General features: G+C 43.9%; 1 pseudogene; it reads right to left on the reverse strand.

Annotated features, from left to right (window-relative positions):
• Nucleotides 1-13,076: 13,076 nt before the first annotated feature.
• On the reverse strand, nt 13,077-13,177 carry LOC112129741 (U6 spliceosomal RNA; annotated as a pseudogene).
• Nucleotides 13,178-72,089: the final 58,912 nt, after the last annotated feature.

The raw sequence follows: 72,089 nt of genomic DNA on the forward strand, positions 1-72,089 counted from the left end.
GAGGGAAAAAAAGAAAGAAAATGTGATCAGGTGCATTGAAGACAAATAATATTGTCTGAATCATGTCCAGGTGGTTCTGGGTTCTTGTTCTATGGGTTCAAACCTACCTCCTACTCTCTGAGCCTCTTGACTCCCCCTCTTTCTGGAAGTGGGAAGCAGCCCTGTAGCTCCATGAAGGCAGTGGAGGGACAACCTCATGCTGGGAAGTTTGTGCTTTAGAAGGAGCTGAGTTCAGGCCAGGCACGGTGGCTCATCTGTAATCCCAGAACTTTGGGAGGCCAAAGCACGTGGATCACCTGAAGTCAGGAGTTTGAGACTAGCCTGACCAACATGGTGAAACCCTGCCTCTACTAAAAATACAACAATTAGCAGGGCCTTGTGGCAGGCACCTGTAATCCCAGTTACTCAGGAGGCTGAGGCTGAAGAATCACTTCAACCCGGGAGGTGGAGGTTGCAGTGAGCCGAGATCATGCCACACTCCAACCTGGGTGACAGAGCAAGGCTCCATCTCAAAAAAAAAAAAAGAGAATCTGAGTTCAAATTCCTGAACAGACTCCCATTCTTGCTGTGTGACCCTAAGCAATTTCTTTAACCTCTCTGAATCTTCAGTTTTTTTCATCTGCAAATTGGAAAAAAAAAAAAAAACAGTGCCTGCTTTACAGGTTTCTGGGAGGATTAATTGAGTTGATATATATTAAGCATTTGGCATAGAGTAATGAAAGCGACAGTAAATATTTCTTAGTCCTTGTAACACCCTATCTTGGTCGTTATGACAACCCTATGGGGGAGTGCAATGATTCCCTACAGTTTACAGGTGAGGAACCTGGGCTCAGAGAGGTTAATGGTTTGACTGAGGTCACACAGTAAGTGGATGGCAGAGCCTGGGAGACTAGAGCTCAGGTCTAGCTGACTTCAAAGCCCCATTCACGAAACTGGACCTTACCCCCCTACTGTTCTTATTTCCATGGGAAATGGGCTTGTCCTTCCTGTCCCTCAAAATGACCTCCCTGAATTAAAGCCCGCCCCCCCGACCCACGCCCAACTTCTCTATTTCTGCCAATGATGCTGCCAGCCACTCAGGCACCCCCCATAAGAAACTTGGGGTCATCTTCAGCCCCTCCCTCCCCTCCCCTCCCCTCAGCAGGCCCCACCCTTCCGTGTCAATACTGTTGATGCGACTGAAGATCTCTATCCGCGAGTTCAGTGCAGATCTGTTTCTGCCTCTCCTTCCTCTGGGCTGCCCACTGAGTTCTTGCCATATCCCCCCACCATGTGGCCAGTTTGAGCCACCCCCACATTGGGCTCATCACCGCCTCCCTGAAACCTTCAGTGCCTCCCATGCCTGCCGCACTTAGCACTGACTCCTTAGTGCTGCATTGACTCCTTGTGTCATATTAGGAGAGTCCTTCTCCTCTCTGGTCCTGGTGTATCTGGAGTTGGTTCCTGCCAGTGGGTTCGTGGTCTTGCTGACTTCGAGAATGTAGCCACGGACCTTTGCAGCGAGTGTTACAGCTCTTAAAGATGGCATGGACCCAAAGAGTGAGGGGTAGCAAGGTTTATTGTGAAGAGCGAAAGGACAAAGCTTCCACAGAGCGGAAGACTACCTGAGCAGGTTACCCCTGCTAGTTTGCAGGGGAGGAAGGAGTGGTCAGCTTTTATTCCCTTATTGTACCCATCCCATGTTCCATTTCTGTCCTATCAGAGTGCTCTTTTTTCAATCCACCCCGTGACTGGCTACTTTTAGAATCCTGGTGATTGGTGCATTTTACAGAGCGCTGTTTGGTGTGTTTTACAGAGCACTGATTGGTGCATTTTACAATCCGGTTGTAAGACAGGAAAGTTCCTGATTTGGTGCATTTTACAAACCTCTTGTAAATAGGAAAAGCTCCCTAAGTCCCCACTACACCAAGGAAGACCAGCTGGCCTCACTTCTCGCTGGTTTCCCCAACTGTGGAATGAGACCTGGGTGGTGCTGCCTACTGCCTGCTCTCTGGGGTACCTGAGGGGCTGGTGGCTCAGGAGCTCCTTCCCTTCACCCCCACTCACTTTGGGGCAGTGTTAGAAGGACATTGGCTGGAAAAGCCCTGCAAGTCAGTGGGTCAGCAAACAGCCTGCACAAGCTCCAGCCTCTTAGTCATCCTGTCCAGGCCAGGGCTGCCCACTCTTAGGAATTGCCTCTTGCTTCTTCCTCGCTCCACCAAAACAGACTAGCTTGGGTTTGAGCTTTGTCTGGGCGGTCGGGAGGGCTGTGCTTCCCTGCTGGCTCATTCTTGATAACCTCAGGCTGGTGGCCTTTAAAGGGAGCTCCCTCCCTGGCCAAGCACTGCGCACCCTGGACCCCCACACCACAAAAGGAAAGAGGGGCAACCCTGAGTTGGAGTTGGAAGCTCCCAGACAGACTGTGGAGTCTCCCCAAAAGCAAGTTGCACTCAGAGACTACAGCCCCAAGATGGGGGAGGACCCTGTGGTTGGTGCCTGGTGTGAGATGTGGTTGCTTCTGGTTCTGAGGGGCTGGCTTGTCCGGCAGAAAAGAAATACAAGGTCAAAGCCAAGGTGCCCCCTATACTGAGAACAGAGGCCCCTGGGCATTGACACTAAGCGTGACCATGACTGACGCTGCTGCAGGTGCCAGGGACAGAGGGGATGACATCTCTACCCCTCAAAGAGTTCACAGGCCTCATTGTGGGAGCAGATACAATAATCTCATGATTTGTGGTTTATCGCGGAATGTCCATTCATGAGAGTCTAAACAGGAAATGGTTTTATTTTTTCACATTGCTTTCTATGATGCGATGAGAGTCCTCCCTTTCCTGTCCTTTGACACATTTAGGGCAGATTCCATAGCTTTGTGGTCCCTTTCGGGGGTGTGGCTGGGCAGGCCCAGCCTCATCTTTGGGGCACAGAGGTGCCGGGTTCTTAGTGCCTTTTGTTCTTGGCTTTGGGCCTTCTCTTAGTTCTGGGCAGTTAAGTCCTTTATATGACCTATAAGATCGGCTGGGCACAGTGACTCATGCCTGTAATCCCAGCACTTTGGGAGGCTGAGGCGGGCAGATCACGAGATCAGGAGTTCAAGACCAGCCTGACCAATATGGTGAAACTCCGTCTCTACTAAAAATACAAAAATTAGATGGGTGTGGTGGCATGCACTTGTAGTCTCAACTACTCAGGAGGCTGAGGCAGGAGAATTGCTTGAACCCGGGAGGCGGAGGTTGTAGTGAGCCGAGATCGTGCCACTACACTCCAGCCTGGGCAACACAGCAAGACTCCATCTCAAAAAAAAAAAAAAAAGATGAAGTACAGGGGCTCGTGGGAGCTGAGACGGGGGCACTCAGCCTGACTGGTGCAGGAAAGGCTCTGGGCGACCTCTTTCATGCCAGGTGTGGCTGGACTCAGATTTCCTCAGGGGACAGTGCTTGATGTCTATGACGTTCTCCTCTTCCAGAAGTTTCCTAAGAGCTCAGGGCCCCTGTTTTGAAGTCATTATGAACGTGAAGGCAAGGCCCTTCTGTGTCCCCAGTGTTCATCAGGACCTGCACATCCATGGTGGTGAATGAATGAATGAGCTGATGCCGGTTGGGAATTGTATTTTCTTGTGCTTTGGTTAATGGAGTGTCTTGGGATTCTAGAAGAGTTGGGATTCTTTGGAAGAATTTCTAGAAAGCAAGTGTTATAGATTGAATTGTGTCCCCCACCCAAGTTCATCAGCTGAAGCCTTAACTCCCCACGGGACAACATTTGGAGACGGCAGCTTTTAGGAGGTAATAAAGGTTAAATGAATTCATTGGCTGGGGCCCTAGTCCCATAGGACTGGTGTCCTTCTAAGAAGAGGAAGAGACACCAGAGAGCTCTCTCTCCACACGCAGAGATGAGGCCATGTGGGGACACAGTGAGAAGGTGGCCACCTGCTAGCCAAAGAAGAGCCCTTGCCAGAAACTAGTGCTGCCGGCACCTTCATCTTGGACTGCCTGTCTCCAGAACTGTGAGAAATCGATTCCTGCTGTCTAAGCCCCCTAGGTCTGTGGTATTCTGTTACAGCAGCTCAAGTAGATGGAGAAAGTGAGACGACCCAGCCTGAGCTAGCAGCTAGGCAGCTGAGAGCTGGGCTCCACTGAGCCATGCAGGAAGCTTGCTCCTGGCCAGTCCTCTGCATTGGCCTGCTGCTTGAGCTGGAACCCCCTTCTTCAGCGTCTGCTTCCTCTCCTGGACAGCCCCCCGTGCCCCAAGCTCTCCCTCTGCCCTCTTCTTGGAACAAGATCTCAATCCATGCAGTGCCATTTGCGCCCTCCAAGGTTATACTCATGGGACTGTGTCCTTTCCGATGACATTCAGTTGGCTGGTCTATTTATAACAATGACTCACACACCACCTCAACTTCTGCAGGAAGAGTTCGGCTTGGGAGCCAACTCCGCTGGAATGTAAAACAATTTGCCCTTGTAAATTATCACCATTTCATTTCCACAACATTGTTTATTCTTGGCCTCCACTGGACCCTCGTGCCAAATCACTTCACGAAACCCCCTACATCCACCTCCGGTGCCACCATCCTCTCCTGTTTATCAAGAATCTTGCTGGCTCCATGACCTGCACCACCAAGCAAGTTCCTCTTCAGCATTGACCTTGGGACCGAGACTTCCTTGCTCTGCAGATGGGAAGGCCTCTGCTAGACACTCTCCCTTTGTTTTCATGTTGATTGCTTGTAGTGAGCTCAGGTTGGGACTGGGGCAGGGAGTAGAAGACTCTGGAAGAGAGCTCTGAGCCCCCATCCTTGGCCTGAGGCTGCCTTCTCCAACCCTGTCTCCCAGCCTTTGACATGAAACACCCACAGCACTGCAGGCTGACTTCTGCATCCACCCCACCTCATTCCACAGCAACTGTTCTCATCTCCTAGTTGACACATCAAGGCAATCCTTTAAGTCCCAAGTTTCAGCAATCTCTCTGCAGCTTTTGATATGGTTGAGCTCGGTCCTCCCTGGCTTCTGACATGCCACCCTCTCCTGGTTCAGGAACAGCCCTAGGCTCCATAACCTTCTCATTTATGCCTCCACTTCAGCCTCCATCTTTTCTCCCTTACATCACTACACAGCCACCAGCTGGATGCCCTGCCTTCGGGCTCTCCCTCTCAATCCACTCTCTGTCATCAGATGATGTCACACCCCTGCCTAAGTCCCCACCTTGCATGGAATACAGGCCCTCATGACCAGTCCTGGCTGGCTCTTGGCCTCATATCCTGCCCCTTATTCACACTCCACCCCAACCCCATTTTCCAGCCTCTTGGACTACTCAGATGCCTCCAGATTGACTTTCTTCTCTCACATCTCTTTGCCTTAGCACATGATGCCCTCACTGCACAGAACACTCTTATTGCCTTCTTCTTTGTCTAAGCCCTATCATTCGGAATTCTGCTAGGTCATCCCCTTTGGCAGAAGGCTTCAGGGAGCAGCCCTTCCTCTCCTCCCCTGGCGTCTTCCTCACTGCCCACTGCTGAACCATCTGTGTGCTTCCCTCACTGGCCCCGATTCCCACTCTAACTACCGACCTGACACTCCAGCCCGGATCAAATTCCTTTATTTTCTGCTCCCATGGAGTGATTCCATTGTCTTTAGAACACTGCTTAGTTAGTAGTTTTATTTCATAAAAACCATTATTTGATTATTGTCTTAATCTCCCCCACCAGACTAGAAACTAACGAGAACAGATAAATCTTTATCTTCAAATAGGGATATTGTTTTTCTTTTTAAAGAACATTTGCTATTAAAAATTTTATTTTTATTTATTTATTTATTTATTTTGAGATGGAGTTTCACTCTTGTCGCCCAGGCTGGAGTGCAATGGCGCAATCTTGGCTCATGCAACCTCCACTTCCCAGGTTCAAGTAATTCTTCTGTCTCAGCCTCCCAAGTAGCTGGGATTACAGGCATGTACCACCATGCCCAGCTAATTTTGTATTTTTAGTAGAGATGGGGTTTCACCATGTTAGCCAGGCTGCTCTCTAACTCCTGACCTCAGGTGATCCACCTGCCTTAGTCTCCCAAAGTGCTGGGATTACAGGTGTGAGCCACCGTGCTCAGCCCCTATTATATATTTTAAAAGACTAATGAACACCTGTTATCCATGACCCAACTTTGTCCAATCTTACCACTTGCCATATTTGCTTCAGATTTTTTTTGAAGATATAAACATGATTGAAGCCTTCTAAGTTTCAATGCACATCTATAAAACTTGCTGTCCTTACATGTATAAATATTTAGATATATTTATAAAATAGTGCAGTGTCTAAGGATTAGCGACAACAGCAAATACCTGCGTACCCACCACTCAATTTAGGAAAAAGAATATAATCATTCATTTGAAAGTCCCCTCTGAGGCCCTCCTCAGCCCCTCCCCTTTCCTCAGTAACCATTATCCCGAATTGTGTGTGTGATTTTCATGCTTTCTTTATACTTATACCAAATATATTTGTATCCCTAAACAATAGATGGTTTAGTTTTGCTGTGTTTTCAAACTTTATATAAATGGAAACATACAATTTGTAGTCTACTGTAACCTGTTTTTAAAACATTTTGTTGTGACATTGTGTGTACCCTGTAATTCATTTTCACTAATGATTTTTATTCTGTTACATGGACACACCATACTGTATCCATTCCCCTGTTGACAGACATGATAGACATTTAGTTTGCCTTTCCCCTAGACCCATATGTGTGTTTTTTTTTTTTTTTTTAGACGGAGTCTCTGTCACCCAGGCTGGAGTGCAGTGGTATTATCTTCGCTTACTGCAACCTCCGCCTCTGGGATTCAAGCGATTTTCCTGCCTCAGCCTCCAAGTAGCTGGGATTACAGGGATCTGCCACCATGCCTGGCTAATTTTTTTTTTTTCACTGAGATGGAGTCTTCCCCTGTCACCCAGAGCTAGAGAGCAATGGCGCGATCTTGGCTCACTGCAACCTCCGCCTCCCAGATTCAAGCAATTCTCCTGCCTCAGCCTCCCGAGTAGCAGGAATTACAGGCGCGCACCACTATGCCTGGCTAATTTTTGTATTTTTAGTAGAAACGGGGTTTCATCATGTTGGCCAGGCTGGTCTTGAACTCCTGACCTTGTGATCTGCCTGCCTTGGCCTCCCAAAGTGCTGGGATTACAGGGGTGAGCCACCACACATGGCCTCTGTGTTTTCTTTTTTGTATTTCTGCCCATCCTCCATTCTCTTTTTTTTTTTGTTACAAACAGTGGTGCAGTGAGGGTTCCCCTTGTGCACATATGAGAGATACAAATGCCCCCCAGCTAAAGACATACCTGCCAGGAATGACTGGATCACAAGCGAGGGACCTCTTCACTTTTCCTAGGCACTGCCTGTCCACATTCCCGCAAGCAGAGTACGCTATCTGAATTCCAGTTGCTCCACAGTCTCACCAGTGTTTAGTATCCTTAGATTTCAACAACTTTGTGAATCCAATGGGTATGAAGTGCTATTGTGTTATTTTCCTGATGAGTGGTGAGGTTCAGCATCTTTCCAAATGTTCTCTTCTGTAAATTGCCTGTTTGTATTCTTCTGACTATTCTATTTGATATTTTTTTCTTCAGAATTGATTTGTGGCAATTCTTTGTGGATTTTGCACATGAATCTCTTATCAGGCGAATGCTTTTTCCCAGACTATAGTTTGTCTTTTTGTGGTGGGTTGGGGGAGTGGATTTGAGAGATTTTTTTTTTTTTTTTGAGACGGAGTCTTGCTCTGTTGCCCAGGCTGGAGTGCAGTGGCGCGATCTCGGCTCACTGCAAGCTCTGCCTCCTGAGTTCACGCCATTCTCCTGCCTCAGCCTCCCGAGTAACTGGGACTACAAGTGCCCGCCATCACACCTGGCTAATTTTTTCTATTTTTAGTAGAGACGGGGTTTCATCGTGTTAGCCAGGATGGTCTCAATCTCCTGACCTCGTGATCTGCCCGCCTCGGCCTCCCAAAGTGCTGGGATTACAGGCATGAGCCACCATGCCCGGCTGATTTTTTAAATACAGTTAAATACACAAATCTTAATTGCTGCAGTTTGATGGCTTTTTGTTTTTGTTTTTGTGTTTTTGTTTTGTTTTGTTTCGTTCTTATTTGCCCAGGCTGGAGTGCAATGGCACGATCTTCACTCATTGTAATCTCTGCCTCCCAGGTTCAAGCGATTCTCCACCTCAGCCTCCCAAGTAGCTGAGATTACAGGCATGTGCCACCACGCCCAGCTAATTTTGTATTTTTAGTAGAGATGGTGTTTCACTATGTTGGTCAGGCTGGTCTCGAACTCCTGACCTCAGGTGATCCACCCACCTCGGCCTCCCAAAGTGCTGGGATTACAGACATGAGCCACCGCACCCTGCCTAGTTTGATGGCTTTTGACAAATACATGCGGCTATGAACCCACTCCTCTGTCATGTTATAGAACATTTCCACCATCCTAGCAAGGCCTTTCGTGCCCTTTCCCTGACAACTACTGGTTTGACTTCTTTTACTATTAATATATAGTAATTTTGCCTGATTTAGAACTTAATGTAATAGAAAGAATACAGTAAGTGTGTCTGGCTTCTTGTGCTCAGCATAATGTTTTTAAGATTCATCTATGTTGTTATGTAGATTTCATTTTTATTGTTAAGAAGATTTCCATTGTATAAATATACCACAATATGTTTATCCATTCTCCTGTTGCTGGACATGTAGATTGTTTCAGGTTTTGGCCACTGTGAGGAAAATGGCTATAAACATCCTTGTACCTGTCTTTTTGTGGACATGTGTTTTCATTTCTCTTGGGTAAATACCTCAAAGTGGAACTGCTGGATCATAGGGATGGTGCATATTTAACTTTATAAGAAACACCATGCTTCATCTTTTCACTCTGTTAAGGACATTGTCTGTCATCAGATTTAACAATCTTTTCCTTTCTGCTTTATGATACTTAAAAAATCTTTTTCTGGGTGGGGCCTGTAATCCCAGCACTTTGGGAGGCTGAGGCTGGCGGATCACAAGGTCAGGAGATCGAGACCATCCTGGCTAACATGGTGAAACCCCGTCTCTACTAAAAATACAAAAAATTAGCTAGGCATGGTGGCAGGCTCTTGTAGTCCCAGTTACTCGGGAGGCTGAAGAGAGAGAATGGTGTGAACCCAGGAGGCAGAGATTGCAGTGAGCCAAGATAGCACCACTGAACTCCAGCCTGGGTGACAGAGCCAGACTCTGTCTCAAAAAAAAACAAAAACAAAAACAAAAAAATCTTTTTTCTGGCCAGGTGCGGTGGCTCACACCTGTGATTCCAGCATTTTGGGAGGCCAAGGCAGGTGAATCATTTGAGGTCAAAAGTTCGAGACCAACCTGGCCAACATGGTGAAATCCCATCTCTAAAAAAATACAAAAATTAGCCAGGCGTAGTGGCATGCGCCTGCAATCCCACCTACTTAGGAGGCTGAGGCAAGAGAATTGCTTGAGCCCAGGAGGCGGAAGTTGCAGTGAGCCAATATTGCGCCACTGCGCTCCAGCCTGGGTGACAGAGTTAGACTCTGTCTCAAAAAAAAAAAAAAACTTTCTCTAGAGTAATACAGATTATTTTTTCTGTGATTTCTTCTAGAAGTTTTAAACTTTGCTTTTTACATTTGGGTCTTTAATTCACCTGAAATTGCTTTTTGTCTATTGTGTGATGTAAGAATCTATTTTTTCCCTCTATTCCTCATTTGAGGAACCAATATTTCCAACATTATTATTGACTAGACTATCACCCCTTCCCAGCCTCAATTGTAATACCGCCTCTGCCATAGACGAGGTTTCCTCAAAGACTTAGACTTGTTTCTGGGCTCAGTTCTGTGCCATCGGTTTATTTTTCTATCCGTATGCCAATACCACACTGTGCTAACTACTATAATTTATAAAATGTCCTGCTATCTCATAGGGTAAGTCATCCCACTTTGTTCTCCAAAATCGACTTGTCTATTTAGGGCCCGAACTCCTCCATATAAATTGTAAGAGCAGTCTGTCAGATTGTGTGCATGCACACACAGAGTTGAAATTTTGTTTGCATTTGCATTATATTGATCCACTATTTGGAGAGAAGTTTGCCATCTTTATGAACCTGGGACTTCCCATTCATGAACATAATTTCTCTATTTTTTTTTTTTAGTTTTTTAAAAGTCTTAATAAAGTTATACATTTTTTTCTCTGGAAATATTTTGCATAACTTTTGTTGAATTCATTTTTAGGTACCATACAGGTTTTTGGCTATAGTAAATGAAATTATAAAAAAATTACATTTTAAAATCACTCTTACTTATTATAGGAGCACAGTTGATTTTTGCACACACACGAATAGTTTATCCAGCACTTTTCTCACTTTTTTTTTTTTTGGAGACAGAGTCTCATTCTGTCTGCAATGGCACGATCTCGGCTCACTGCAACCTCCGCCTCCCAGGTTCAAGAGATTCTCTTGCCTCAGCCTCCTGAGTAGCTGGGACTACAGGTGCACATCACTACACCTGGCTAATTTTTGTATTTTTGGTAAAGACGGGGTTTTGCCATGTTGCCCAGGTTGGTTTCAAACTTTTGACCTCAAGGGAACTGCCCATCTCAGCCTCCCAAAGTGCTGGGATTACAGGCATAAGCAACTGCACCCAGACTTTTCTCACTTTTCTAAAGCACTGTTCTTGGATTTTTTTTTTTTTTTTTAAGAAACAGGGTCTCACTCTATCTCCCAGGCTGTAGTACAGTGGCATGGTTATAGCTCACTGCAAGTTTGGACTCCTGAGCCTAAGCAAGCCTCCCACCTTAGCCTCCTGAGTAGCTGGACTATGGGCATGCTGGCCTCCTCTTGGATTTTCTATATGGACAATGCTATAAACTGTAGACAATGACAGTTTCATTTTTTCCTTTCAAGACTTTTCAGCTTTGATTTTCTTTCTAGTCTTTACACACTGGCTGTGACCTCCAGAATAATGGTCAATAGAGGAGGTAAGAATAGGCAGCTCTTTATCCTAACTTTGAAGAGAATGCTTTGAGGAGAATTTTGCCCATGAAGTATGATGTTTGCTTTAAGTTTTTATAGATACACCCTTTTAAAGTTATAAAGTTTTTTTTTCAAGTCTTAGTTTGCTAAGAATTAAAAAAATATATTTATATATATAGTCTTAGTCCATTTCGTGTTGTTATAATAGAATCCCTGAGAATGGGTAATTTGTAAAGAAAAGAAGTTTACTTTACTCATGGTTCTGGAAGCTGGGAAGTCTAAGAGGCATGGCACCAGTATCTGGGTGGCTTCTGGTGAGGGCCTTGTGCTGTGTCATAACATGGTGGGAAAGCGGAAGGGGAAGTGGGTATGTGTTCAGAGACCAAACATGAGAGGCAACCTTGCTTTATTACTACCTGCTAGGCCAGGCGTGGTGGCTTATGCCTGTAATCCCTTTGGGAGCACTTTGGGAAGCTGAGGCAGGTGGATTGCTTGAGTTCAGGAGTTTGAGATCAGCCTAGGTAACATGGCAAAACCTCATCTCTACACAAAATTAAAAAAAAAAACTAGCCAGGTGTGGTGGTGTGCACCTGTAGTCCCAGTTACTCTACAGGCTAAGACAGAAGGATCACTTGAGCCCGGAAATTTGAGGCTGCAGTGAGCTATGATTGTACTCCAGCCTGGGTGACACAACGAGACCCTGTCTCAGAAACAAAAACAAAAACAAAGCCTGCTTGGGGAAATGAATCCATTCCCAAGAACTAATTGAGTCTCTAGAGAAAGATATTAATCTATAGTAATAACCTAATCACCTCTTAAAGGTACCACCTCCCAATATTGATACACTGAGAATGAAGGTTCCAACATGAGTTTCGGCAGAGACAGTCAAACCACAGCATAGACCACAAATGGATATACACCCAGCTCTTAGATTTTTCAAACAATTTTTCTATATATAATTTCCCTTTTTGATCTATTCCTGTTAATTATATTAACAGATTTTCTAATGCTAAACCATCCTTTTATTCCTGAAATAAACTTCACTGGTTTATGTTGGTGGTTGTTATTGTAGTACATAATGCTGTATTGGTTTATGAACTTAAAAGAAATTTTTTTAATTTTTAATTTTTGTGGGTACAGAGTAGGTATATATTTATGGGGTGCATGAGATGTTTTGATACAGGCATGCAACGTAAAATAAGCACGTCATGGAGAATGGGGCATCCATCCCCTCAAGAATTCATCCTTTGAGTTACAAACAATTCAATTACACTCTTTAATTTAAAATGTACAATTAAGTTATTATTGACTATAGTCACCCTGTTGTGCTATCAAAATCTTAGCTCTGTCGCCCAGGCTGGAGTGCAGTGCATGATCTTGGCTCACTGCCACCTCCACCTCCCTCCTGCCTCGGCCTGCAAGTAGCTGGGACTACAGGCACATGGCACCATGCCCAGCTAATTTTTGTATTTTTAGTAGAGATGAGGATTACAAGTGTGAGCCACCATGCCCAGCCCTTATTCATTCTTTCTATTTTTTTGTATACATTAACCATCACCACTTCCCCATCAGCCCCCACTATCATTTAGCCTCTGGAAACCATACTTTACGTTCATGAGTTCAGTTGTTTTGATTTTTAGATCCCACAAATAAATGAGAACATGCGATGTTTGTCTTTCCATGCGTGGCTTATTTCACTTAACAAAATGACCTCCAGTTCCATCCATGTTGTTGCAAATGACTGGATCTCAGTCTTTTTTATGACTGAATAGTACTCCATTGTGTATATGTGCCACATTTTCTTTACACATTCATCCATTAATTGACACTCTGAATCCTAGCTATTGTGAATAGTGCTGCAACAAACATAGGAGTGCAGATATCTCTTCAATGTACTATTTTCCTTTCTTTTGGGAATATACCCAGCAGTGGGATTGCTGGATCATATGGTAGCTCTGTTTTTAGTTTTTTGAGGAATCTCCAAACTGTTTTCCATAGTGGTTGTACTAATTTACATTCCCACCAACAGTTTTCGAGGGTTCCCTTTTCTCCACATTCTCACCAGCATTTGTTATTGCTTGACTTTTGCGTAGAAGCCATTTTAACTGGGGTGAGATGAAAAAATATGGAATCCTTCATGAATGTGTGTATCATCCCTGCACAGGGACCATGCTAATCTACTCTGTGTCATTCTAATTTTAGTACATGTGTAGTGAGCGCTTGGTTTGAAAATATTTTATTTAAGATTATTGCATCTCAAATTGTTCAAAAGTGAGATTGTGCTGTAATTTTCCTTTCTTATATTTTTCTTGTTTCTTTTTGATATCAAGGTTATATTTACCTCATAAAATAGTTTGAAGGTTTTCCTTCTTTTCCCATTCTTTGGAATCATTTGCATGAAGTTGGTTATCTCTTTTTTGAATGTTTAGTAGAGCTAACTTGTAAAATCACCTGGACCACATATTGTGTGTTTGCGTATGTGGGGATAGATTTCTAAAACAGGAATTTAATTCCTTTAATGATTATTTGTTTATTCAGATCCTCTATTTCTTAGTCAGTTTTTTTTTTTGTTTTTCCTTGAGACAGTGTCTTGCTCTGTTGCCCAGGCTGCAGTGCAGTGGTCCTTCTGCCTCAGCCTCCCAAGTAGCTGGGACTACAGGCATGCACTACCATGCCCTGCTTATTTCAAAAAATTTATATATTTGTAAAGATGAGGTCTCACTCTGTTGCCCAGGTTGGTTTCAAACTCCTGGATTCAAGCAATCCTCCTGCCTCAGCCTCCCAAAGTGCTGGGATTACAGGTATGAGCCACCACACCTGGCCCTTAGTCAGTTTTGGTAGGTGTTTTTGTTCTGTGAAAATTTTCATTTCACCCAGTTTATTGGCATAATCTTGTTCATAGTATTTACTTATTATTTTTAAAGTATCTATTATATCTGTAGTTATTTAATTGCTAATATTATTTATTTGTACCTTTTCTTATTTTGATCAATCAGATCAAATTTCTGTATATTGGTATTTTCAAAGAACCAGACTGATTACCTCTTCTATTGTTTCTTTGCTTTCTATTTTATTAATAGCTGTTCCTTTCTTTATTATTTCCTTCTATTTTCTTTGGATTTACTCTGACATAATTTATAGAAAATCTTGAATCTGATATTTATTCAATTAATTTTCCAGTTTCTTTTAATATACGCTTGTATGGCTTTTCCTCTAATTACTGCTTTTAGCTACATTCCACAAATTTTGACACGAAGAATTTTATCATTCAGTTGTAAATATTTTCTAATCTTCGTTATGATTTTTTCTTTGATCCATTTGTTGTTCAGAAGTGTGTTTTTACATTTCCCAAACATATTAAATTTTTAAAATTGTGCTGTTATTGATTTTGAATTTAATTGAATTGTGATGACAGAATGTAGTCTACATAATATTGGTTCTTGATTTGCTTTGTATTGTAGTACAAAATCAATTTTCAAAATGTTCATGAAGCTTAAAAAATGTATATTCTGTAGCTGTTGGTTGTGGAATTCTCCATATGTTCATTAGATTAAACTTACTGTGTTTAATCTACAGCCTAACTTGGTTTTTTGTCTCTTGGATATTTCTATTTCTAATTCAATTTCAAATTCCAATTTCTAAGAGATGTTAACCTCTCCCACTATGCTTGTAGATTTTAAATTTCATCTTGTAATTCTATCAGTTTTTGCTTTTTATATTTAATTTTTGCTTAATATATTTTGAGGTTGTGTTAACTGGAAGCATGTAAGTTCCATGATGTTCAACCTTTCTGATTAACTCCTTTAATTATTATATAGTGACTCTTTATTCCTTTTTTTTAATTTAATTTTTTTTTTTTTGAGATAGCCCAGGCTGGAGTGCAATGGCGTGATCTCGATTCACTGCAACCTCTGCCTCCTGGGTTCAAGCGATTCTTCTGCCTCAGCCTCCTGAGTAGCTGGGACTACAGGCATGAACCACTAGACCCAGCTAATGTTTTTGTATTTTTAGTAGAGACGGGGTTTCACCAAGTTGGCCAGGATGGTCTTGAACTCCTGACCTCAAGTGATCCGCCTGCCTTGGCCTCCCAAAGTGCTAGGATTAGAGGCGTGAGTCGCCACACCCAGCCGTGACTCTTTATTTCTAATAATGCTTTGGACTTAAAATATATTTTGCCAGAGATTGGTTACAACAGCTTTCTTTTGATTAATATTTGCCTAGTTTATCTTTTATCATTAAATAAAAGTTTCAGCTTTTTTGAGTCCTTGTGTTTTAGTTGTGTGTCTTTTATAAACAGCATATATGCAGCTTTTATTTTTTAAATCTAATCAGAGATCTCTATCTCCTGAGTAAATCCTTTAACATTTTAAAATGTACTCTGATTACTGATATGTTGTATTGATTATCTCATTTTGGTTAATATACATGACATATAGAACTAATTTATATTACTTTTGTTCTTTCTAGTGTTCTGCTTTTCCTTTTTTTTTGAAATGGAGTTTTGCTCTTGTCACCCAGGCTGGAGTGCAGTGGTACCATCTTGGCTCATTGCCACTTCTGCCTCCTGGGTTCAAGCGATTCTCCTGCCTCAGCCTCCCAAGCAGCTGGGACCACAGGCACATGCCACCATGCCTGGCTAATTTTGTATTTTTAGTAGAGATGGAGTTTCACCATGTTGGCCAGGCTGGTCTTGAACTCCTGACCTCAGGTGATCCGCCTGCCTTGGCCTCCCAAAGTCTTAGGATTACAGGCATGAGCCACTGTGTCCAGCCAGCTTTTCCTCTTTTTTCCCCCCGTTTCTTGTCTCCTATTGGGTTGATCTAGTTGTTTTTGTTTCTTTTTTTCACCTCTACTAATTTGAAACCTGTGAATACTATTTCTATCCTTTTAGTGTTATTCTTAAATGTTTAACATATATACATGTATTCTTTACTTAACAAGGTAGCAATTATTCAACATCTTCTTATTTTTCCCAGATAATGTAGGAACTACATTATATACATCATACTTGAAGTATGATCATTTTCTTCCTAGCTTACATATTGTTTTTCAGTTTTTTAATGTATCTTATTTCAATATCCTTAAATTATCTTATTTTTTAATGTATCTTATTTCAATATCCTTAAATTATTTATTATAAAAATCATATTGTTTTATGATGGCATGGCTTATTCAGATTTATCTTTAACTCTATCAGTTTGTTCACTCATCGTTGTTTACTGCTTCTTGTTCCTTTTTCTATATTCAATTTTCTTCTCCCTGAAGTATATCCTTTAGTTCTTTGCACATTGGTACGTAATGGTAAAAAACACTCTTTCTTCGTTTGAGCAAAAGTCATTTTCTTTCTTATAACATCTAGCTGGGGATAGAATTCTAGGTGACCATTATTTTCTTTGAGTAATTTGAAGATATTTTCCCATCTTTTTTATTTTTTATTTATTTATTTTTTTGAGATGGAGTCTCGCTCTGTCGCCCAGGCTGGAGTGCAGTGGCGCGATCTCAGCTCACTGCAAGCTCCGCCTCCCGGGTTCACGCCATTCTCCTGCCTCAGCCTCCCAAGTAGTTGGGACTACAGGCGCAGAGGACGCACACTCAGGGAACCACAGCGCCTGGCCGATATTTTCCCATCTTATCCTGACATCTATTGTTGCTGTTGAGAAGTCTACTGTCAGCCAGTACTGGCAATCAGTATTTTCTCTGTGACTGCTGTTTCTTTCTTTTCTTCTTCTTTTTCTTTCTTTCTTTCTTTTTTGTTTTGTTTTAAAATATTTTGTTAATGGCGAAAGGTTAGGGTAAGTAGAAACTTTTTGGAGGCCTTTTTGGCACGATCTGTCAAAATTTTAAAGCTAGCATTCTTGTTTCCAGGAATAGATCCTGAAGATCTGATTGCACAAGGGCATGGAGCTATGTGCAGAAGGAAGTTCACGTGTAGTTCTTTGTAATCATCAAACCTGGACAGGACATGGGGCGGCACGCGCAGGAGCACACTCACTGGGAATGATGAGGCGGCTCCCTGACGCTACGGGGTTCCGTGCACCTGCCCTGGCCTGCTGGGCCCTGAGGGGTCCTGGTGAGCAGCCAAGGCCCCTGTCCTCATGCAGGGTTCTGGGAGACACTGGGATCCGTATGTATAAATAGGGGTGCTTTTCAGACAGGAACTGCCTGCGGTGTGTGAAGAAGCTGCTGCTGACATGGCCCTAGCTGTCACACCCCGCCGTGGAGCAGGACATGCCTTCCGTCCTGACCGACTTCCAGGAGAACTGGGAGCCATTCAGGTCCGCTTGGCTGCCAAGGGGCACCCGGAGGCGCTGCAGTGGGACGCGTACTACCCGGTGATGTGGCCCTGGCCATCGCACCTGGGGACCGGACACCTGATGGGCTCTTGAGCTTCTTTATCTTCTTTGCTCTGTACTATCCTGATACCGCTTTTCTTTGCTCTCGGGCAACTTGAAAGGCCTAGCGCCATCCCGGCTTGGAGGCCTCAAGGCCACTGCCCTGAGCGTGCGTCCTCTGGGAAGTCCATCTCCATTTCCCTTGAATGCGCAGGAACACGTTCTGTGACTGCTGTTTCTCCAGAGGATGATATGTTACTGATTTTCCCTGGACAGTCCTGGTTTACACCTGGCACCCTTTCAGAATTATTAATAGTGCTCTATTTACTCTCAAAAATATCCTAGTTAGAATGATAAATTTTGTGGCCATCCTAGGTGGAATTTCTTTTTTTTTTTTTTTTTTTTGAGACGGAGTCTCGCTCTGTCGCCCACGCTGGAGTGCAGTGGCGTGATCTCGGCTCACTGCAAGCTCCACTCCCCGGGTTCACGCCTTTCTCCTGCCTCAGCCTCCCGAGTAGCTGGGACTACAGGCGCCCACCACCACGCCCGGCTAATTTTTTGTATTTTTTTTAGTAGAGACGGGGTTTCACCGTATTAGCCAGGATGGTCTCAATCTCCTGATCTCGTGATCCGCCCGCCTAAGCCTCCCAAAGTGCTAGGATTATAGGCGTGAGCCACTGCGACCGGCCTGGAATTTCATTTTTACTTCCCTTTCTAAGGATTAATTGTGCTTTATGTATCTGATGATTCATCAATTCTGGATATTTTAAGCCATATTCTCTTTTTAATAAGTCTACAAATAAAAACCTCTGCTTTAAAATTGTATATTAAGAAAATAAGTTAATAAACATATGATTAGATTAATATATCCTTTTTCCCCTCAAATTGTCTGGCCTGCCAATACCCTTTAGAGCTGGCATAGTTACTGTTAAAACACACCAGTTTTATTACGTAAATGGAAATTTTTTGGGCCCTCAGTCTCCAACGCTTGCTTCAACCCTTTGTGTGTTTGCTTTTATTGTGTGTCACACATAAATAATACATAAAACATATGTTAGCTACCACTCATGTCTGTAATCCTAGCACTTTGGGAGGCCAAGGCAGGAGGACTGCTTGAGCTCAGGAATTTGAGACTAGCCTGGGCAACTAAAATCTAAAAATTTTTTTAAAAATTTAATTTAATTTACTAAAATAAAAAAAAAAATTTGCCAGGTGTGGTGGTGTGCACCTATAGTCACAGCTACTTGGGGGGTGCTGAGGTGGGAGAATCACTTGAGCCGGGGAGGTCCAGGCTGCAGTGAGTCCTGATCATGCCACTGTACTCCAGCCTGGCAACAATGCAAACCTTGTCTCAAAACAAAACAAAACAAAACATATGTTAAAGAATATGGTGCCCAGCACTTCGGTGAACAGTTTGAACATTATCTAACGCCTGGGATGCTCCCTTTGGCTGCTATTTAAGTGCATTCTGTTGCAGTCCCCATGTAACCGCTATTCTGAATTTTATGTTGATTATTCGATTACTCTTCCGTATAGTTTTTACCACATGTATTTCAAAACAATTTATTATTATTTCTTCTGCTTTTAGAATGTATACAAATGGAATCATATTGTATTATATATATTCTTCAGTGACCTGATTTTTTCCCTTTCAAATTTATATTTTTGAAGTTAATTAATGTTGATGAATATCACTGTTGTTCATTTATTTCAGCTGTGGTATAGTAGCCCAGTGTTTGAATATATCACAATACATAAATCCACTCTACTTATTATGGACACAGAGAATGTTTCCACTTTTTTGGTAATTATATACCTATCACTGGGACTGGGGGTCATAGAGTGTACACATGTTCAACATTATTAATTAGTACCTAACAACCAGTGGTGATATCAGTTTCCATTCCCATTTGCAATATTTGAATTTCTTTTGCTTCACATGCTCACTAGCACGTGGGACTGTCAGTGCTTTAATTGTTGCCCAGTTGGTAAGCGTGGACTGGTAGGGCATTGAGTCTGTTTGTTTAAACTTTTAATTTTGGCTTTGTGATTTTAATTTGCATTTCCTTAATTTTCAATTGTGTTAAGCATATTCTCATATTTATTACACATTTGCCTTTGATCTTCAGTGGAATTCCGGGTTTTCATCTATTTCCTTTGGGGCTATTTTTCTCTTTCTTATTGACTTATAAGCATTCTTTCTATGTTCTGGAAATTAATCCTTTGTAATATGTGTTGCAATTGTCATCTTCAAGTTTGTGTCTTGTTTCTCTTGTTTCTTCTCATTCTTTATGAAGTCTCTTGAAAACCAGAAGTTCTTAATTACTTCATGCACTTTCTTTCTTTCTTTTTTTTTTTTTTTTTTTTAGAGTTGAGGTCTCACTCTGTCACCCAGGCTGGAGTATAGTGGTGTGATCATAGCTCACTGCAGCCTGGAGCTTTTAGGCTTACGCGATCCTTTTACCTCAGCCTCATGGGTAGCTGAGGTTATGTGTGAGCCACTGTGCTCACCTGACCATTTTTTTTTTAAGGTAGGTGCCGTTTTGTCCTTTATTTAAGAAGTCTCTCTCTACCCTGAGGACCTAAATTATGAAATTATTGTTCTATATTATCCTATAGCATGTCCTAATTTTTGTTATAGTTTCACCTTTCACATTTGTGTTTAAGCTACTTTAAATGGATTTTTATGTAGGGCATGCAGGAGGAATTAATTTTAACTTTTTTACATATGGACAACCAATTGTGCCAGTATCATTTGTTGTGGTCCATCCTTTTCCTATTAAACTATAACATTTGTTCTGTCATAAATCCAGCTTCCATATGTTTTAGTTCACTTGGGCTACTATCACAAAATACCATAAACTGGTAGCTTAAAAACAACAGAAATTTATTTCCCATAGTTCTGGAGGCTGGGAAGTCCAAAATCAAGGCGAATTTGGTGTCTGGTGAGGGCCTGCTTTCTGGCTCTTAGATGGCAACTTCTTGCTGTGTCCTCACATGGTGGAAGGGGTGAGGGTTGTCTTGCAAGCCTCTTCTTATGAGAGCACTAATCCTTTTCATGAGGGTGCCACCTCCTTGACTGCATCACTTCCCAAAGGCCCCACTTCCCATCACCGTGGGGAGGAAGATGTCAACGTATGCATTTTGGGGGGATATAAACATTTAGACCATAGCACCATATCTGCCTACATTTGTTTCTGGGCTTTTTCTTCCATTTCATCAGTCTACTCTTGCACCAATACCATACTATTTTTTTTATTACTGTAGCTTTGTCTTGATAGCTGGTAGGGCAGCTTTTATTTTCATATCTACTAGGGCAAATCTTCCCCTCTTGTTCTTCTTCCAGAATGACTTAGGTTTTTATGGCCCTGTCATCTTTCCTACATATTTTATTAATTTATTTATTGAGATGGATTCTCTGTTGCCCAGGCTGGAGTGCAGTGGTGAGATCTCAGCTCACTACAACCCCACCTCCCAGGTTCAAGCAGTTCTTATGCCTCAGCCCCCTAAGTAGCTGGAATTACAGACGTGCACCACCACGCCTGGCTCATTTTTGTATTTTTAATAGAGATGGGGTTTTGCCATCTTGGCCAGGCTGGTCTCAAACTCCTGGCCTCATGTGATGTGCCCCCCTTGGCCTCCCAAAGTGCTGGCATTGCAGGCATAGGCCACCATGTCTGGTGGCAATCTTATTCTTTCAAAGTCCCTGTCCTTCCAGCTAAACCATTAGCCTCTGTCCAGGAATCCAGGTAATATCCATACATCCATACCTCTAGCCTGGGGGTGGGCCTGGGAGAAGCCACTGATTATGAGACAGTCTAAGAAACTACCTTATCTTGCCATTATGACTGTGAAGTAAGAGTTTGTGGAAAGGCTATGAAATGCAGTTTCTGTACAACCTCTGAGTGGGAGCTTGCGGAAAAATTGCAAATCCATGTCTGACTGTCACAACCTGAAAAAAATGGCTATTATTTTACCTTACTTCTACCCACCTTCCAATCTTGTTCAAGTTTTCTTATTGGCTAACTCTACCTTGGAGTCATAGTAGCAAAAGTAATTATCTGGCTTAAAAAAAGTGATGGTGGCACCAAGTTGACAATGGACTATCTAGCCCAGTGCTATATATTTATATTGATCTCAGTTATTTCCACGTATAGGTAAGGCATTGCTAGCCACCTGGTTTGGGAATGGCTTCCAGGAATACTACTACTCCCCACTCACCCTGTCAGTTCACCTGAGATTGTGGCATAAGGTACAGGGATCGGATGTTGTACTAGGATAACAGGCCTATGATGTTCAGCATTATATGCATATGGTTGTTAAAGAAGACATAAGGTTTGAGATGTATGATGGCAAAAGCTAGTCTGTTCAAATGTGAGATACAGATATGTTTTGAAGTTAATGTTTAAAAGCTTCTTATATCTATGTTTAAAATAATCAATCTCTCTTTCTTTATCCTTTGAATGATTGGTCTCAAAATAACACTGCAACTTATAACAACATAATACTATTCTTAAAATGTTCTATTGTAGGCAATCAGGCAAGAGAAAGAAATGAAAGTCATCCTAATATGAAAGGAACAAGTGAAATTGTCTCTGTTTTATGGTGACACAATCTTATATACAGAAAATCTTAAAAACTCTGCCAAAAAGCCTGTTAGAGCTGATAAAGAAATTCAGTAAAGTTGCAGCAGACAAAATCAACATATAAAAATCAGCAGCATTTTTATACACTAATAGCAAACTATCTGGAAAGAAAATTAAGAAAACAATCCCGTTTACAGTAGAAAAACACACAAAATAAAATAATTATGTGTAACTTTATCAAAGGAGATGAAAGACCTAAAGACTGAAAACTTATATAAAACATCGATGGGCTGGGTGCGGTGGCTCATGCCTGTAATCCAAGCACTTTGGGAGGCCAAGGCAGGCGGATCGCCTGAGGTCAGGAGTTGGCCAACATGGTGAAACTCCGTCTCTACTAAAAACAGGAAAAATTAGCCGGGCATGGTGGCAGGCACCTGTAGACCCAGCTACTCAGGAGGCTGAGGCAGGAGAGTCGCCTGAATCCGGGAGGCAGAGGTTGCAGTGAGCCACAATCATGCCACTGCACTCTAGCCTGGACAACAAGAGCGAAACTCCGTCTCAAAATAAAATAAAATAAAATAAAATAAAATAAAATAAAACACTGATGAAATAAATTGAAGAAAACACAAATAAATGGAAAAATATCCTGCATTGGTGGGTTGGAAGAATTAATATTGTTAGAATGTCTATACTACCCAAAGTGATTTACAGATTCAGTGCACTCTCTACCAAAATCTGAATGTCAGTTTTTCACAAAAATAGAAAAAAAAGATTCATAAATTCATATGGAACCACAAGAGACCCTGAATAGCCAAAACAATCTTGGGCAAAAAGAACAAAACTGGAAGCATCACACTACTAATTTCAAAGTATATTATAAATCAACTGTAATCAAAAGAGCATGGTACTGGCATAAAAACAGACACAGCAGTGAAACAGGATAGAAAGCCTAGGAATAAACCCAGGCATTTATGGTCAATTGATTTATGACAAAGGCACAAAAGAATACACAATGGGGAAATAACAGTCTCTTCAATAAATGGCGTTTGGAAAACTGGAAATAATCAATTATGCACATGCAGAAGAATGAAATTGGATCCTTATCTCACATCATATACAAAAATCAACACTAAATGGATTAAAGATTATTAAAAGACCTAAAACTATAAAACTACTAGAAGAAAACGTAAGGAAAAACCTCCATGGCATTGGTCTGGGTGATGATATTTTGGATATGATCCCAAAAGCACAGGCACCAAAAGCAAAAGTAGATGAATGGGATTGCATCAAACCAAAAAGCTTCTGCACAGCAAAGAAAACAATTAACAAAATGAAGAGACAACCCACAAAGTGGAAGAAAATGTTTGCAAACTGTACATCTAATAAGTGGTTAATATCGAAAATATATAAGGAACTCAACTCAATAGCAATAAGATAAATAACCTGATTTTAAAATGGACAAAAGACCTGAACAGCCATTTCTCAAAAGAAGACATACCAATGGCCAACAGGTTCATGAAAAAATGCTCACCGTCACTGATCATTAGAGAAATACAAATTAAAGCCACAATGAGCTATCACTTCCCACCTGTTAGGGTGACTATTATCAAAAAGATAAACGATTACAAGTGTTGGTGAGAATGTAGAGAAAAGGGAACTCTTGTACACTGTGGTTGGGCATGTAAATTAGTACATCTACTACAGAAAACAGGATGTTCCTCAAAAAACTAAAAATAGAACTACCATATTATCCAGCAGTCCTACTACTGAGTATACATTCAAAGGAAATGAAATCAGTATATTGGAGAGACATCTACATTCTCATGTTTATTGTAGCATTATTCACAATAGCCAAGATATGGAATCAACCTAAGTGTCCATCAACAAAAGAATGGATAAAGAAAATGTGGTACATATACATGATGGAATACTATTCAGCCTTGAAAAAGGAAAGCCCGTCATTTGTGACAATGTGGATGAACCTGGAGGACCTTATGCTAAGTGAAATAAGGCTGACACAGACAAATACCAAATAATTTCACTTATACAAGCATACCTTGCTTCAGTGTGCTTCGCAGATAGTGCTTTTTTTTTTTTTAAATAAATTGAAGGTTAGTGGCAGCCTTTGTTGAACAAGTCTATCACCACCATTTTCGCAACAGCATAATCTCACTTTGTATTTCTGTGTTACCATGTTAGCAGTAAAGTATTTGGAAATCAAGGTATGTGGCCAGGCGCGGTGGCTTATGCCTGTAATCCCAGCACTTTGGGAGGCTGAGGCAGGTGGATCACCTGAAGTCAGGAGTCCGAGATCAGCCTGGCCAACATGGTGAAACCCCATCTCTATTAAAAATACAAAAATTAGCTGGACATGGTGGCAAGCACTTGTAATACCAGCTACTCAGGAGGCTGAGGCAGGAGAATCACTTGAACCCCGGGAGGTGGAGGTTGCAGTGAGCCGAGATGGTGCCATTGCACTGCAGCCTGGGCAACCAGAGCGAGACTTTGTCTCAAACAAAACAAAACAAAACAAAACAAAATTAAGGTATGCACATTTTTAGACATAATGTTCTTACACACTTAATAGACTATAGTATAGTGTAAACATAACTTATATGTACTGGGAAACCTCCAAATTTGTGATTTGCTTTATTGTGATACTTGCTTTTTTGTGACAGTTTAGAATCAAGCCTACAATATCTCTGAGATATGCCTGTTTGTGAAATTTTAAAAAGCTGAACTCATAGAAGTAGAGAGTAGAATGATGGTTATCAGAGGCTGGGAGTGGGGGCAGGGAAGGGGAAGTTGTTGGTCAAATTGTACAGTCCGAGTTAAATAGCAGATTAAATGCAACTGAAGCAATAACTGGTGAGCTGGAATTCCTCAGTTAGGAGGAATACGTTTTGAGGTCTATTGCATAGCAGGACGACTAAAGTCAATTATAATGTATTGTGTATTTCAAAATAACTAAGAGTAGGCTGGCTGTGGTGGCTCACACCTGTAATTCTAGCACTTTGGGAGACTGAGGTGGGTGGATTGCTTGAGCTCGGGAGTTCAAAACCAGCCTGGGCAACATGGTGAAACCCCATCTGTACAAAAAAATACAAAAAATTAGCCAGGTGTGGTGGTGGATGCCTGTAGTCCCAGCTACTTAGTGGGGGGCTGAGGCAGGAGGATTGCTTGAACCCAGGAGGTTGAGGCTGCAGTGAGCCAAGATTGCACCACTGAACTCCAGCCTGGGGGCCAAAGTGAGACTGTCTCAAAAAATGAAAAACAAAAACAAAAACAAAACAAAAACTAAGAGTAAATTTCAAATTTCTTACCACTAAAAACAAGTGAAATGATATGATGGGTATGTTAATTATCTTGATTTAATCATTCCATATTGTATACATATATCAAAACATCACATTGTACCCCACAAATATATACTCCAGCCTGGGGGCCAAAGTGAGACTGTCTCAAAAAATGAAAAACAAAAACAAAACAAAAACTAAGAGTAAATTTCAAATTTCTTACCACTAAAAACAAGTGAGATGATATGATGGGTATGTTAATTATCTTGATTTAATCATTCCACATTGTATACATATATCAAAACATCACATTGTACCCCACAAATATATACAACTATGATTTTTCAATTAAATATATTAATTTTTAAAAAGAAAAGAAATGAAGAAAATTAAATTTAAAAAACATTCTGTTGTGTAAGAAGCAATAAAGTAAATTATTAACAGAGCTATCTTCCAGCTCACCAGTTATCTCTTCAATTGCATTTAATCTGCTATTTAATTCATCTATTGGGTTTTTCATTTCAGTGGCTTTCTGTATTTTTCTAATAGTTCAAGTTGGGCATTTTCCAAATATGCTTGTTCTTTGTAATGACATCTTTCTTTTTCTTGTTTTGAGCCCCTTCCTTTATGTTGTTAATTATTTAAGGCATACTTATTTTGAAGTTTCTATGTTTGTTCTAACAGTTGAACATTTGGCAAGGTTGATCAAATCTATTGCTTACTCTATCTGATTCTTGCTCACATACATAACTTGTAATTTTGGACTATGAGCTCATCTATGGCAGCCCTCTCTCTGTGGGAATCATACACAGCCTTCATTGACAGCGTGCCCTCCAGAGTAGTTTTGTGTTTGTTACTGTCAGGAATCCTAGGGGTGTCACTGTCTTGAGGATAGTCATTAGGTTACATGACCAGCTTGGGAGTTCCTGGACTGCAGGAGTACAATCAAACTTTCTCACCTGACATGAGGTGAAGCCCCACAGTTCCAGCCCTTGGGGGAGATTTTTTCCCACTCAGAGACTAGGATAGAGCAGAAAAGCTTCCTTAAAACCTCTTCACTCCCCTCTACCTCTTACCCCCACCCCATACAACTACAGCATTAACTCAAAAGTTTATTCCTTTGATATTTACTCCTCTCTCAATTTTTGGTCCCTGGGAATTTCCTTACTCACTCGAGCTCTTAGCTCTGCTTTTCAGAGGCCAGCTATTGTATTTTATCCATAATTTCTAGGTGCCTATTAGCGGGAGAGTTTTCAGGTTATCTAAGTGAATCCTATTTCCAAGACCATGAGGCTTACCATTTGTTTTTGTTAATCATTGTGTCCCTTTTGCCTATTATAATGCCTGAAAAGAAAAAAAGTATTTAATTAATATTGTCTTTTTTTTTTTTGAGACAGTCTCACTCTGTCACCCAGGCTGGAGTGCAGTGGTGCAATATCAGCTCACTGCAACCTCTGCCTCCTGAGTTCAAGTGATTCTCCTACCTTCAGCCTCCTGAGTAGCTGGGATTACAGGCATACACCACCTTGTGTGGCTAATTTTTATATTTTTAGTAGAGACAAGGTTTTGCCATGTTGGCCAGGCTGGTCTCGAACTCCTGACCTCAAGTGATCCACCAGCCTCAGCCTCCCAAAGTGCTGGGATTACATGCATGAGCCACTGTGCCCAGCCTCTCTTCTTTTGTTCTTAGTCTCTCTTGGTAACCGAGATCTTTAAACCTCTTGGCTCTCCCCCAGTGCCCAGCAGATCATGGCCCACAGCAAGCACTCAAGAACTGTTTGTGGAATAAATTGAAAGAATAAACTGGACAGATGAGGACTCTGATACCAGAGATGTGAAGCAACTTAAGTCTCTGGAAGTTCCGTGCTGGTAAAGGGGATTTCTAGATGATGTTGTCCACTCACATTTCTGTTTTCCACAAATTAACCCATCCCAGCAGTCATAGGAAGACTTTCCCCCTCTAGTCATGCCCTCTGGATCTGATTTGATTGGAGAGTGTGGTCCAGTGCGCCCACTCTCTTCTCCAGGTGTCAAGATGTCAGTACCTCATACCCAAGAGCTGCAAGTCTAATGACCCCAGAGGGGTTGTTGGTGGTGGCAACTGAGAGGGTAGGAGAGAGGAAGAAGGAAAGCGAGAGAGAGAGAGTGGCCATCGAGGAGAATGGAAATGCTCTGTGTGCTTCCAGATCACCTCATCTGTGGTCTGCTGCACCATTGCTGATTTCCATTCCCTCTTTTTATTTATTATGATTAAATTTGAACTCTTGGTAAGAGGTCACTTGTTTTAGCTAAGAATGACTTGATTGATTTATTCCTCTTAGTGTCAAAGAATAACAAACCTTGTCCTAACTTGAGCCCTCCCTGGCTGTCTGGGAGTATATTCACTTTGAGCCATGTAGGCATGGCAGTGGAGAGAGCCCTGAGCTGGAAGCCGGAAGCCCTTGGCTCCTGGCCAGGCACCACCACTGTGTGACCATGGGCAAGCCACTTGCCCTCTCTGGACTCAGCTCTACCATCCACAACTTGAGAGGATGATCTTTAAGAGTGTTTCCAGTTGTAACATCCTGTGGTTCTATTTTACGATCACTTATTCCTTTTCTAGTGCTTCTCCTTTCTTCATAGAGATCCAGGTTTCTGACATATAATTTTCCTTCTCTCTGAAAAACTTCTTTTAACATTTCTCGCAAGGCAGGTCTACTAACAACAAATTCCCTCAGTTTTTGTTTGTATGATTCTCTGCTAGAGATCAGAAGCACGGTAAGAGAAATGAAGAGTGTTTTTGTTGTTGTTGTTGTTGTTTTTTTTTTGAGACAGAGTCTCGCTCTGTTGCCCAGAATGGAATGCAGTGGCGCATGATCAGGGCTCACAGCAGCCTTGACCTCCCAGGCTCAAGCGATCCTCCACCTCAGCCTCCCACACACAGTTGGGACTACAGGCACACACCACCATGCCCAGCTAATTTTAAAATATTTTGTAGAATCAGGGGTCTTGCTGTGTTGCCAGAGCGAGTCTCAAACTCCTGATCTCAAGTGATCCTAGCACCTTGGCCTCCCAAAGTGCTGGAATTACAGGTATGAGCCACCATATCTGGTCGCCCTTAGCATCTTAATTATAGTTTTTTAAACATTTCTGGTCTGATTTAATTCCAACATTTCTCCCATGTCTGAGTCTGGTTCTGATGCTTGCTCAGTCTCTTCAAACTGTGTTTTTTGTGTTTTGGTATGCCTTGTAATTTTTTCTTGATGGCCAGACATGATGTACTGGGTGAAAGGAACTGTAGTCAACAGGCCTTTAGTGATTTGGTGGTCAGATGCTGGGGGGAAAGGAAGTGTTCCATAGTCCTGTGATTAGGTCTCAGTCTGTTGGTGAGCCTGTGCCCTTGGGCTGTGACCTTCACAAGTGATTCTCATTCCCCCCTCCTTAGGTGGAAAAGGGTGGCTAGAGGGGGCTAGAGTTGGCTATTTCTCTTCCCCCCGGTTATTGGGCTCTCATAAAGCCCCAGTAGGTTAGGCTATGATAAAACAGTTTGTATTGAGCGCAGTCCTTATTTATTTATTTATTTATTTTGAGATGGAGTCTCACACTGTCACCCCTGCTGGAGTGCAATGGCATGATCTTGGCTCACTGCAACCCCCGCCTCTTGGGTTCAAGCGATTCTCCTGTCTCAGCCTCCCAAGTAGCTGGGATTACAGGTGCCCACCACCATGCCTGGCTAATTTTTTTGTATTTTTAGTAGAGATGGGGTTTCACTATATTGGCCAGGCTGGTCTCAAACTCCTGACCTCATGATCCACCCACCTCGGCCTCCCAAAGTGCTGGCATTACAGGCGTGAGACACCCCGCCTGGCCATCCTTCTTACAAAGAACAGAATGCTCTGGTGCATTTCAGAATGGCTACTTTTCACCTCCTCCTGCTGGGAACACTGGATTTTTCTCTGATCATCACTGTGAGAAGCTGTTAGAGCTCCTGTAGATAAAACTCACACAAGAGTGAGGGCTCGCCTGTGACTGGGCTCCCTCGGGGTTTTACTCTCAGACTCGTCCACGCTGAGACTCCAGCAATTACCAGTTACAGTTCAGGTTTTCCTGCTCCAGTACTGGTTCCCGCAGTGGTTTCTGCTCAGGTTTTCTGTCCTGCTAAGTTGTGATTCTCTGTGTACTCCTGTCTGTCTCTCCAGTTTTGGGGTAGGATGCGATGTGTAGCTATAGAATAAACGAAGCAAGGTTAAAAATGAAGCATAGCAAAAAAGGCTGGAGGTGGAATCATGGGTGATTTTTCTTTCTCTGGGGAGGCAGTTTTGCTCTGCTCACTGCATTTTCTACATTTCCTTTAGTGAGAATGTATCTCTCTTGTAATGGCAAACAAACCATATTAAAATAATATTTTAAAGGCTGTTCCATATTGTGCTTCTGGGAGATGGGAGACCTGGTTGACCCTCACATCCATGCCCGGACCCACCAGGGACATCGATGGGCTGGAAGGTGTCAGGGGAATGTGTCGGTGATGAGATGAGAGCACCACAGCTGCCCGTGCTGGCAGCAGCTGCTCAAACGGAGGCTATTCTGCTTAAAAAAATAAAGATGGGGTCATCCTTATGCCCTGGTATGGTCCTAGGGAAAAGGAATCAGTTGCCTTCTGAGGGAATCTGGAGGGGAGAAGCAGCACCGCTGGGGGAAGCCTCAAGCTTGCAGGGACCCAACTTTTGGCTTAATAGAAGAAAGACTGGTCAACCTTGCAAACTGTCCAAAATTAGAGCCAGCATAGCCTTGAGAGACAGTGAGCCCCTTGTCATTGGGAGAGTATAACCGAGGTTGCTGACCACTGTCAGGGACACTGCAGTGGACGTTTCCTGCAGTGCTTCGAGACTGTGGTAGAGGAGCTCAAAGCTGCCCTTTCATATGTTAAGGGAGAAGGAATGAATTGGAAGAAGAGGAATTAATACCATCATGGCCAAGAGAGGGGCCTCTCAAGTCAGACAGCTGGCTTTAAGCGCTGGATCTGCTACTTACTAGCAGTGCAATTTTAGGCAAGTTGCAGGACCTATGTGTGACTCAATTTTCTCATCTGCAAAATGGGTGAAATAAGAGGGTGGCTGTGATCAATAAATGAGATAGCACATGAAGGGCTTGCTGCAGGGCCCTGTACACAAGAGCTCTGTAAATGAGGTTGGCGATGGGGGCGTCATTTTCCAAGGCACCAGAGATCTCAGGCCTCCTGCAACTTGCCCAGCTCCCAAGTCACTCATTTCCTCATCTGTCGGCCTTGTCACGTTTGGAATTTTAGCATCTGTTGGTCAAAAGTCATATTCTGTATTTGGCTGAACTAATTTTATTCCAGATTATTTCTAACAGAGTCAACATTCTTCCCCCTCCTGCCTCTGAATCTTCTCAAAGGTAGACATTCTCCAGGCAGGCTGCTCTCTTAGCTTGGTTTCCTTGGCCTCCCTCCCTGTGTCGGTGCCCAGAATGTAATAACAAATCCCGTCTCCCAGCCAGGAGCTGGGTGCCCAGGAATTCCGGCCCTGCTCGGCCAGCTCTGTTTGCCAGCGCATCTGTTTCTAATCAGTGCAGCAGGACGCATTCTTTCTGCCGAGTGTGCAGGCCCGGAGCCTGGGGACTGTGCTAATTGATTGCTAAATGGATCTTGTCATTTCCAAAAGAGGCCTCTAGGCCTGCCCTTTGCTCTGCCTCTGCTCTCCATGGGCTGAAGAGCTTAAGAATTAACTCATCCACTGCCTTTGACGGGAGGCGAGGACTGTCTCGAACTTCAGTGCTGGGAATGCACCAGGAGCCTTGGACAAAAAGCCTCTGCTCTTTGTAAAGAGATTCACAGCTGAAAATGCCCTGCCATGGACATGACCCCATTTCATTCTCCTGGTGGCTTATAAGGGTAGGCCTGACCCCACTGGACAGATGAAGAAATCAAGGCTCGGGAGTGTGAGTTGAGTGGCCCGGGTCATGCAGAGCTGCTAGCAAGGATGAGACTGTCTTGAGCCTGACTCATGCTGGGTCCAGGTTCTGTCCCCAGACCTCAGCCCATTGGCAGTGTCTGGCCGGGGCTTGCTATTGAGGTTGCAGAGAAAGTGGACAGCACAAGGTCTGCTGACAGGGCTGTCTGGGTCGGCAGGACACCCACAGGTGTCTTGGTGTCTGGCTGCCCTGTCCTGATAAAAGCACCAGAATGGGGAAGATATTGCTCATGTTCAGGGGTGTAGCGCTGCACCTCAAACTTCCTTCCCTAGCAGTGCAGCACCTCCCATCCCAGCATCTTTGCACCAAGGCCTCTGGGCTTCCCCGGCACTTACAGAAGTATTGAGTCACCATCTGTTTTCTCGTCTATCTCCCCAGCTTGAAGCCAGGGATTGTTGTCTTTCAGCCTCTAAATCTCTGCCTTGAACAGGGTCTGCTCATAGTAGGTGGTCCACACATAAATGCAGAATGAATGAATGAATGACTTGTCCTGGACTGTTTTCTGTGATTTCCTTCTCCTTGGTCTCTTGGCAGGATTGGTCAGAGAACAAGATTTCAGTTTACTCTCAGTAGAACCCTTTAGCACTCAGATGCCTCAGTTCCTGACAAAATCTCTCAGCTTCAGTTTTCAAATATGTCAAATGGGATGAGTCCGTGTGTCCACCATGGGCTGGCTGGAGGATCAGTTGAGATAATGGAAATTTGAACATTATGCTCATGTGAATGTTGTGTGTATATGTGTGTGTGTGTGTGTGTGTTGTTGGGTTGGTTGTTTTTTGTTTGTTTGTTTGTTTTGAGAGGGAGTCTCCCTCTGTTGCCCAGGCTGGAGTGCAGTGGCATGATCTCGGCTCACTGCAACCTCCACCTCCCAGCCTCAAGTGATCCTCCAGCCTCAGCCTCCTGAGTAGCTGGGACTGCAGGTGCATGCTACCATACCTGGCTAATTTTTTTATTTTTCACAGAGGCAGGGTCTCCCTATGTTGCCCAGGCTGATCTCAAACTTCTGGCCTCAAACAATCCTCCCACCTCGGCCTCCCAAAGTGCTGAGATTACAGATGTGAGCCACCATACCCTGCCTGTTTTAATCTTTAAAGGATTCGGGGCTCAACTCTCTTCCAGAAGCTGCCTCATTGGCTCACGCTGCCAAAAGGGCTTATTATGGAATCAGGGGTGCAGAGAAGTTCCTTCAGCCTGTAAAACTATGTATGGTATCAAAGTAACTCTTGGTTTAGACTAAGTGGCTCAGATAGACAGCACCCAGAAGAAGGGAGCATCCTCAGCCTCCTAAGTCCCAGATCCTGGGTCCTTGCCACCTTGGGGCCCCTTTCCGCTATTCTTCCTCTCTTCTCTACATTGATTAAGACTCAGGTTAAGAAATCAAAGAGAACCGTGCTTAACTCCTGGATCTCCTTCTTCCTAGCTGTGTGACTTTGGGGAAATTATCTAAGCCATCTGATCTTACCACGTTAGGATGGGGACAATAGCACACCTTGCAGGATGTTGACAGGAATTACTGAAATATTGTACAAAATAAGCTTCACAGTGGGTGGGCACATATTAAGTGCTCCATAAGTGCTAGTTATTCTGGTTGTGCTGGAAGGAGCCCCCTAATTCTCTGTCTCTTCTCCCTTGGCCATGAAGTCCTCTGCCATCTGATCACCCCACTGACACTTTTACAAAGGCCTCTTGTGATCTTAAGTGCAAAATCCAAAGGAAAAAAGCTTCATTCTTACCCTCTGTAGCCTCTTGGCAGCATTTGACACCACGACCTTTTCCTTCCTGAACATTCTCTCCTCCCTTAGTTTCTAGGCTAAAATACCGCCTTGGTTCTCCTACTTCCCTGATTGTTCTTCTCTGTCTCTTTCATGCATTCTTTCTTGGCCACAGTCCTAACTCCTGCTCTTCCCCAGGGTACTGTGTGTTTTTTCTCGGTTAGTAGTTACCAGAGTTTACAGGCACAAAACACACAATCCCTGCCCATGAGAGCTTCTAATCTGGCAGTACTCAAGCTAACTGACACCTATTGAGGATTTGAGAGAAGCCAAGTGCTGTGCTTTGTGCTTTTAATGTATCATCCTATCTGACACTTGCAGACCGACCAGGGCTCACATCCCAGCCCCATCACGTCAGTCCCTGGGGACAGCAGCAGATATTCCCTGGGTCCCCTCACCAGTGGGGAAGGAGCTGGTAAGCAATGCCAGGACCTAGACTGGTGTGGGGGTGAGCCTGCCCACCAGCCTATACAGCCCCAAGCTCTGGGGCAAACAGGCATAGAGAGAAAGGGCTGGTGATTTACAGTTGCAAAACTAGTGTCTTATCTCTTGCTTTGCCACTCATTTGCTGTGTGACCCTGGGTAAATCACTTTACCTCTCTGAGCCTCAGAGATATCAGTGAGGCCCAGTATATAAGAGTGCTGAGTAAACAAGATGCAAATTTTTATCATCATTAAAGCACCTTCAGGCATATGATCCAGTCAGATCCTGACAAAGAAATGACTTGCCTGAGGTTCCAGCTAAGCTGGAAATCCCAACTGGATCTCCTGACTTGTGGGGATACCATTTGGTCAGTTCCACAATGTTGGGGGCCCTTTACATATATGACCCCATTTGCTTTTCCCAGCAATCCTGGTGACAGGATGATCATGCCCATTTTATGAGTGAGAAAACTAAAGCCCCGAGAAATTAAGCAATGTGTCCAAGGCCCACACAAGTGGTGGGGACCAGGCTCTGTCCCAGAGCTGTGCTCCTTCTGCTACGGGACACTGCTGTTTGGTCCCTACATTCACCAGCTGCCACCTGATCCATGATTTGGTTTTGAATGAGCCAGCCTCCCAGGAACACCATTAACTGTCTTGGGCCAGATATTCACCCACCATCTTACACAATAAATAGCTTTAAACAAATTAATGTTTTGTGGCAACCTGTTCCCAGAACCTAATCATCTTTGGGAGAACTGGGAGGGTGGGGGTGGGGAATTAATGAAAGGAATTTGGGAGATAATCATTCTCCAGAGAGAGATTGGACTGTGGGATGTCCCTGGGGCTTCTCAGAGCCCCCAAAGTCCTGTGTGTAAAATCACGTGACGTATGATTATTGAGTGCCTGAGCTAAGTGACTTGATGTGAATTATCTCATTTAATGCTGACATAGGCCCTATGTGATAGATGCTATTTTTATCCGCAAGTTACAGATTCGGAAACTGAGACCAGAGAGTGCACAGCTAGTGAGTGGTGGAGCCAGGATTTGAACCTGGACAGTCGGAGTCCTTAGACTGAGCCCCCAAGTGCCACATCACAGTGGGGGAGGACCAGAGGGTCTCTGAGGTGCCTCGTAACTCTGTGATTGGCTGAGCCTTTTCTCTCTTTCTCTCTGTCACTCCAGCCAGGGTTCTTCTCTAGTTCTGGTTCTGGAAGCTTCCTTCACTCTCCACTCAGTGACGCTGCTGGAGATGCTGGCAGAGCCCTGATGGCCGTATCCGTGCCTGGTCTGTGCGCTGTGTCTCAGTCAGTGCCCTAAGCTCCTCCTTGGCAGACCAAGGCAGAGTTGGCCAGAGCTTATGTTCACATTTTAAAGATTTATTCTGCTCTTTGAATCTTCTCTTCCTTTGCCTTGCACTGTTTATTGAAATAGTTCATAGGATACTGTTAAAGACTAAAACAAAAGTCAATAGAAACATATTTATGGGTGCTGATGGGATTGCTGCCATGTAACGAGGTTGGGAAACGGTTCTCTTGAGTGCATGTTGAGCTTTAGAATGGCCAGGAGGGGTGGGGGAGCAGGGACTCACTTCTTGGCTTAGCTCTGCAGTTTTACACCCTGCTTCCCAGGGATCCAATCGGATTATTCTTTCCTGTTTTGGAGAGCTGTTGCTTTTGTGAGTCCATGTCTCTCCCAGGTGAGGTGGCTTGGGGGCTAGTCCCAAAGGTCCTTCTCTAACCTGGTCCTGCATACTCTGTACTTCGCATAAAGTCCTCATTGTTTCTGGCATGTGAAGGACTCTTCTTGGCTTCCAATGTAGATGCAAGGTTTTCCTCTAATAGGTTATTTCTGTCCTAAACTGTGAAGAGGAATCAAAAGTATATATACCTTATAGCTATCTTTCCCACACTCCAAACTGCTGGCTTCTCAAAGGCACTGCAGTTGTTATTATGAATATTATTTTCCTCCAGGGCATGGCCCAGAGAGGCCCGAGGGGGCTGGGAGGGCATGCTCAGAGCACAGGCTGGGGGCCAGCACAGAACTCCAAGCAACCAAGGACCAAGGCCTAAGCAGGGGCCAGGCGGCGGCTGGGGGTCCAAGTGTGGGGCTCAGGACAGCAAGGAGCCACAGGCAGGTGGGCAGCACCTAACCTGAGCTGGGAAGGCAGCTCCAAAGTAGCAGAGTTGGAAACATGGGCCCGCAGTGGTATCATGAAGTCCAAACAAGTGACCCCTTGCCAGGGCGGGAGGTATGTCCCAAAGCCAGACAGAGTGTGAGCCCTGTGCTTGGGCTGTGGGCAGCCTTCCTGGGAGGAAGAGATGGAGGGAGAGACGTTCACTATACTGTCCCCCAATGACAGCCAGGCCCTGCCAGGGCAGGTGACTGCAGCCAGGGGCCAGGCCAACTACCTCACTGAGTTTGCTGACTGGAAGCCGGGTGGGATGAGGTGTGTGGTGCAGAGGTAAAAACATGCTGACGTGGTCTGGGAGGCTAATGTGGTCTGAGCAGATAGGGAGCCTCTAGGTCAAGGGACGGGAGAGAACTGCTCTACCTGGTTTAGCCACAGTGTTGCATTCAGCTCTTTACAACATATTTGTAATATTCAATTAAAGGTTTAATTTAATTTTATAAATAAGAATTGCATTCACATGGTTCAAATGCAAAAATAAAATACATAAACAGGGAAACAGCAAAAAACCTCTTCATATACTCCATCCCACTCCCCCACCCCCACCTAGTCTCCTCTGTCAGTATTGGCATTGGTTTCCTGAATATTCTCTGTAATGATGTTAAGCTTAATAAGAAACTATAAATATATGATTTAAAAAATATATTCTCCTTACAGTAAAGGTAGAATAGGCTGGGCACAGTGGCTCACACCTGTAATCCCAGCACTTTGGGAGGCTGAGGAGGGCGGATCACCTGAGGTCGGGAGTTTGAGACCAGCCTGATCAACATGGAGAAACCCCATCTCTACTAAAAGTACAAAATTAGCCAGGCGTGGTGGTGCATGCCTGTAATCCCAGCTACTCAGGAGGCTGAGGCAAGAGAATTGCTTGAACCCGGGAGGTGGAGTTTGCGCTGAGCCGAGATCACGCCATGGTACTCTAGCCTGGGCAACAAGAATGAAACCCCGTCTCAAAAAAAATAAAAAAAGTAGAATACTGTACACATTGTTCTGCAATTTGCATCCTTATTCCTTTTTAATGCTGGGTAACATATTTAGTAACATCTTCATCCATGGCATCAGCTGACATTTTGCATCTGTGACGGGAAGTGTAAGTTCCTTCCTTACAGTATTTCGATCTCACTGAATCCTCATAGCAGCCTTACATGGAAGGTACTATAGTTGTGCACCACATAATGACATCACAATCAACAATAGACCACATATACCATGGCGGCCCCAATGCAATTACATTGGAACTGGAAAATTCCTATTGCCTAGTGATGTTGTAGCCATCATAATGTCACAGTGCAATGCATTACTCAAATGTTTGTGGTGATGCTGTTATAAACAAACCTACTCCACTGCCAGTCATATGAGTATAACATGTACAGGCTGGGCATGGTGGCTCATGCCTGTAATCAAAGCACTCTGGGAGGCCAAGGTGGGTGGATCACTTAAGGCCAGGAGTTTAAGACCAGCCTGGGCAATGTGGTGAAACCCTGTGTCTACAAAAAATACAAAACTAGACTGGCATGGTGGCATGCTACCATGCTTCCTAAGTCCAGCTACTTGGGAAGTAGCTGCAGTGAGCCATGATCCTACCACTGCACTACAGCCTAGATGACAAAGTGACAGACTGCTGAGTGAGACACTGTCTCAAAAAAAAAAAAGAAAAACAATTAGGTATAGTACCTGATACTCGATAATGATAACAAACTACTATGTTACTAGTTTATGTGTTTATTATGCTACTTATCATTATTTTAGAGTGTATTCTCTCTACTTATATAAAAAATGTTAACTGTAAAGACTATTTTAGATGACTAAATATACTCTGTTGGCCGGGTGCAGTGGTTCACACCTGTAATCCCAGCACTTTGGGAGGCCAAGGCAGGCAGATCACCTGAGGTCAGGAGTTTGAGACCAGCCTGTCCAACATGGTGAAAACCGTCTCTACTAAAAAATGCAAAAATTAGCTGGGCATGATGGCGCGTGCTTGTAATCCCAGCTACTTGGGAGACTGAGGCACCAGAATCACTTGAACCCGGGAGGCAGAGGTTGCATTCAGCTGAGATTGCGTCACTGCACTCCAGCCTGGGCGACAGAGAGACTCCATCTCAAAAATAAATAAATAAATAAATAAATAAATAAATAAATAAATAAATAAATAAACTCTGTTGATGGGCCAGTAATATTGGGATAAGCAATAAAACAAAAGCATACATAAATCACTAATTATTTTTCTTCTTCATATAATTTGTTTTCTTGCCTTATTTATTTGGAGACACAGTCTTGCTCTGTGACCCAGGTTGGAGTGCAGTGGCATGACCACAGCTCACTGCAACCCCCACCCCCTCAGCTCAAGCAGTCCTCCCACCTCCACCTCCCAAGTAGCTGGAACTATAGGTGTGCACCACCATGCCCAGCCAAATTTTGTATTTTTTGTAGAGACAGGGTTTCATCATGTTACCCACTCTGGTCTCGAACTCCTGGACTCAAGCCATCTGCCCACCTCAGCCTCCCACAGTGCTGGGATTACAGGCGTGGGCCACCACACCTGGCCCTTCCTTCCTTGTTTTTAGAAAAATCACTAATTATGGTTATGATTAATATTTTTGCATAATTTCTGTTCTATTGATAGCAGTAATCCGCTTTATCATTATTATTATTATTTTTAGAGATAGGATCTCACTGTGTTGCCTAAGCTGGAGTGCAGTGGTGTGATCATAGCTCACTGCAGCCTCAAATTCCTTGGCTCAGCCTCAAATTCCTTCCACCCCAGCTTCCTGAGTTGCTGGGTGGCACATGCCACCATACCTGGCTAATTTTTAAAGAAAATTTTATAGAAATGGAGTCTTTCTTTGTTGCCCAGTCTGGTCTCAAACTCCTGGTTTCAAGTGATCCTCCCATCTTGACCTTCCAAAGTAGTAATGAGCTTAAAAAAAATAAAATGTATTCAAATGTATTTTCAGGTACATGTAACACATTTTCTCATGTACCCCATAAGCTTGCAAGAATAAAATAAATTTTTAAAAGTATTTTCATCGAGCCGGGTGTGGTGGTTCACACCTGTAATCTCAGCACTTTGGGAGGCCGAGGCAGGTGGATGGATCATTTGAGGTCAGGAGTTTGAGACCAGCCTGGCCAACATGGTGAAACCAGTCTCTACTAAAAATACAAAAAAAAAAAAAAAAAAAAAAAAAAGAGCCAGGCATGGTAGTGCACACCTGTAATTCCAGCTACTCAGGAGGCTAAGGCATGAAAATCACTTGAACCCAGGAGGTGGAGGTTGCAGTGAGCCGAGATCATGCCACTGCACTCCAGCCTGGGTGACAGAGTGAGATCCTGTCTCAAAAAAAAAAAAAAAAAAAAAAAGGTATTTTCATCAAATTGAGGTGAGTGTAAAAAATTAAAAATGATTTTGTTTTTTAAAAAAGTTCTTATCTTCTAAATCAAGGATCAACAAATAAGGTCCATGGTTTTGGGCCTGTTTTTGTAAACAAGCATCTATTGAACGCAGCCACATCTATTCCTTTACATACTGTCTATAGCTGCTTTTTTGCTACACCACCAGAGTTGAGTGGTTGTAACAGAGATCATATGTCCTGAAAAGTAAAAAATGTTTATTGTCTTTCCCTGTGAGAAAAAGTTTGTTGACCCCTGTTCCAAATTATCTATTAAAATTAAAGGTAAAATATAAATTATAATTAATATGAAACTAATAAAATTATTTAATAAAATCATTTTTATTTTTTGATAATTTAATTAAATCTTATCAAATATTTTTATTAAAAAGCTATTGCAATTCTGCAGTTCAAGGTCTGACAATGTAAAGAATTAGTGTCATGCTTCATGTATATCAGGGGTCCCCAGCCCCCAGGCCATGGCCTGTTAGGAATGGGGTGGCACAGCAGGAGGTGAGTGGCAGGAGACTGAGTGATGCTTCATCTGTATTTGCAGCCACTCCCCATTGCTCACATTACCGCATGACTCCATCTCCTGTCAGATCAGTGGTGGCATTAGATTCTCACAGGAGCACAAACCCCCTATTGTGAACTGTGCATGTGAGGGATCTGGGTTGTGTGCTCCTTTTTTTTTTTTTTTGAGATGGAGTTTCCCTCTTGTTGCCCAGGCTGGAGTGCAATGGCACAGTCTTGGCTCACTGCAATCTCCGCCATCCAGGTTCAGGCAATTTTCCTGCCTCAGCCTCCTGAGTAACCGGGATTACAGGCGCTCGCCACCATGCCTGGTTAATTTTCGTATTTTTTGTAGAGACTGGGTTTCACCAGTTGGCCAGGCTGGTCTCAAACTCCTGACATCAAGTGATCCACCTGCCTTGGCCTCCCAAAGCGCTGGGATTACAGGCATGAGCCACTGTGCCTGGCCAAGGGATCTAGGTTGTGTGCTCCTTATGAGAACCTAATGTCTGATGATCTGAGGTGAAACAGTTTCATCTGGAAACCATTTCCCACACCCTGTCCATGGAAAAATTATCTTCCATGGAATCAGCCCCTGGTGCCAAAAAGGTTGGGGACCACTGATGTATATTACGTCTAGACCTAGATATATAGAAATCTAAGACTAATATGAATTATTTAAGATTGCAAAGCGTCCCTCGGCCACTCTTGTGCAACTCTTGAGAATGCCGTATTAATTTATGAATAGCTCTAGAACAACTAATAGGAACATCAAAGAAGCAAGAAAACAACACAACGCCCCTGGAAAATGTGAGCCATTGAATGCAAGGATCTGGTGCATTCCTGCTACGTGACAGGAAAGGTTTTGCAAGTTATTTCATGTGTCTTTTCTTTCTTTCACTCAAGTGTTTCTGCTGCTTGCATCCTCTCTGCTCAGTGTCCAACCTTGGCATTGGCAAAACCCACAAACCTTCATGGTATTTAAGGGTAAAGCTTTGGACAGTAACGGCGTTGAAGCAGTTCCTGGGGTCTGGACGGTGTTAGTCATGAGAGCAGCTGTTTAGGGCTGGGGCTGTGCTGTGCCGGGGCTGTGCTGTGCCAGGCCTGAGGCAGGATCCCAAGTTACAGGTAATCCAGTACTTGTTAATCAATTTATTTATTTTTGTGGGTTTGTGATAGGCACGATCCACTAGAGCTCAGGGCCTAAGTGTTAAGTTTAATTCTGGTCTGGGGAGCAGCTTTCAGGACTCAGAATTTTACCTTGAAGAAGAAAATCTTTTTTCTCTGCCTTGTCCTTACCCCTGTATCTCTTCATCCCAATCCTCTTTTTCCCTCTTCTCTCTGAAGGAATGTCTTGGGGACACTTAACCCCTGCACAAGGCCAGAACTGGACTAGGATGTGGACATTACATGGAAGGACCTTTTGACTTGATGGAAGTCAGGGGTTCTAACAAGGAGGCCACCTGACATTCAAATGGGCAGCTGGCAGAGGAGGTGGTGCCTGCCCCCAGCGGTGCTCAGTCATGGGTTCATGGTGCTAGAGAATTTCTGTGTAGGGTAATGGGTTGGTTTGGAGAAAGATTCTTTGATTCCGATCACCCTAGGGAGTCCATATCCAGTCTCTGGAATATCCTCCCTTCTAATCTTTATCTGGATACTGAGTTATGGGTGGGGGTGAGGATGGTGGTTATGAGTGGGTTGGACTTGCAGATTAGCCAAGTGCAGACCAAAATAGCCAACCATTAACTCGGCAGGACCAGCCTCCTGAGGACTGAAGTTTCCAGGAAGGTCCTGGGTAGAATGTGACCCAGCCTCCCATCTCTGAGGCATTTTCTGAGAAACCACTTGCTCTCCCAATCAAACCTGCTCCCATTATTAATGATCTGAAGTTCTTTAATAGGAGGCAGCCTGAGGCTGTGGGCAGAGAATCAGCTTCAGAGTCAAAGAGGTGGATGTAAGTTTGAGTGTTGCCACTTATTAGCTGTATGAACTTGGTCAAGGTATTTACATTGACTCAGTTTCCTTGTCTGCCAATGGAAATAGTGACACCCATATCTACCATACAAGGCTGTTGGCAGGGCGAAGGAAGGAATGGATCCGGACAGGGTTTGTCAATCAAAGGGTGTTCTTCCTTCTTCCCCAACCCCCACTGACTACCTGGCATTCGAATGCCTCTCCTATTTCAGGGGAATCCCAGAACAGATGGGAAGCAGAACCCTCTTTGAATAAGAGAACTAAATAAGGAAAGATGTTCCTCTCCTCTCCTTCCTGACACATGGGGAGTGCCAATGACCTGGACTCAACTGTGTCCAGGCTCTTACCTGGACCCTATAATCCTGAGGGAGTAACACAAAGACCCCCATGCCTTGTGGTGGGGTGGTATAAGAGGGTTCTGGGGTCCAGTGTGGGTAGTGCCGGGAATGGTAACTGTGAAAATTTAATCACAGCAGCTGGATTAGGGTTACAGTTGATGTGGCTGGGTACCTTCTCAGCATTCATTTCCTCCTTCTTCTTAAAAGAACTATGATTTTATTCAGATATCCACTCTTTTCCCAAGTGGTCTGTGTGCCTCAGGGGCAGCCCATTAAACCACAGTTTTAGGGATGGACCTGGGTTGATCTAAATTTAAATAATCTCACTTCTCTTGCCAGGGATTGGTTCAGCACTCCAGATTTAAGCCAATCAGCTTAAGGAGTTCCCCTAACCATAGTCATTGGCCAGGTGTAAGAGGCTCTTTGGTCTTGAACACCTAGAATATTACCAGCACTCCAAGATGCCCCCTTATGTACCTTTTCCATTGACAACCCCCTCTCTCTTCCCAGAAATAACTACTATCCTGACTTTCAAGATAATATTTTTCTTGCTTTTCATTTGCTTATCATCTCTCCTATGTATTCACCCCTAAACAAGATACATTCATTTTGCATATTTTGACATATATATATTAAAGAAATGGAATTATTCTAAATGTATCCTTTTGTATTGTTTGTTCAACATTATATTTGTAAGCTTCATTTATGTTGTTGCATATGGCTATAGTTTGTCGATTCCCATGGCTATATGGCATTCCATTTATGAATATGCTACAATTCATTTATCTGATTTACTATTTTTGGAGATCTGGGCTATTTCTACTATTCTGGTTTAACAAGAAAGCTGCTAGACATTCATTGTTCATCACTTTTGGTGCAGATACACTGCATGAGTTTGTCTAAGTATGCTTCTATTTATTCAACTTTACCAGAAGGTGCTGAACTGTTAATCAAAGTGGTTGCACCAATTTATTGTTCTTATAAGCATGTATAAGAGTTCCTGCAGCTACACATCCTCACTAAGCCCTTGGTAGTGTCAGAATTTGACTGTCCTTATGGCATGTATGTATAATATCTCTTTGTGGTTTCAATTTACATTTTCCTGATTATAAATGAGATTGAGCACCTTTTTATGTGTTTATTAGCCATTTGGATTTCTTCTTTTATAAAGTGCCTAGAAAGAATTTTGCCAATTTTTTTTTTTGAGATGGGGTCTCACTCTGCTGCCCAGGCTGGAGTGCAGTGGCATGATCACAGCTCACTGCAGCCTCAATCTCCTGGGTTCAGGTGATCCTCCCACCTCAGCCTCCCAGGTAGTTGGGACCACAGGCGTACATCACCGTGCCTGGCTAATTTTTATATTTTTTGTAGAGACAAGGTTTTGCCATGTTGCCCAGGCTGTCCTGGACCTTCTGGGCTCAGGTGATTTGCTTTGCCTCAGTCTTCCGAAGTGCTAGGATTACAGCTGTGCGCTACTGGGTCTAGCCTCCAATTTGCTGTTGGGTTGTATTTATATAGTCTTGTTTTTACTTTTTTGGTCAGTTCTTTGAGTTGCAAATATCTTCCCTTACTCTGTGAATTGCTTTTTTCCCTCTTTTAAGAGCAGAAGTTTTTAATTTTAATGTAGTAGAGTTTATTAATGTGTTCCTTTATGATTTGTACTTTTTGTGAATGTGTTTAAGAATTTCTCTGCCAGCCATGGTGGCTCATGCCTGTAATCCCAACATTTTGGGAGGCCAAGGCAAGCGGATCAGGAGTTCAAAACCACTCTCGCTAACATGATGAAACCTCGTCTCTACTAAAAGTACAAAAATTATCCAGGCATGGTGGCAGGTGCCTGTAATCCCAGCTACTCAGGAGGCTGAGGTGGGAGAGTCAATTGAGCCCAAGAATTTGAGGCTGCAGTGAACTATGATCATACCACTGCACTCCAGCCTGAGCAACAGAATGAGATCCTGTCTCAAAAAAAAAAAAAAGATAAGATAAAAAATATGCCTCTGACATATATCATGGTTCTTATTCCATCTGGAATTGATTTTTGTGTATGGTGTGAGATAAGGGTACAATTTTCACCCCCTCCCTGCAATATGAATACTCAGCTACTCAAGACCCATTTATTTATTGCAAAGTCCCCCCTTTTCTCCCTCTCTGCAATCCATCTCTATCATACACTGTGCCCATATTAGCATGAACCTATTTCTGGACTCTCTTTTCAGTTCCATTGGTCTATTGGTCCATCCCTGAGCCAACACTACATTGTCTTAATTACTACAGATTTATAATAATCTTTATATTTGGTGAATCAAATTCTTCTACCTTGTGAGGGAAATTTCAAGGGTCTCTGAACTATTCTTGTTCCTCTGCATTTTCTTTTTTTTTTTTTTTCTTTTATTATTATTATTATTATTATTATAATACTTTAGGTTTTATGGTACATGTGCGCAATGTGCAGGTAAGTTACATATGTATACATGTGCCATGCTGGTGCGCTGCACCCACCAACTCGTCATCTAGCATTAGGTATATCTCCCAATGCTATCCCTCCCCCCTCCCCCCACCCCACAACAGTCCCCGAAGTGTGATGTTCCCCTTCCTGTGTCCATGTGTTCTCATTGTTCAATTCCCACCTATGAGTGAGAATACGCGGTGTTTGGTTTTTTGTTCTTGCGATAGTTTACTGAGAATGATGATTTCCAATTTCATCCATGTCCCTACAAAGGACATGAACTCATCATTTTTTATGGCTGCATAGTATTCCATGATGTATATGTGCCACATTTTCTTAATCCAGTCTATCATTGTTGGACATTTGGGTTGGTTCCAAGTCTTTGCTATTGTGAATAATGCTGCAATAAACATACGTGTGCATGTGTCTTTATAGCAGCATGATTTATAGTCCTTTGGGTATATACCCAGTAATGGGATGGCTGGGTCGAATGGAATTTCTAGTTCTAGATCCCTGAGGAATCGCCACACTGACTTCCACAAGGGTTGAACTAGTTTACAGTCCCACCAACAGTGTAAAAGTGTTCCTATTTCTCCACATCCTCTCCAGCACCTGTTGTTTCCTGACTTTTCAATGATTGCCATTCTAACTGGTGTGAGATGGTATCTCATTGTGGTTTTGGTTTGCATTTCTCTGATGGCCAGTGATGATGAGCATTTTTTCATGTGTTTTTTGGCTGCATAAATGTCTTCTTTTGAGAAGTGTCTGTTCATGTCCTTCGCCCACTTTTTGATGGGGTTGTTTGTTTTTTTCTTGTAAATTTGTTGGAGTTCATTGTAGATTCTGGATATTAGCCCTTTGTCAGATGAGTAGGTTGCGAAAATTTTCTCCCATTTTGTAGGTTGCCTGTTCACTCTGATGGTAGTTTCCTTTGCTGTGCAGAAGCTCTTGAGTTTAATTAGATCCCATTTGTCAATTTTGGCTTTTATTGCCATTGCTTTTGGTGTTTTAGACATGAAGTCCTTGCCCATGCCTATGTCCTGAATGGTAATGCCTAGGTTTTCTTCTAGGGTTTTTATGGTTTTAGGTCTAACATTTAAGTCTTTAATCCATCTTGAATTGATTTTTGTATAAGGTGTAAGGAAGGGATCCAGTTTCAGCTTTCTACATATGGCTAGCCAGTTTTCCCAGCACCATTTATTAAATAGGGAATCCTTTCCCCATTTCTTGTTTTTCTCAGCTTTGTCAAAGATCAGATACTTGTAGATATGTGGCATTATTTCTGACGGCTCTGTTCTGTTCCATTGATCTATATCTCTGTTTTGGTACCAGTACCATGCTGTTTTGGTTACTGTAGCCTTGTAGTATAGTTTGAAGTCAGGTAGTGTGATGCCTCCAGCTTTGTTCTTTTGGCTTAGGATTGACTTGGCGATGCGGGCTCTTTTTTGGTTCCATATGAACTTTAAAGTAGTTTTTTCCAATTCTGTGAAGAAAGTCATTGGTAGCTTGATGGGGATGGCATTGAATCTGTAAATTACCTTGGGAAGGATGGCCATTTTCATGATATTGATTCTTCCTACCCATGAGCATGGAATGCTCTTCCGTTTATTTGTATCCTCTTTTATTTCCTTGAGCAGTGGTTTGTAGTTCTCCTTGAAGAGGTCTTTCACATCCCTTGTAAGTTGGATTCCTAGGTATTTTATTCTCTTTGAAGCAATTGTGAATGGGAGTTCACTCATGATTTGGCTCTCTGTTTGTCTGTTATTGATGTATAAGAATGTTTGTGATTTTTGCACATTGATTTTGTATCCTGAGACTTTGCTGAAGTTGCTTATCAGCTTAAGGAGATTTTGGGCTGAGACAATGGGGTTTTCTAGATATACTATCATGTCATCTGCAAACAGGGACAATTTGACTTCCTCTTTTCCTAATTGAATACCCTTGATTGTTCCTCTGCATTTTCATATAAAGTTTAGAATGAGCGCATCAAGTTCCACAAAATAAAAGATAAGTAGCAGAGATTTTAATTCAATTGTATTGAATTTATAAATCAGATTGGGAAGACTGTTGAGTTTGCCAGCCCACAAAGTATATTTCTGCTTTTATTGAAGTCCTTTAAAAAAATAGCTTCAATGGGGTTTGCTTGACTTACAATAAAATGCACATATTTAAAGTGTACAATTCAATAAGTTTTGACATATGTATACACCCATGAAACCAACATTACCATCAAGATAATGAACATATCCATCAGTGCCTAAGATTTCTTCCTGCCCCAGTATAATCCCTCCTCCCCAACGCACCCACCCTCACTTCATAATGATATTGAACTTTTTTCCTTTGTTTTCTTTTTTCTTGAGACAGAGTTTCGCGATTGCTAATATTTGTATTTTTTTTTTTTGGTAGAGACGGGGTTTCACCGTGTTGGTCAGCATGGGATTGATCTCTTGATCTCATTATCCACCCACCTTGGCCTCCCAAAGTGCTGGGATTACAGGCGTGAGCCACCGCGCTGCACCTTTATTTTTTAATTTTAATTTTTACTTTTTTTGAGACAGAGTCTCACTCTGTTGCCCAAGCTGGAGTGCAGTGACACAATCTCCGCTCACTGCAACCTCTGCCTCCCGGGCTCAAGTGATTCTCCTGCCTTAGCCTCCTGAGTAGCTGAGATTACAGGCCTACACCACCATGCTCAGCTAATTTTTGTATTTTTAGAGACGGGGTTTCATCATGGTGGCCAGGCTGGTCTCAAATTCCTGGTCTCAAGTGATCCACTCACCTTGGCCTCCCAAAGTGTGAACTTATCTGTATATATCTTCTTTGGTGAAGTGTGTTTTCAAAACTTTTGCTTATGTGTAACTGGGTGGTTTTCTTATTATTGAGTTTTGAGAATTATTTATATTCTGGATATAACTCATTTTTTAGATATTTGCTTTGCAAATTTTTTTTTTCCCCCAGTCTGGGATTGTCCTTTTATTCTCTTGTGTGCCTTCTGAAGAGCAAGAGCTTTAATTTTGATGAGGTTCATTTTATCAATTTGTTCATTTATGGATTGTGCTTTTCTTGTTATATTTGAGAAATCTTTGTGGCCGGGTGCAGTGGCTCACGCCTGTAATCCCAGCACCTTGGGAGGCTGATGCAGGCGGGATCACCTGAGGTCAGGAGTTTGAGACCAGCCTGGCCAACATGGTGAAACCCCGTCTCTACAAAAAATACAAAAATTAGCCGGGCACGGGAGGCTGAGGCAGGAGAATCACTTGAACCTGGGAGGCAGAGGTTGCAGTGAGCCGAGATGGCACCACTATACTCCAGCCTGAGCAATAGAGTGAGACTGTCTCAAAAAAAAAAAGAAAAAAAAAAGAGAGAAAACTTTGCTTAACCCTAGTCACAAGGGCATTCTACTATGTTTTCTTTGTATAGTTTCACTATTTACATTTAGGTTTGGGATCTATTTTGAGTTAACTTTTGTATGTGGTGAAAGGTATGTTTCTGCTTTTTTGAAATCTTTTTTAAATGTCTCTCAGTACATATTTATAATTACACCACAAACAGATTGCACACCTTTTGTTAGTTTTATTCCTAGTAATTTACTATCCTTGATGATTCTGTAAATAATTAAAAAAAAATTTTTTTTTACTTCTGGTTGCTGATATGCAAAAATGTGAATGATTTTATTTGTATTAAATTTGTATCTACCAATATTGTCAAGCTTTCTTATTAATTCTAATAATTCACCTATAGATCCTTTTGGATTTTCTATATATGAAGTTTATATCACCTGCAAATAATGACAGTTTTGGTTTTCCTTTCCAATTCTTTTGCACATGACTTATAATTGTCATGTTTTCTAGGTGAATTGACCCTTTTACCATTATGAAGTGATCCTGTTTTCTTTTGTATCTTTTTTTTTTTTTTTTGAGACAGAGTCTCGCTCTGTTGCCCAGGCTGGAGTGCAGTGGTGTGATCTTGGCTCACTGCAAGCTCCGCCTCCCAGGTTCACACCATTCTCCTGCCTCAGCCTCCGGAGTAGCTGGGACTACAGGCGCCCACCACCACACCCGGCTAATTTTTTTGTATTTTTAGTAGAGACGGGGTTTCACCGTGTTAGCCAGGATGGTCTCCATCTCCTGACCTTGTGATCCACCTGCCTCGGCCTCTCATAGTGCTGGGATTACAGGCATGAGCCACCACGCCCGGCCTTTGTAACTATTTTAACTTAATGTCTACTTTGTCAGCTATTAATAACATGGATATTTATAATAATTAACGTACTATACAGAGGTTTTCTTTTGGTTAGTATTTGCATGGTTTATATTTTTCTATCCTTCTGCATTTACCCTTTATATATTTTTATGTATCTTTTGTAAAAAGCGCATAGTTGAATTTTTATTTTAAAATCGTGTTGATAATCTTTACCCTTTAATAGAATAATTATATAATCAATATACTGTGTATCTTTGGGTTTACATTTACCATCTTATTTTGTTTTCTATTTGTCCTGCCTGCCCCATATTGCTTTTTGTCTCCTTTCTTGCCCTTTTCTTGGGAGTAACTGACTCTAGAAAAAAAATTAATTTTAATTTATAAAAACATCTTTTCCCATTCTTTTAGTGATTACCTCAGAAGGTACAGTACGCATTCTTTTTTATTTTGAGAGACAGGGTCTCAAACTCCTCGGCTCAGGTGATGCTTCCACCTCATCCTCCTCCTGAGTAGCTGGGACTATAGGTGTCTCACCGCACCCAGCAACATGCATTATCAATCTACCAAAGCCAAAAGTTGATCAAAACCTTCACCTTCCTCCAAAACAATGAAAGACTCTTAAATCAGTTTGACTCCACTAACTCCCTCCCGGTGTACATGCTATTATTGTATTTAATGCATGTTTATTAATTCCGTGTGTGTGTGTGTGTGTGTAGATAGATAGCATGTGAGTGTGTTCAAACTTGTGTAACAGTAAGAGTTTAGTCAGTAAAACAGAAATGACTCTAGACATGTCAGGCTGAAGCCGCAAGACTGGGGACTTTTCCCTGACTCTCTACGCGTCGTACTCCTTACTTGAGTATATCCTTTTCTACTCAGTGTAATAAATTCCCTTTTCTCTCACAAAAGGAAGTTGCGGTTGTCACTTCCATTTCTAGCAGTGGAGGGGAGTTGGCCCACACTGTCTGAGGTGAGGGATCAGGAGTGGTAAGTCAGATGGGAGAACTGTGACATTCTCTATCAGCAGCTGATTGGGGACTGAGAAGGAGCCCATATTCTTTAGAAAAGAACCTTCTACCAGTCCTGTAATCAGGAAGTGGCCCAAAGGATGACAGTGCCTTCCTGGTGCTGTGTGAACGTGGCAGTTCAGCTAGGGTGGGCTGCCCCCTTAAATCCTCTGCAGGGGACACCCTACTAACATGATCCCTGTTGTGGGGTCTGCTTCATGGGGAGAAAGCATTGAATCTGAAACCTGGAGGTGTGAGCCTGAATTGGTATGACCCTAAGTAATATTTCCTCAACGTCTCCAAACCTCAGTTTCCCCATCTGTAAAATAGGGAGAGCAATACTTACCCCTAAAGGGTTGCTGGATGGTCAAATTAAATCACTTATGTTAAAAAAATTTAAAAAAGCCTAGCAGAGTGTCTGTGTGCCATATAATGGAGCTAGAATCAAATCATCTGCAACACAGGCAACACAAAGGACTGCTGGAAGGATGGGAGGGCCAGGGGACTCGTAAGAAATACTGAAGAACAGCTGGGTGCAGTGGCTCACGCCTGTAATCCCAGCACTTTAGGAGGCCAGAGTAGAAGGATCACTTGAGCTCAGGAGTTTGAGACCAGCTTGGGCAATATGGCAAAACCCCATCTCTACCAAAAATATATAAATTAGCCTGGCATGGTGGTGTACACCTGTAGTCCCCGCTACTTGGGAGGCTGAGGAGGGAGAATTGCTTGAGCCCAGGAGACGGAGGCTACAGTGAGCCTTGATTGCACCATTGCGCTCCAGTGTGGGTGACAGAGTAAGACCTTTTCTCAAAAAAATAAAAAAATAAAAATAAAAGAGATACTGAAGAAGGAGCAGCAGAGAGAAAGAGAGAGAGAGAGAGAGGGAGGGAAGGGCCCTGGGTCCAGGGCTTGGATAAAACAGCCCTGGGTTTATCCAACTCCCTTTACTCTAATTCAAGGCTCACCAGGCAGCCTCTGGTTACTAAATTGTTTTCCTATTGACCTTGGTCTGGGCCTGAGGACAGGAGCGACCTACTGGGTATTAGGCAAGTTCACACGCTGGTTGTTTATTGTTTGTCTTAACTCTGCACAGAGGTGTCATTAGCCTCTTTTTTTCCAGTGAGAAAAACTCAGAGACACCAGGGGGCTTGCTCAAGGTCGTTCTGCTGGGAAGCAGGAAATCCAGGGTCTGTCCAGCCCCAGCATCCCCTTTCCCACCACAGCACACTTCCTTCTAGCAGCAGGTCCAGGGCCCCCAGTGCGGGTACCTTTGACCCTGAAAAGCCATGCCCTCATTGCAGGCTTCTGAATGGGCATTCAGCTTTTGCAGTGGAATCTTAACTTTAGGATTTAATTTCTCCCTTTTCTCCTTCCAGCCTGAGCCCCACCTCTGCCCATCCCTAGTGACTTGAGAGAAATCAGGCTCTGGAATCACCCAGACCTTGAACCAGTGTGACTCAGCAGCCCCAATGGAGAGGGCTGTCCTCTCCAGCAGCCCCTAAGCTCCAGCTGTCACCACTGGCATTGCTTCACTTGGAGAATCTTTTGTAACAGTGACAGGCCCTGCCAGCTGAAGGCGTTAGGAGGCCTGCCAAGTTGCCTGGGGCTGGAGGGAAGGCAGCAACCAAGCCCACTGCTGGGTTTTTACAGCTTCCTACATGTAAGGTGACTAATGTGTCCCAGTTTTCCCATCAAATTCCCAGGAAAATTGGGATGGTTGGTCACCCTACCTCCAAGTCCAAAGCACTATCTTTGCACTGATAGCTATGGTGGGCAAGCAAAGGGGTGGATCTGTTTGCCTTGTGGGCCATCCTTTGACCCAGACACTGGGCAGGAATGGGTACCTGTCACCCAGCTTGCCTCCAAAAGCCATTAATAGGCTCAGAATATGTGACCCCTTGGCCAGTCAGCCCAGCTCGTCCCACTGTGTCAGGGACCATGGGGTTAAGGGAACAACTGTTTTAGGAAAAAATCAAGCTAGATTTCTTCAACTTCCTTTTCCTTGTCAATGTCCAACCACTCCTGCCTCCTTAGCAATGCTCTGTCCATCTTCTGGTTGGCCTGCCTATCAATTTTCTCCTGATGGATTTGCTGCCGGAGAGGTCACCTCTGGCCTGGCTCTTATGAGCAGTGTGCTTTATGGCAAGCATGTGCTCCGGGGCTCCAGGGACAGCATGACCTTAGCCCTGCTCCTTCAGCCTCTGACTCTTGGGAGATCAATGCATGGAGAGGGAGCATCCACGCTAAGGAATGAGTCCCTCTCATTGCCACCACTTCAGCTCAGAGCCTGGACTGCAAAGGGATCATGACAGGAGATTTCCTCCAGGGAGAGGATACGCATCCTAAGATCTGTGGTCAGGGTCTGGCCTGGGAGGTTCTGATGAGAGGCCTGGACAGCTGTGGTTGGCAGAACAATGGCCTCCAAAGAAATCCACTCTCTAATCCCCAGAACTGGTGACTGTGTTGCCTGACATGGTAAAATGGACTTTGCATATAAGAAAGTTAAGGCTCTTGACATGGGGAGATAGACTTGATGTAATCACAAGGGTCCTTATAAGAAGGAGCCAGGAAGTCAGAGAGAGGAGAATGAGGCAATATGACAACAGAAGCAGAGATCCAAGTCATGAGGCCACAATCCAAGGAATACCAGCAGCCGCTAGGAGAGTCAGGGAGTGGATTCCCCTCAGAGCCTCTAGAGGGAACCAGCCCTACAGACACCTTGATTTGAGCCCCTAAGGCTCATTTCATACTTCTGGCCTCCAGAACCGTAAGAGAATAAATGTGCTTTTTAAGCCACCTAGTTTATGAAAACTTGTTACAGTTGAACTAGGAAACTCAGTGTGGTTTGAACAATGCATGATCATTATTGCTCAAATTTTCAGAAAACGGGGGCCTCCCAGCTCAGTGAGGGGGGTGTAGTGGGGCTGAGCACCAGGTTTGGCACGCACAACATGCTCTGTAAAGGGGCACTCCTGGCCTCGTTCCCAACCTGCTGCAGAGAATCAGGTAAGTTCCCTGAGAGGAAAGGTGTCTGACTTTTGATCTGTATCCTTACTACTCAAAGTTGGTCCACAGACCAGCAGCACAGACTCCACCTGGAGAGTTGTTTGCACTGCAGAATCCCAGGCTCCAGCCCAAAATAAACGAGTCAGAACCTAGATTTTCACAAATCCCCCGCTGCTTCTCATGCATATGAATGCTTGAAAGGTGCTGATCATAAGAGCTTGCTAAATCCTGAGAACATTGTGGTGAGGCAGGCACAGCAGTTATCACCTGTAAGCAGAGAAAACAGAGAGGTCAAGTGACTTGCCAAAGCACACACAGCTGGTGAGCGGCAGAACCAGGACTCAAACCTTAGTATGTCTAACTTTAGAAGTGGGATCTTTGCCAACAAGGGGTGAGGTAGAATGGCCTAGAGGCATCACACCCGAGACCCCAGCTTCCTGCCCCTTTCTGCTCATTCCTGGATCATGCTCATTTTCATCCTCCCACCTGTCTCTACTCACCTTTATCTCTTCCTTCCTCCCCACTTCCTCCCTCCTCCCTCCTTCCTCCCATTTTTCTTTTTCTTCTTTCTTTTTTTCTTTTCTTTTCTTTTCTTTTTTTTTTTGACAGAGTCTCACTCTGTCACCCAGGCTGGAGTACAGTGGTGCCATCTCAGCTCACTGCAATCTCGCCTCCCAGGTTCAAGTGATTCTCTCTGCCTCAGCCTTCCCAGTAGCTGGGATTACAGGTGTCCACCACCACATCCGGCTAGTTTTTTTATTTTTAGTAGAGACAGGGTTTCACCATGTTGGCCAGACTGGTCTCAGACTCCTGACCTCAGGTGATCTGCCCACCTTGGCTCCCAAAGTGCTGGGATTACAGGCCTGAGACATCGTGCCAGGCCCCATTTTTCTTTCATTCTATTTTTTCGTTCTCTTTCTTTCCTATCCTCCCCTCCCTCCCTCCTTTCCTTCCTTCCTCCTTCCTTCCTCCCTCCTTTTCTCCCTCCTGCCCTCCTTTCCTTCCTTCCTCCCTTCCTCCCTCCTCCTTTCCTTTTTCCCTCCCTCCCTACCTTCCTCCCTCCCTCCCTCTTTTTTTCCCTCCCTCCCTCCCTCCCTCGAGGTGAAGCCGGCTGGGCTTCTGGGTCAGGTAGGGTCTCCGAGAACTTTTCTGTCTAGCTAAAGGGTTGTAAACACACCAATCAGTGCTCTGTGTCTAGCTAAAGGTTTTTAAATGCACCAATCAGCACTCTGTAAAAACTCACCAATCAGCGCTCTGTGTCTAGCTAAAGGTGTGTAAACGCACCAATCAGCACTCTGAAAAATACACCAATCAGCGCTCTGTGTGTAGGTAAGGTTTGTAAATCCACCAATCAGCACTCTGTAAAAATGCAGCAGTCAGTGCTCTGTGTCTAGCTAAAGGTTTGTAAACGCACCAATCAGCACCCTGTAAAAACAGACCAATCAGCACTCTGTAAAAACAGACCAATCGGCACTCTGTAAAATAGACCAATCAGCGCTCTGTAAAATGGACCAATCTGCAGGACGTGAGTGGGGCCAAATAAGGGAATAAAACCTGGCCACCCCTCTGGTCACCTTCCACGTTGTGGAAACTTTATTCTTTGTCTCACCACAGTAAATCTTGTTGCTGCTCACTCTTTGGGTCCGCACTACCTTTGTGAGCTATAACACTCACCACAAAGATCTGCAGCTTCACTCCTGAAGCCAGCGAGACCACGAACCCACCAGGAGGAACAAACAACTCTGGACGTGCCACCTTTAAGAGCTATAACACTCACTGCGAAGGTCTGTGGCTTCACTCCTGAAGTCAGAGAGACCATGAACCCACCGGGAGAAATGAACAACTCCAGACATGCTACCTTTAAGAGCTGTAACACTCACTGTGAAGGCCTGCAGCTTCACTCCTGAAGTCAGCAAGACCACGAACCCACCAGAAGGAAGAAACTCTGATCACATTTGAACATCTGAAGGAACAAACTCCAGACACACCATCTTTAAGAAATGTAACACTCACCGCGAGTGTCCGCAGGTTCATTCTTGAAGTCAGTGAGACCAAGAACCCACAGGAAGGAACCAATTCTGGACACACTCCCTTCCTTCCTTCCACACTCACTGGGCACTCCTCTGAGCCAGGCCCTGGTATGGAGGAGAAGGTCCTGCCTTCCAGGGGTGCACCTCAGTGCTCTCCACACCTGGCTGAGCATCACAAGCACTTGGAGCATCTACTTATTTCTGACATCTGGCCACACTCCAGAGTCTGAGTCAGATTATCCCAGAGCAGGGCCTGGGCTTGACTATCTTGAAATCACTCCTGAGGTGATTCTGACGCAGCAAGCAGGTCCGCACATGGGGATGGAGAATCACCAGTTTTGGAGGAAGTCTTAGGTGTGCTGAGGACAAAGAAAAAGAAGCAATCAACCCTAGGGTATGAAGCAGGAAGGGTGCACTGATAGGAAACAGGACTTCACAGAGGAGATGACTGAAATGGGTTTTGAGGGATGTATAGGAGTTTGTCAGGAAGGCAGGGTTTGGATGGGAGTAGGAAAGGTGTTTTAGGTAAAGAAAGCAATTTCTACAAAGGCGTGGAGGCAGAAAACGGTGACATATTCAGGAAGCTGTAAAAAGTTTAGTGTGGCTGGAGGGTCAGGCAGAGATAGGGCTGGAGAAGTGCCAGAGGCAGGTCACCAGCAACGCAACAGTCCAGTTTGTCTTTATGTTTCCTCAGAAAACCCTTTCTGCCCCTTGATCATCATTTTTAGTTTCTCTGGACCCTTTCCCTGCATTTTTTCGAATGCCACGACACCCAGAGGGACCTGTATTCTGCTGGCATCTAAAACCAGAGGAAACGGAGCCAGGGAATGTCATTCAATCTGAGTCTGTCCAATAGCCAGAAACTTCCCGAGGGGCCTAGGCATACAGCTACTATGATGAGTAATGCACAGAACCCGCAAGACTTGGGTTTGAATTCCAGCCCTGCCTCTAAGCTGTGGAGCCTGGAATTGGGTATGGAACCATTCTGAACCTCATTTTCTTCTCTTTTCAAAACAGGGTAGACACTGGAGGCATGGCTCACCTGTGTCGATCCGCCAGTGCCTGGCACATTGTAGGCATGAAACAAATGCAGCCTTCTTCCCTCCTTGCCTGCTGAACTACACTCACCCACATCCAGTTGCTTTCCTCTAAGCCTGCAGAGCTGCCAGTTATCTCGGGTTTTTTGTTTTGAGATAAGGTCTCACCCTGTCACCCAGGCTGATGTGCAGTGGTGTGATCATGTCTCACTGCAGCCTTAAACTCCTAAACTCAAGTGATCCTCCTGCCTTGCCTTTCCAAAAGCTACCACTATAGGCATGCACCACCTCACCCAGCTAATTAAAAAGAGTATTTCTCATGCCCGTAATCCCAGCACTTGGGAGGCCAAAGCAGGTGGATCATCTGAGGCCAGGAGTTTGAGACCAGCCTGGCCAACATGGCAAAACCCTGTCTCTTCCAAAAAATACAAAAATTAGCCAGGCATGGCAGTGTGTGCCTGTAATCCCAGCTACTCAGGAGGTTGAGGCATAAGAATCACTTGAATCGGAGAGGTGTAGGGGGCAGTGAACTGAGGTCGTGCCACTGCACTCCAGCCTGGGCGACAGAGTGAGGCCCTGTCTCAAAAAAATTTTTTTTTCTTTTTGGTAGAGATGGGTTCTCATTCTGTTGTCTATGCTGGACTTGAACTCCTGGCCCCAAGTGACCCTCCCTTCTCAGCCTCTCAAAGTGCTGGGATTACAGGTGTGTGCCAGTGTGCCCAGCTAATAGCCTGATTTTTTGTTTTGTTTTGTTGTTTTCTGAGATGGAGTCTCGCTCTGTTGCCAGGCTGGAGTGCAGTGGTGTGATCTCAGCTCACTGCTACCTCTGCCTCCTGGGTTCAAGTGATTCTCCTGCCTTAGCCTCCCAAAGTGCTGGGATTACAGGCATTAGCCACCCGGCCATAACCTGATTTTTAATGACATAACGTCCGGTATTGTTATTCAGATGAAAGCCACATGACTGTGGTCAAGCCTCTCCTTCTCTGAGCCTCAGCTTGTTCATCTGTGAAATGGGAAGAGTCACGTGGCAATGCCCGGGTTTTTGCAAGACCTAGACGTGTTGTCGCTGACTGGCAGCTGTCATCCCTTATGTGACCCTGCTCCCAGGTAACAGTGTGTGTGCAGGGCTGAACTCATAACCTCCCTGGCCAATTGTGCCTTTCCTTGGACACTACTGAATTGGGCCTCGCCAGGAGGAGCGGTTTCTTCTGTGGGCAAAGCTGTGAGGGCAAGAGTCTGGAAACTGAGAGAAGCCATCTTCCTCCACCACATGGAGAAGATGCTCTGTGATAAGAATCAGGACCACAAAATGGGAAGCAGCTCTGAGGGGCAGAGACATCCTCAATGCGTTTGAGTTCCTGATTCAGTTCTAGGAGAGGTGAGCCAGACCCCTGCCTTCTTGCCCTTTGCACTTGATGGTTACTTTTCTGGAAACTTTCCAGAATAATTTCATCCTTTTGCCTAATTGGTTCAAATTGGTTTTTTGTCTCTGGTACTGAAGACTAATCAGGTTTGTGTTACTAACCCGATTTTCAGGTGAGGAAACTGAAGTGCAGAGAAATCAAGTAGCTTGCCCAAAGTCACTCGGGGTAAAATCAGGAAGGTATTTGGACTCAGGACCACCTTAGCCCAAAGCCCCTCCCCTGCCCTCAGTCCCACTGTGTGTCTTGTAAAACATGGCAGGCTCCCTGGAGAAGCAGCTCTGTTTCTTTCTGAATCAGCAGGAGCCAGTCAGGAAAACAGAAATCATGCCAGGATCTCAACAGGTGAAATTTAATATGAGGATTTGGTTACACGCAGCAGAAAGAGAAAAAAGAGAATACTGAGGAAAACCCAGAGAAAATAACTATAGAAAGCAGCCATCACCTTTAGGGCTTGGGGGATGAAAGGGAAGAAAACAGGAAACTAGGAGCTTGGAAGGGTGGAGCTTGGGCACTAAGAACGGTGCTGGCCGGCTCCCAGGGTTCTTCTTTCTGAGCAGGCAGAGGAGGGCTGGCACCGGGATGCTGAAGGACGCTGGAGACTGGCCCAGCTGCCACTGCTGGGCTGCACTGACAGGAACAGCAAACAAACAGGAAGGGAAAAGCACCTTCTCCCCTCTCCTGCCTTCCGATCCTTCTCTGGGAGGTCCTATGGATAGATAGCATCAAATAGAAAGCCAGCTGGCAAAGGGGTCTGGGTACTGTAGTTGCAGAGGTGCAGCCCAGCCCAGCATCACAGAGCCAGTGTAGAAGGGGTCTCAGAGCTGAGGGACCCTAGGGAAATAGTGGGCACATCTTCCATCTTTTCTACTCCTGTGGGCAAAGAATTGGGTTATTCTGAATCAAGACCCAAATCTATCCTTTGTCCCTTTCTCTGATCTCTTTCCTCAACTGTAGTGCGGGACACAGAGCTGGGCCTAGAGTCCAGGCTTTTGGCTCCAGGTACATCAGATACATTGCAGGAACTGAAGCCACGAGGTAGGCTTTTTTTTTTTTTTGACAGGGTCTCCCTCTGTTGTCCAGGCTGGAGTGCCGTGGTACAATCACTGTTCATTGCAGCCTTGACTTCAAGGGCTCAACTGATTCTCCTGCCTCAGTCTCCTGTGTAGCTGGGACTACAGGTGTACACCGCCCATGCCCAGCTATTTTTTGTGTTTTTTATAGCAATGGTGTTTCACCATGTTGCCCAGGCTGGTCTGGAACTCCTGGGCTCAAGCAATCTTCCTGACTTGGCCTCCCAAAGTGCTGGGATTACAGGCATGAGCTGCCACGCCTGGCTAAGGCTGGCTTTGGGAGTGCTGGAGGAACGTTTGCCCCACCCCAGCTCCCTCCCATTACAATTGTAATCTGCCTTGTCCAGGTCTTCATCAAAGACTCCAGGGAGCCTGGATAGCTGGCATGGAGGATTAGCTGCTCCCTGGCCAGGGGGCAAGGGCAGGATTCACTGTGGCAATAGGGACCTTCCTAACCCATCTGGATGTCACTTTTCCACCACATCTGCTCAGACACAAGGTCTGACTGCAAGGCTTAAAGGGAAGGTAAGTCTTCACTTCGGCCCCTCCTGCTGCCTCATCCCTATGCCCTGTCATTCATTAGGTCAGACTCCGAGGCCTGGGAATCCTCTGTGTTCAGCAACTTTTGGGCCCCTGAGGCTACTTGAAGCTGCCCGAGTCTCTTCCCTGTCTCGACTTCTCCTTCTACCCATTCACTTTTCTTGTCTCTTGTAGCAGAAAGAGAATTATGGGGTTTGGACATTAGTCACACTTTGTTCTACCACTTCCTGACTAAAGGATATTGGCAGTGATCAGATGTTCCAAGACGGCTGAATAGGAACAGCTCCAGTCTACAGCTTCCAGGGTGAGCGATGCAGAAGATGGGTGATTTCTGCATTTCCAACTGAGGTACTGGGTTCATCTCACTGGGGCTTGTCGGACAGTGGGTGCAGCCCATGGAGCAGGGCGTGGCATCGCCTCACCAGGGAGGTGCAAGGGGTCAGGGAATTCCCTTTCCTAGCCAAGGGAAGCTGTGACAGACGGTACCTGGAAAATCAGGACACTCCCACCCTAATACTGTGCTTTTCCAATGGTCTTAGCAAACAGCACACCAGGAGATTATATCCTGAGCCTGGCTTGGAGGGTCCCACACCCATGGAGCCTCACTCACTGCTAGCACAGCAGTGTGAGATCGAACTGCAAGGTGGCAATGAGACTGGGGGAGGGGCGCCAACCATTGCTGAGGCTTGAGTAGGTAAACAAAGCTGCCAGGAAGCTTCAACTGGGTGGAGCCCACCACAGTCAAGGAGCCTGCCTGCCTCTGTAGACTCCACCTCTGGGGGTAGGGCATAGCTGAAAAACAGGCAGCAGAAACTTCTGCAGACTTAAACATCCCTGTCTGACAGCTTTGAAGATAGTAGTGGTTCTCCCAGCATGGAGTTTGAGATCTGAGAACAGACAGACTGCCTCCTCAAGTGGGCCCCTGACCCCTGAGTAGCCTAACTGGGAGACACCTCCCAGTAAGGGCCGACTGACACCTCATACAGCCAGGTGCCTCTCTGAGATGAAGCTTCCAGAGGAAGGATAAGGCAGCAACATTTGCTGGTCTGCAATATTTGCTGTTCTGCAGCCTCCACTGGTGGTACCTAGGCAAACAGGGTCTGCAGTGGACCTCCAGCAAACTCCAACAGGCCTGCAGCTGAGGGTCCTGACTATTAGAAGGAAAACTAACAAACAGAAAGGACATCCACACCAAAGCCCCATCTGTACGTCACCATCATCAAAGACCAAAGGTACATAAAACCACAAAGATGAGGAGAAACTAGAGCAGAAAAGCTGAAAATTCTAAAAATTAGAAGACCTCTTCTCCTCCAAAGGAATGCAGCTCCTCACCAGCAATGGAACAAAGCTGGATGGAGAATGACTTTGACGAGTTGAGAGAAGAAGGCTTCAGAAGATTGGTAATAACAAACTTCTCCAAGCTAAAGGAGGATGTTTGAACCCATTGCAAAGAAGCTAAAAACCTTGAAAAAAGATTAGATGAATGGCTAACTAGAATAAACAGCATAGAGAAGACCTTAAGTGACTTGATGGAGTTGAAAACCATGGCATGAGAACCACGTGACACACGCACAAGCTTCAGTAGCCAATTCAATCAAGTGGAAGAAAGGGTATCAGTGATTGAAGATCAAATGAATGAAATGAAGCAAGAAGAGAAGTTTAGAAAAAAAGAGTAAGAAGAAATGAACAAAGCCTCCAAGAAATATGTGACTATGTGAAAAGACCAAATCTATGTCTGATTGCTGTACCTGAAAGTGATGGGGAGAATGGAACCAAGTTGGAAAACACTCTTCAGGATATTATCCAGGAGAACTTCCCTAACCTAGCAAGGCAGGCCAACATTCAAATACAGGAAATACAGAGAATGCCACAAAGACACTCCTTGAGAAAAGCAACTCCAAGACACATAATTGTCAGTTTCACTAAAGTTGAAATGAAGGAAAAAATGTTAATGGCAGCCAGAGAGAAAGGTCGGGATACCCTCAAAGAGAAGCCCATCAGAGTAACAGTGGATCTCTCAGCAGAAACTCTACAAGCCAGAAGAGAGTGGGGCAAATATTCAACATTCTTAAAGTAAAGAATTTTCAACCCAGAATTTCATATCCAGCCAAACTAAGCTTCATAAGTGAAGGAGAAATAAAATCCTTTACAGACAAGCAAATGCTGAGAGATTTTGTCACCACCAGGCCTGCCTTACAAGAGCTCCTGAAGGAAGCACTAAGCATGGAAAGGAATAACCGGTACCAGCCACTGCAAAAACATGCCAAATTGTAAAGACCATCAATGCTAGGAAGAAACTGCATCAACTAATGAGCAAAATAACCAGCTAACATCATAATGACAGGGTCAAATTCACACATAACAATATTAACTTTAAATGTAAATGAACTAAATGCTCCAATTAAAAGACACAGACTGGCAAATTGGATAAAGATTCAAGACCCATCAATGTGCTGTATTCAGGAGACACATCCCATGTGCAGAGACACACATAGGCTCAAAATAAGGGGATGGAGGAAGATCTACCAAGCAAATGGAAAACAAACAACAAAAAAAGCAGGGGTTGCAATCCTAGTCTCTGATAAAACAGACTTTAAACCAACAAAGATCAAAAGAGACAAGGAAGGCCATTAAATAATGGTAAAGGGATCAATTCAACAAGAAGAGCTAACTATCCTAAATAGGTATGCACCCAATACAGGAACACCCAGATTCATAAAGCAAGTCTTTAGAGACCGACAAAGAGACTAGGACTCCCACACAATAATAATGGGAGACTTTAACACCCCACTGTCAACATTAGACAGATCAACAAGTCAGAAAGTTAACAAGGATATCCAGGAATTGAACTCAGCTCTGCACCAAGCAGACCAAATAGACATCTACAGAACTTTCCACCCCAAATCAACAGAATTACATTCTTCTCAGCACCACATCGCACTTATTCCAAAATTGACCACATAGTTGGAAGTAAAGCACTCCTCAGCAAATGTAAAAAGAATAGAAATTATAACAAACTGTCGCTCAGACCACAGTGCAATCAAACTAGAACTCAGGATTAAGAAACTCACTCAAAACCACTCAACTACATGGAAACTGAACAACCTGCTTCTGAATGACTACTGGGTAGATAATGAAATGAAGGCAGAAATAAAGATGTTCTTTGAAACCAATGAGAACAAAGACACAACACACCAGAATCTCTGGGACACATTTAAAGCAGTGTGTAGAGGGAAATTTATAGCACTAAATGCCCACAAGAGAAAGCAGGAAAGATCTAAAATTGACACCCTAACATCATAATTAAAAGAACTAGAAAAGCAAGAGCAAACACATTCAAAAGCTAGCAGAAGGCAAGAAATAACTAAGATCAGAGCAGAACTGAAGGAGATAGAGACATAAAAAACCCTTCAAAAAATCAATGAATCCAGGAGTTGGGTTTTTGAAAAGATCAACAAAATTGATAGACTGCTAGCAAGACTAATGAAGAAGAAGAGAGAAGAATCAAATAGATGCAATAAAAAATGATAAAGAGGATATCACCACCGATCCCACAGAAATACAAACTACCATCAGAGAATACTATAAACACCTCTATGCAAATAAACTAGAAAATCTAGAAGAAATGGATAAATTCCTCGACACGTACACCCTCCCAAGACTAAACCAGGAAGAAGTTGAATCCCTGAATAGACCAATAACAGGCTCTGAAATTGAGGCAATAATTAGTGCCTACCAACCAAAAAAAGTCCAGGACCAGATGGATTTACAGGCGAATTCCACCGGAGGTACAAAGAGGAGCTGGTACCATTCCTTCTGAAACTATTCCAATCAATAGAAAAAGAGGGAATCCTCCCTAACTTATTTTATGAGGCCAGCATCATCCTGATACAAAAGCCTGGCAGAGACACAACAAAAAAGGAGAATTTTAGACCAATAACCCTGAACATCGATGCAGAAATCCTCAATAAAATACTGGCAAACTGAACCCAGCAGCACATCAAAAAGCTTATCCACCATGATCAAGTCGGCTTCATCCCTGGGATGCAATGCTGGTTCAACATATGCAAATCAATAAATGTAATCCATCAGATAAACAGAACCAATGACAAAAACCACATGATCATCTCAACAGATGCAGAAAAGGCCTTTGACAAAATTCAACAACCCTTCATGCTAAAAACTCTCAATAAACTAGGTATTGATAGGACGTATCTCAAAATAATAAGAACTATTTATGACAAACCCACAGCCAATATCATACTGAATGGGCAAAAACTGGAAGCATTCCCTTTGAAAACTGGCATAAGACAGGAATGCCCTCTCTCACCACTCCTATTCAACATAGGGTTGGAAGTTCTGGCCAGGGCAATCAGGCAGGAGAAAGAAATAAAAGGTATTCAATTAGGAAAAGAGGAAGTCAAATTGTCCCTGTTTGCAGATGACATGATTGTAGATCTAGAAAACCCCATCGCCTCAGCCCAAAATCTCCTTAAGCTGATAAGAAACTTCAGGAAAATCTCAAGATACAAAATCAATGTGCAAAAATCACAAGCATTCCTATACACCAATAACAGACAAACAGAGAGCCAAATCATGCGTGAACTCCCATTCACAATTGCTTCAAAGAGAATAAAATACCTAGGAATCCAACTTACAAGGAATGTGAAGGATTCTTCAAGAAGAACAACAAACCACTGCTCAAGGAAATAAAAGAGGACACACAAAAAAATGGAAGAACATTACATGTTCATGGATAGGAAGAATCAATATTGAGAAAATGACCATACTGCCCAAGGCAATTTATAGATTCAATGCCATCCCCATCAAGCTACCAATGACTTTCGTCACAGAATTGGAAAAAACTACTTTAAAGTTCATATGGAACCAAAAAAGAGCCCACATTGCCAAGACAATCCTAAGCCGAAAGAACAAAGCTGGAGGCATCATGCTACCTGACTTCAAACTATACTACAAGGCTACAGTAACCAAAACAGCATGGTACTTGTACCAAAACAGAGATATGGACCAGTGGAACAGAACAGAGCCCCCAGAAATAATACCACACATCTACAACCATCTGATCTTTGACAAACCTGACAAAAACAACCAATGCGGAAAGGATTCCCTATTTAATCAATGGTGCTGGGAAAACTGGCTAGCCACATGTAGAAAGCTGAAACTGGATCCCTTTCCTTACACCTTATACAAAAATTAATTCAACATGTATTAAAGACTTAAATGTTTGACCTAAAGCCATAAAAACCCTAGAAGAAAACCTAGGCAATACCATTCAGGACATAGGCATGGGCAAGGACTTCATGACTAAAACACCAAAAGCAATAGCAACAAAAGCCAAAATTGACAAATGGGATCTAATTAAACTAAAGATCTTCTGCACAGCAAAAGAAACTACCATCAGAGTGAACAGGCATGAACAGAATGGGAGAAAATTTTTGCAATCTACTCATCTGACAAAGGGCTAATATCCAGAATCTACAAAGAACAAAAACAAATTTACAAGAAAAAATCAAACAACCCCATCAAAAAGTGGGCAAAGGATATGAACAGACAATTCTCAAAAGAAGACATTTATGCAGCCAAAAGACACATGAAAAAATGCTCATCATCACTGGCCATCAGAGAAATACAAATCAAAACCACAATGAGATACCATCTCACACCAGTTAGAATGGCGATCATTAAAAAGTCAGGAAACAACAAGTGCTGGAGAGGATGTGGAGAAATAGGAACTTTTACACTGTTGGTGGGACTGTAAACTAGTTCAACCATTGTGGAAGACAGTGTGGTGATTCCTCAAAGAGCTAGAACTAGAAATACCATTTGACCCAGCCATCCCATTAATGGGTATATACCCAAAGGATTATAAATCATGCTGCTATAAAGACATGCGCACACGTATGTTTATTGCGGCATTATTCACAATAGCAAAGACTTGGAACCAATCTGAATGTCCATCAATGATAGACTGGATTAAGAAAATGTGGCACATATACACCATGGAATACTATGCAGTCATAAAAAAGCATGCATTCATGTCCTTTGTGGGAACATGGATGAAGCTGGAAACCATCATTCTGGGCAAACTATCACAAGGACAGAAAACCAAACACCGCATGTTCTCACTCATAGGTGGGAATTAAACAATGAGAACACTTGGACACAGGGTGGGGAACATCACACATTGGGGCCTCTCATGAGGTGGGAGAAGGGGGGAGGGATAGCATTAGGAGATATACCTGATGTAAGTGACAAGTTAACGGGTGCAGCACACCAACATGGCACATGTATACATATGTAACAAACCTGCACGTTGTGCACATGTACCCTAGAACTTAAAGTATAATAAAAATTAAAAATTAAAAAAGGACATTGGGAAGTTACTTGTACTTCTTGTTGAATATGAAACCTTGCAAGTTTATAGACTCTTTAACCATAAGCCCCCTCATCTTTTATGTGATATATAATTGTCACATATATCACATCTACATGCACTATAAACCCAGCAATATACTGTTATAATTTTTGCTTCAAACAGCCACATGCATTTTAAAGAAATTAAAGGGAAACCATCTTTTATATTTTCCCACGTTTGCCATTTCTGATGCTTTTTGTTCCTTGCTGTAATCTAAGTTTCTCTTGGTATCATTTCCCTTCTATCTGAAGAACTTCCTTTAGCATTTCTTTCATGCAGGTCTAATGATGATGAAAACTGCTAGTATTCATTTATCTGAATGAATGTTTCTTTCTTTCTTTCTTTTTTTTTATTTGAGACAGAGTCTTGCTCTGTAGCCCTGGCTGGAGTGCAGTGGCATGATCTCGGCTCACTGCAAGCTCCACCTCCTGGGTTCACACCATTCTTCTGCCTTAGCCTCCTGAGTAGCTGGGACTACAGGCACGTGCCACCACACCTGGCTATTTTTTTTGTATTTTTAGTAGAGACGGGATTTCACTGCATTAGCCAAGATGGTCTCGATCTCCTGACCTCATGATCCACCCACCTCGGCCTCCCAAAGTGCTGGGATTACAGGTGTGAGCCACCACGCCCGGCCATGAATGTTTCATTATGGAAATATATTTTTACTGGATATATGATTCTGAGTTGATAGGTTTTTTTCTTTCTTTTAATGCATTAAAGATGTTCCACTGCCTACTGACTTCCTTTCTCATGAGAAGTCAGCAAAATTTATATCATTCTTCTCTTGTATAACATATGTTGTTTTTTCTGTGGCTATTTTAAAACTTGTCTCCTTTTGTATGGTATTTAGTAGTTTGATTTTGTGCCTAGGTGTGTACTTTGTACTTATCCAGCTTTGAGCTTATCTGGGGTACACTGACATTCTTGGGTATGTAAATGTACATCTTTCACCAAACATGGGGAAATTTCAGCCACTATTTTTTTAAACTTTTTTTCTGTCCCATTCTCGCCTTTCTTTCTCAGACTCCACTTATACATATGTTAGACCTTTTGATATTTTTTCACAGGTCCCTGAGGCTCTTCCTCTTTTCTTTTTATTCAATCCTTTTTGTTCTTCATATCGGATACTTTCTATTGACATATTTTCAAGTTCATTGACTCTTCCTTCTGTCATCCCCAACCTGCTCTTAAGCAGATTTCCTCTCATGTTTGCCTGATTTCAGTCGCTTTCCAGTGCACTTAGGCAGTTTTTTCTCTTAAGTCTTTGCCCAGAGTTCATAGTTGTTATTTGTGGTTTTGTAGAAGTTCCTCTGCCATTACTGGAAACAGGACCCTGGGCAAGTTACTCTTGAGCTCCAGTTTCCTCATCTAGAAGTTAATAATGTCAACCTCATGGGTTGTAGCTGTAAAATATCTAGCATATGATTTGACAAAAAATAAGTCCATTTCCCATCCCACTTCCATTCCTGATCAGCCTAGCCTGGATTCATCTCCCACATTTTTCCTTCCATCAGAGAAAACAGGGTGCCTTCTCTGGGTGGCAGTGTAGAAATGAATAAGGCACAAGCTTCAATTTTAGGAGCTCAGAGTGAAGGAGACAAACTAAGTCAGTTAGGGCTCTTTGCATTGTGAATGACTGAGAACCCAGTTAACACTGGTTGGAAACAAAGGGGAATTTGCAAGAGTAGGGCATGATGCAGGTATATGTTGCAGGGTTCAAGGTCTCTCTCCATCTCTACTCTCATACCCTGCAAGGGATCCATTTTCAGGTAGTAGGTGGGGGAGGAAGAACATTCCAGATTGGAGAAGGTGTAAGGAGGCCAGTGTGGCTGGAGTGCAGAGAACAGAGTGGTGAGAGGCATGAGAGGAGGTAGAGAGATAGGCAGAGGCAAGAGGTTGTACACCTAGTGGCAGGAGAGTGACAAGATCATACTTGTATGTTGAAAAGATCATCCTGGCTCTAGAGGGAGTTAGGGAACATACAGACTCAGGAGCTGGTGTGGAGAGGCCACTGTAGGCCCCAGGTAAGTGATTGGGGGGTCATAACTAGGCAGTTGCCAGGGGTAGGGAGAGAAGCAGAGCCTGAGAGATACTAAGGAAGTGAAGACAGGATGTGATGATTGATTTGATGTTGTAAATGAGGGGAAGGAAGTGACACAATGAGTCCAAGGTTTCTGGAACATGCCACTGAACTCCAGACAGGGTGACAGAGTGAGACTCTGTCTCAAAATATATAAATAAATAAATTAAATTAATTCAGTTTTTTGAGAGAGACAGATTGAATCTGATTGGTCATTGGCTCGGGATAGATTGGCTATTAGGTCACCTCCCCTTAGGTCGGATGACTACCTCTCATTCAATCAGATATTTCTGGAAAGAGTAGTGAGTCACATGGTACAAAGATGGCTGCCTACTGCTGCCCTTTCAGCAGAAACTAAAGGAATGGAGGGACAATTCCTAGAGAAGGTGTTGAGAATAGGACAGGCCTCCCAAACATATCAACCATACCTTTAAAATGAGGAGTCAACTAGGTGGTCTATAAAGGCTCTTTAGCTGGCAAAGATTTGTGGGCTCACTTCTATCTGTGAACAAAAAAGGACTGAGGGTCAGAAAGCTGCCCACTGTGGGGAGCTCCATCTGAGCTCCAGATGCTCAGAAATATGTCCTCCTCACTGCCCCCAGCTTGGCATAGCGCAGGTTTTCCTGCCTTTGCAGGAGAGTAATTCCATTTCTCAGGTTTTACTGGAATTCACCAGGTTCTATCATCAGGAGGACAGCAAATGGAAAGCCTTTGTTGGGAAGGAGAATTAACCTGTGGCTTTTATCCCTGTGACTGATCAAGCCTAAGGGTGACATCCCCCAGGTCTGTGCTGAGCAGGAGTGGGCTTTATCATTTCTGGGTTCCCACCTCACCCATTGCTCCTGGTTCCCAGAGACTTGGAACCATCAGCTACCTGTCCCCACAGTGCTTCCCAGCTGTGAGCTCAGCCCAATCAGGACATTTACGGGGCCCATCCTTGTGGCTCAGGCATCTCAGCACCCATCAGCCTGGGGCCAGATCCCTGTGCCACAATATCTGCCTTGTTCCTGGGACTGAGCCCTCTGGGCACCCCAGTTCCCATACCTGGATTGCTGTCCTGGCCTCACTCCTGCCTTGACCCCTGCTCCTCCATGATGAGACCCACTCACCTGGGTGCCCTTCTTTACTTATTTCTGAGTTTCTCAAGGAAGCAATTTGGGGAAGATTGACCCGACCTCACATGCTGACACTTGCTTTTGCCTTCCCGTCCATCAACTAAATTCACTCCCCAACAGAGACAGTCAGTCCAAAAGCACTAAGCCAACAGTCCTCAAAGTGTGGTCCTAGACCAGCAGCATTGCATCAGTTGGATTAGAAATGCACGTTCTTGGCCGAGCATGGTGGTTCACAACTGTAGTCCCAACATTTTGGGAGGCCGAAGCGAGTGGATCACTTGAGGCCAGGAGTTTGAGAGCTGCCTGGCCAACATGGCAAAATCTTGTCTTTACCGAAAATACAAAAAAAAAAAAACAAAAAAAAAAATTAGCTGGTCATGGTGGGGCACGCCTGTGTTCCCAGCTATGGGGAGGCTGAGGCAGGAGAATTGCTTGAACCCAGGCCTTCCTCTTTCTATAAAGCCACCAATCCTATTGGATTAGGACTGCTCCCTTGTAATCTCATTTAACATTAATTACCTCTTAAAAGCCCTATCTCCAAATACAGTCACTTTGGGAGTTAAGGCTTCAATATATAAATTTGACAGGGGGCTGGGGGAGTGCAATTTAGTCCCTAGCACCTACTAAGTTACTAAGTTAGAAACTCTGGGGTGGAGTCCAGCAATCTCTGTTAAAACCAGCCCTCAGGTGATTCTAGGCATGATGCTCAAGTTTAAGAAGCATTCTACTAAACTAACTGCCCTGAGACATGAGATGCGAATTCAGTCTGGTCTGCAGGGAAAGCCCCACCACCTCCTCTGCACACACAAAAATGAAGTCCTGTTTTCTTTTGACTGGATATGCTTTTGTTTTTGTTTTTGACCAGATATGTTGACTTCTCAGTCTCATTACACCAGTGGTCTCATGAACACCTTTCCTCTCTCAGTTTCCAAAAGACCGTTGGTTGCCTTTCTCCCCCTCAGCGGCTCACAAAACCCCAAATTCCTGCAAGGTGACTGGAGCAATGCAGTCAGGGTAATTGTTTCCAAAGCCAGGTGAGACCTCACCTCAGGACACACTGATATATCCCAAGCAAAGCTTCTGAGTGCAAGGTAATGGTTCCCTTAGAGACAATTATTTTTGCCTCTCTGTTTTACAGAAATTGGGTCTCAGAGAGATAAATGGTGTCTTGCCCAAAGTCACACAGTACAGTAGTAAAGCCATCCCTAGGAGCAGGTCTGCTGGCATCAAGGCTGGCATTCCTTGTACCATGCCAGGGCTTCTGGAACTTTAATATGCACAGGAACCCCTGAGGATCTTGCTTAAAATATAGATTCTGATTCAGTGAATCTGGGATGGGGCCTGGGACTCTGCATTTCTAACATGCTCCCAGGTGATGCGATGCTACTGACCCAGGACCACACTGAGAAGTGAGGTTCTACACCATGCTATTCTCCAAGCATCCCTCCTCCCAGCATGAGTTTCCATAAACTTCCAGCCTATGAGAGCCGACTGTTGCAGGAAAGGAAAAATCCCTTACTTGTGGTCAAGTAACAAAGAACAAAAGTCGGTCAAGTAACAAAGAACAAAAGTCATAAATAGAAAGCAGTGAAGTTGGTGGGGCTTGGCGAACTGCAGAATCCCTGCCTGTTTCCCCAGATTCCACCTTCAGCCAATGCCACTAGAAAATCTGTTCATTCTGGGCCTCTCCCTGAGTTAGAATCCACTGACTCCCCATCACCTGGCTTCCCTACCCTCTGTTCTGACAGTAACCTCCTCCCCACAGGACACTGGAGTTCCTGCTGTGGATCTCCTGGGCCCAGCACCACAAGAAGCTCTTACCACGGGAACACACAGTCCGTGTGCCAAGCATATTCATGCAAGAGCTGAAAAGAAAACAGCCAAGCTCTTCCTGACCCGACTTTTCCTGGAGGGATGCTGTGGACTGAGGAAGAGTCTCCCCACCCCAGCTCAAGCAAAAAGCCCTGGGACTTTCAAAGAATCTTAGTGACAGAAGGAATTTTGAGGTTTCACTGAAGGTTCTCATTTTCCAGGTAATGCCAGTGACTTGCCCCAAGCCACGCTGCTGGTCTGGGTGGGAACTCTGGTCTGTGGGTTCCAGCTCATGCTCCATCCCACTCAAGGAAGCTCCTTGAAGGTCAGTGCTATGGACTGAATTGTGTCCCCTGAAATGTATGTGTTGAAGCCCTAACCCTTAATGTGACTGTATTTGGAAATACGGTCCTAAATTGCTCCTAAAGGAGGCAATTAAGGTTAAACAAACTTGCAAGGGTGGGTCCCTAATCCATTAGGACTGTGGCCTTATAAGAACAGGGAAAGATCTCTTGCTGGATCTCTTTCTTTCTCCCTTTCTCCCTCTCTCTCTCTCCCTCTCCCTTTCCCTCCCCCTTTCTCCCTCTCCTTGTCCCTCCCCCTTTCTCCCTCTCCCTCTCCCTCTCTTTCTCCCTTTTCCCCATTCCATGTGAGCACACAGTAAGAAGGCAGTGATCTGCAAACCAGGAAGAGAGCTCTCACCCTGCTGGCACTTTGATCTTCAGCTTCCAGCCTCCAGGACTATGAGAAATAAATATCTGTTATTTAAGGCACCCAGTCCATGGTATTTTGATATGGCAGCCAGAGCAGACAAAGACAGTCTGGCTTTGAGTTCATCACATTCTCATTCAGCATCTCTGGAGGAACTTACCTCTGATGTCTTCACATGGTGCTTCTGTAATTTGTTATAAAAAACACCTCTTCTCTCTGGACTGCTGGAAGGTGAATTGGCTTTCTCCACTCTCAAGAGTGGATTGATACGGCTTGATTCTGCATGTGATCTGGGGCTGCTGAAAGCAGTTGTGCTGGGTGCAGATGAGAGCAGGGAGGGCGTGGAGCAGAACTCTCAGGGAACAACGGGGAGAGAATGGGAGCCTCAGCTTCTTACCCACCTCCCAGCCACTGCCATTGACTTGTAGCTGCCCCACTGCCATCTTCACCTTCCCACAACCCAGCCTCCCTGAATGCCTCATAATGTCCTGAGTGTGCCATGTAGATCATTCCTCCATACCTCCTCCACCCGCTGCCCACCCTGCCTATAACACTCCTCTTTGTTCCCTGGCAAACCTTCAGCCATCCATCAAGATCCAGCACAGTGACCTCCTCTGTGGAGCTTCCTCCACCAACTCTCCTTAACCCCCAGTTACTTACTTGTAAAGAAATAAACACAGAAATAACAACTAAATCCACACCTACCTACACATTCATGCACACACACATATACTAGGTTCTTGGTTGCAAACAGTAGGAACTAACTCTAACTAATTTAGACACAGAAAGACTTAATTAGAAGGATATTGGGTCACCCAAGGATGACCAGAGAACTGGGGCACCAGGTTTCAGGCTATGCACCCAGCAACAGTGCCTGGCAGCCCCCTCACAGCAGGTATAGGACCTGATGAGCACCACAGCTTGCACCGGCTTGCACCTCCAACCCTGCTAGCACTGGCCCCAGAGAATGGCCTGGTGCTGGAGCCACCATCTCCACCACTAGAGATGCTTCGGATCATCTCTCAAACTCCTCCCTTCTGTGTGGCACTAGCTCTGAGCGTGACTTGGTCTGATTGGCAGGGCTCGGCTCCCCCTGGCCTGCCCTGACTCTAGAGTGAAGGGTAGCTCCTTGCCTCTCCAAGACCCAGAGTGGGGGAATTCCTCAAATATAGAAGGGGATCTATATGTTATATAAAGTCATCTCAAACACTGAATTAACAAATACTGAAGTATTGCTCCTAGGGGGAAATACAGGCTTAGGTCCCGCAAGCCTCTGGTCACAACATTTTCATCAACTGGTCAACAGATAACATTGTTTTCTGCATGTTTCCAGTTTTGTTTTGTTTGTTGTTGTTGTTGTTGTTTGAGACAGAATCTCACTCTGTCACCCAGGCTGCAGTGCAGTGGTGCCATCTCGACTCACTGCAACCT

The sequence above is a fragment of the Pongo abelii genome, chromosome 19, assembly GCF_028885655.2.
Source record: "Pongo abelii isolate AG06213 chromosome 19, NHGRI_mPonAbe1-v2.0_pri, whole genome shotgun sequence".
Taxonomy (NCBI): domain Eukaryota; kingdom Metazoa; phylum Chordata; class Mammalia; order Primates; family Hominidae; genus Pongo; species Pongo abelii.